The following is a 72089-nucleotide window of genomic DNA, read 5'->3' as shown; positions in this document are numbered from 1 at the left end:
TAGATTTAATTTAATGACTTTAATTCAAACATGTGGTATGTGTTGTAAAAAACATTACTGTATGTGACCACATTTAGTGAATAAAGGTGATCAGATGAGGTTGATCTGTCGTCAGTTGGCAGTCGTGCTGACAGTTCCAGAGAGCTCTCAGACACAGACTTTAGGCCTCACAGCTCTGCTAAAGTGGTCAAAGCAGCGGGCTCCTGGTTCGTCTGTCGCAGTCGTCCCTCTGAGCAGTATGGCTGAGCACACAGCATACTGCCACATGTCCCTAGTAGCACTTTGTGACAGATCCAGTGTTTTCCTTTGGTTCTGCTCTGGTCCACGGAGCAGAACCCTGTGGTGTGAAGCTGTTGTGTTTCACGAAGCTGCCTGTTTGAAACGGGAGAGAAGCGGACAAGCCCCTCCTGTTGAACTGTGTAGATCCCACTGACGGCACAAAGCAGAGGACATGAGCTGCTTTATTTTACAAACGCTCTAATGCAATGGTCTTTAGAACATGTAATGACGCACAATGCGAGCATTAATATGGAACCTTAAGTACGCCTGGCTTGCTAAAAGAAACACTATGTAACTTTCTGGAGTCACATACTGCACGATTCCACGGAAAGAGAAAGTTAAACCCATGTTCAGGATCATTCTCCATGGATATTATGACCAATTACAGCCATCGGAACATTACGGCTAAAAAATGACGTAATGTGCCTTTCATAAAATATTGTATGTATGTATTTTAAAATATAAGCTACATGTAAGTTAATTTGGCACAAAGATTCTGTTAGATATTTGTCAATTTGTGGTGATTAACCTTGAATTGATTGGATTCTTTCGTGATATCGTTAAAGCAAATAGAGTTCAATTTAACCCAAAATGTCGCTTTGGATTTCTGACATTTGACCGTTGACCTTTAACCTTTACGTATCTATTGCGTCCTCTCTTTCTCCTGTCAGTGGTGGACCCAAACCCTCATTCCCCATATCACTGTAACCAACTGCGATGGGCTTACCTCTTCCTCTTCCCCTTAACCCTAACTACCTTTACTACTACTACTACTACTACTACTACTACTACTACTACTACTTCTGCTACTGCTTCCAATACTAATGTCTCCATGGAAACATGCAGCTTTGTCCGAGAAACAAACCCTGTGTCTGATATTTGAGCTGACTGTGTTGAACAGGTCTGAAGAGGAGTAAAGTCAACTGAGTCCATTGAATTTTTCATCGACTCAAAACAAAATCAGTTGGCGTTACTCCGAACCAGCACCTTTCAAATGTCCCTTGTCTTAAATGTGTCTTCAGCTGTCTCTGTCATCCTTGTTTTGATTTTTATGATTTTTTTATGTAATTCTTTGATTCTAGAGAGCACAAATCTTAAACATGTAGCCTCACACACCATTTTAGCGCTAAGTTGTCACCGCTTGCATGCGCACCGTTGCCGACACCTGATGGCTGTCGTACAAGATCATACAGAAATCATTGATAAATTGGATAAAAGCTATAGGTCTCCATCACTGCTGCTGCTGTCGCTCCATAGTGTTCATAACATCATAACCATCGAAAAATCCTTCTATCGGGATATGGTAATGGTTCAGAATTGTCCTCTAACATTCCACTGGACAGCTGACAAATGACCTGACTGAAACCTGCCCTTTTCTACTGTGTTTTTAAAAAGCCTCGACCTGACACATTTATACAGCACATGCACACATACAGACGCACTGACTCCATAATTATCTCAACAAATTTACTACTCAACAAAGTGCGGAAGTGATGTGATGCCAAAACAAGGTGGTCAAAACTACACCAAGGCCTAAAAAGTACAAAATGTTTTTATTTAAAGTCCTACTGTGGAACGTTTGAACATATAAATACACTTAGGTATTTTGTGTAGTTTATTGGTGTTAAATACATAGAAAAACATGCAGCCTCACTCCTCAGAGCTGACTTGTAACATGGCCTGGACATGAGCTGACTTCCTTGGGCATGTTACTGCTTTGTGTAGAACAGGGGTGTCCAAACTTTTTTCATCAAGGGCCACATATCTAAACACAGACAAAGCAGAGGGCCGATTGAGGGCTGTAGACTGATGCTCAGTACAGGGAATAATTGAAATGTGTGCGTGTTTAACACGTTAGAATGAGGCATCGGTCTTTATTCATGCTAAGATCCTTAAACCACACACTAAATATGAAATATTAGCTTTATCAAGGTAGATTTTCAAAAAAACTTGCAGTAAAAAATAATTTTTCAGTTGATGCAATGTAATTTGGGCCAATTCACCTGGAAGTCTGAGGGCCAAGAAAAACTTGTCTGAGGGCCGCATTTGGCCCCCGGGCCATAGTTTGGACATGCCTGGTGTAGAAGATCAGAAAGATTAGAATATTTCTTATTTTCTTAAGATAAAAAAATAGAATTGTATTGTTATTTACTACGTATAGTAGACCTTTCTCACAACGGCCGGAAGTGTTCCTCTTTAGGTTTGCAGAACTTCCGGTTAATGGTTTTCTGTGGCAAAATGTGTGTGTAAATGTGTGTCGTATTCTCCACCAGCTTCATAAATCTGCCCCATCACCAAATCTTCAACCAACAAGGATTTATCCACAACTATCAAGGTAAGAAAGATGAAAACTTAAATGCGAACATCAACAACGCATTAGTGAACTACTGAACAAAACTAATGTTATAGAATGCTAGAGATAGCCACTTACTACCTCCGCTCACTTAAATTTCTCTCCAGCGACTATGTCAGGAATCAGAATACACTAGATGGTTTGCAATAACCCCGGAAGTTGTAGACCGCACACCGACCAATCAACTCTGAGCTGTGAAACCATGACGTTAAACTCGTCGCGTCTGTCTGGGTCCCTTCTGTGGAACAGCGCAACAGTAAACAAAGCGTCGAGATGGATGTAGACGAAGACAGACATTCTGTGTTGACAACAATTCCCGAGATCGAGGATTTAAAGCCGGAACAAAGAGAATGTTTGGTGAATTTTATCAAGAGAAAAGACGTTATCGTCCTTCTTCCTACGAGATTTGCAGCATTACATACGTCACGACCAAATAGCAGCAATTAGTTAAATAATAAAAGTACCCACCTACTATTGAGCGAACAAATCCTAATGCTGCGAGGTCAGACGGTTTCCGCAAAGTGAAACCAGCTGAAGAATCAGGCTATGCTAGAGATGTCTCACATTCGAACTGCACACATTTGTCTGTACTAATATTGACATCATGAAATCAATTTTAATTTGAATTGTAGAATCAGTCTGAGTGAACAAGTTAGTTCTGTTTTATTCAAGACCATAATGTTAATTTTGTTCAGTAGTTCACTAATGCGCCGTTGTTGTTCTCCTTTAAACTTTCGTCTTTCTTACCTTGAAGAAGAATGTTTATCCTTTGTGGAGCTTGTTGGTTGAAGATTTGGTGATGGGGCAGATTTATGAAGCTGCTGGAGAATACACCACACATTTACACACATATTTTGCCACAGAAAACCATTAACTGAAAGTTCCACAAACGTATAGCGGGGCACTTCCGGCCGTTGTGCAATAATACGTCACTGTTGAAGTTCCTCGTCTCATTCAAGTTAACCTTAGTCTAATTGACAAGTCATGTGCTTTTCTATCCCTGCAAGTAACTGTTACTTTATCACAGTCATTAAGATCCACAAATTCGTAGCTTTGAGTAAAGAAAACGAGCTGAATGCAAGTGAACCCTAGTGTGAGAAAAAGGATTAGACGAACAATAGTGGGGCTTTTAACACTTCTTACAGTGTATCCTGGACAACAGAAATGACAACGCCCAAAAGTAAAATTTCGTTTAAATGGTTAAATGATGGTTTAAATTTCTTGCCTAATGACACAGTGACTTGACCCTAGCGGGAATTGACCTTCCGACCTTCCTGATCGGCGACCACTGCTTCACTGATGTCTTGTGAAGCACTAGAAACACATAACCTGAAATTTTCCACAGTATGGCTTTAACAATTCACATACACTTCACATATACATTAGAGATTAGATTATCCTGACTGGACCGGACTCCACCACCCACACCATGTGCCCCCGTAGAGCCCACTTACGCGCTCGCCATCCCAGAAGCCACGCCCACCCTGCTCTCTCGCCTCCATCCCAGCTGAAAACACATTTAAGACATCCACTTCCTGTGTATCTGTTTCGCCATTCACGACCGCCGCTAACGCTCTTCTCTCTCTGTGCCCAGGATCCACCCACATCTTCACCCCCACCAGCCTCCTGGAGCAGCTCAAGGCCATGAACAAACCAGACGAGGAAGTGGCCAGCTAAAAACCCTCCAATCACTGCTCTCCTCCTTGGCTTAACCCCACCCACCCTCACCAATAAACCCCGCCCCCCCACGCCCCTACCCCTAAAAGGCCCCTCGTTATTCGTGTATGCATCTTGCTTGAGAAGAAAAAAACGTCGTCATAACTGTAAAAGATAAAAAAATATATACTGATATAAAAACGTGTCAGAGAATTGCAAGTTAAATGGATGCAACAATGATCACAACCTGAGGCCATTGAAAACTATCGTACCAAATTGTAAGACTTATTTATTTTTTCTCGGTTTAACTTTTTGGCGTGAACTTTTTCGCAGAGACTTGGAGGAGAGACGTTCCGAGAGTTCGATGTTGTAAAATATATCATATCGATGAAAACATGCAATATATAAATCTATATTTCATCCGAGAGTTCCGCCCCCTTCCCCCCTTTGTCGAGGTGTTCTATCCAGTAGCATGCTTGGAATCGTTTGGACTGTTGCCGTGTTCGTATCCGGGTGTCCTGGGAAATGCAAAAGTTGAAAAATTTGTTGTGTTGAAAATTCCCGCCGAAAATTGACGTTCCGAGTGTTGGATTTCCTATATGCAATTTTAGATTTGGATGATGGAACGTTGTCCAAAAAGGTCCCAAAAAATTCAGGAATAGAGGAAATTTATCGTACATTTTTAAGTTTTAGCTCTAGTTTAGACGACGCTGCACTGCAAAAAAGAATAGCGAGTTGAAATGACTTAACTGGAAATTTTGAGTAGTTTGAACTAGATTATTTAATTAATTTGATCGAGAATATTTTACATTTTTAAATGATTATAAAATAGTATGACTGGTTTAACTTTTAGCACATATTTATTCCTTATTTATTCCAAAATTATCTAGCAGTGGAATTAGAAAATGTCTCTTTAAAAATCAACTTGAAAAACTTGCTGGAAAAAAAAAACAACAACATGAGGATATTTTCCAAAAAAATCCTAGGTGTATTAAAAAAATATACACATTTTTCTAATTACTCAAAACAGTATAAATAATTAGATTTTATTTTATTTTTTTAAACTAGCCATTCTTTTTTGCAGCGCATACATAGACCGTATATGGGGCTAACCGTGTCCGTTCAACACTTCGGAAACCTCAACTTTCAGCGGGATTCTTTTATGAAACGCTTGTCTAATCAGCAGCCAACCACGCTCTGTAAAGTCAAGACTGTATAGTATTGTCTCCCTATTTTTCATTTCAAAAAAATCTTCAAACGTAAATGTATACGGGCCCGTGCTTGCTAATCGTTAGGGCCGCCATATTTGGGACTTTGTTTGACCGGACCATGCACTCTAGTGTCGTGTGTATACCCTTCGTTGCCGTTTTAGCGTCTCAATGTTGACTGGTGATTTTTTCGGACTGTGAAGTAGTGATGTTTTACTTTCAAAAGCGCTCATGTGAAGCTAGCTAATATGTTGTGATGTAGCCGTAGCTTAGTTTGGGAATAAAAAAAATATCAATAAATAGGCCAATAACTTATTCTTTACCTCTGGTGCAATGTAGACCCCACAACGGTGAATGGCTTTGCGAAAATTGACCTTTTACTTTCCCCTGGCCAAACGAGTTGTACTTTTGCACTATCCGCGTTTGTTTTCTGTGCTGGACGCTTGGATTGCGTTGATCTTTTGGGTTGTTTTCGGGGTTCGCTGTGTGTCGCATAGGGCTGACTCCACACACTGACGAGAGGGAACGCTCAGCTCTGTTGGGGTTGTATGTTTGCGAGTGTTGAAGCACAAACAATACTTCCATGTGTACTACATGTATAAGGCTGTCAATAAATTGGCTTCCATAACCTCACTGGCTCCACTTCCTATCACAGGATTTTGTTTGAAGGGACTGTGTGTAAGATCATGGTTTTAAATGACATCAGTTTGACCAAAAGTAGGGTGACCAGATTTTCAAAATAAAAACTCGGACAACAATAAAACTGTGAATCGAAAATTGTTCTGCACTCAGCCCATTTATGACAAACATGTGTCCATGTAGTCACAATCAGAGTATCATTCATTCATTCATTCGTTTTTCAAAATAAAACCTAAAATAAGAAAATGAAAAAACAACTGTTTGCCTCTAAAACCAAAATTAAAAAATAGATATTGATTTGTTTTTTGTTTGTTGATTTGTCAGGACTGAACCAGGTCCGAGACCAGACCAGAACGTGACTGAGAATGGGAACAGGACCAGGACTGAGACTGGGACTGAGGCCGGGACTGAGGCCGAGACTGAGGCCTGGACTGAGGCCGGGACCAGACCATGATTGAGACCGGGACTGAGACTGGGAGCAGACAGGGACCAGACCAGGACTGAGACCGGGACTGAGACCGGGAACAGGACCAGGACTGAGATGGGGACTGAGGCTAGGACCAGACCTGTTTTAGTCCTGTTTTAGTCCTGGTTTAGCCCAAAATGTGAAACAGGAAAATACCACTGTGTAATCCATTTATTTCAACAAAGTAACTGTAATCCAATTACCACTCATTGAAACAGTAACTGTAACTGAATACAGTTACTCATCATTTGTACTCTGACTACGTAACTCCAGTACATGTAATCTGTTACTCCACAACACTGGCTAATTATGTGTTGTTGTTATTATTATTACTATTAGCTGCAATAGTTGTTGAGGCTGTGTGGTAGACGATACGCACACAAGACAATAATGAAAGGTTGAAATTTATTTCCAAAAAAAACCAAAAAAAAAACAATAAGGCCTGCCACTGGTTGTAAACATTAAACAACAGCCTCTCGTCAAAAACACCCCTGAACAACATCACTGAAAGAAGCAATCGGGCAAGAAAGAGCCACACGTCGGACAACACCAGGGCCAACTGTGACAGCCCAGAAACCGTTAGACACACATTGTTGTCATGCAGCACCTACAGCAGTGAGAGGAGGCAGCTCTACAAGGAGCTAGCGGACCTGGGACTTGTAACCTTTTCGCTCAAAGCTATTCTTTCTTCGGAAAACAGTTTAGTAGATTTAGCTCTGTTAAACTTTCTTCGCCGCTCCGGCCTTTATCTGACAATCTAATATCTTTTAACGACGGTGGAGGGCAGCATTGCGCACTGTAGCGTGTAGCCTGCCGGAAACTATTAGAAGAAGAAGAAGAACCAGGTCTGTAGTGAGCGTGGTATGCGAGGGCACGCCGTCTACACACTTCTCCTGATATGAGATATTTAAAAAAATAATAATAATAAAAAATGGTGGTATAATTTTTGGGAGGGGCACCAAAGCCAAAATGATAAATATAAATTATGAATAGTTTGGTTACTAGTGGCTGAACTATATAAGAGCACAATGAACAGCCACGCGAAACCTTCGCAACAACACAACGTAACACGCTGCTCACACCTAGACCCAACAACGTCAATAAAACTACAACAAAATAAGAGGCTCTGGTCACAACATGAACACACAGCATCAGCGCCGCTCCTACAGCACACGACAGAACAACCGGAGCAGCTTCACCGCACCCACCAGCTCATTTACGCACTATTAAACTATTAACACTATTTATCTGTGACGCTCCATCTTCAGATTTGCCCCAAACTAATGAAAACAAGCCTCTTACCTTCTCCAGAGACTGAAGCAGAGTGTTTCCTCGATCCACTGTCCTATTGGTTCTGTCTCCAAAAGTCTATTGTCCAATATGAAGAGATGAAACTGGTCCAAATCCCGGTCCAGTCAGGTCCGTGACGCGAGGTCCGGGAGCCGAATGCACGAGCGGTTGTAAAACTAAAACTTAATCCCACTTGCTACTTAAATCTGAAAGTTACACCAGTCCATATTAGCACACCCAGAAACGAGCGGGCAAAGGTGGATAGACATAGGCTGCGTTCAGACTGCAGCCTGAAGTGACCCAAATCCAATTTTTTGGCTTCTATGTGACCTGTATCTGATCTTTTAGTGACAGTCTGAACGGCACAGATCCGAATTTTCCAAATGCGACCCAGGCCACTTGGATATGTGGTCCTGAATCCGATGCATATCCGATCTTTTGACATGCGACTTCAGTCTGAACGGCCAACGAACGACTGAAGCAGGCGGAAACCGGAACTGTAAAATCGCCAGGTGCTCAATGCTCGCGACCATATTTGGACAACTTCCGTAAACACAGAGCACGCTTTTTTTTTCTTTTTTTCTCAAAAATGTATTTATTAAATGACAAATCGCAATACAGAAAATAACATAACAATATACACATATGATAACAAATAGAATGCCAGGGGGAGGCATACATGTAAGAAAACCTTAATCGCCACTGTTACATTGTAAAAAAAAAAATTCATAGACATACAACTCTCATAAATCAATACAGCTTTTTTGTTTACACTTTTAGAGACAGAAGATAAGTATAATTCTAATTGCTTAATTAAAACAGGAAAAAATAAAGAACTGTGTGAGAATTTACATTTGTGAATATAAAATTTGCCAAATATAACAATTAAATTACTTACCATTCTTTTATTTGAGTCTAAATTCTTTTCATGTACACCAAAAATAATATGTTCAAATTTTAATGAAAAATTAGGGTCTATATGATCTTTAATAAATTTTAAGCAGTCTTTCCAAAATGTTTTAGTAATAGTGCATTTCCAAAAAAGATGACTGATTGTTTCGGGATATTCTTTACAAAATGTGCAGTTAGGATTAATTGTTTTAATATATTTTAGCATAAATTGGTTAGTAGGGTAAATTTTGTGCATAAGTTTAAAGGAGACATCCCTCATCTTATTATTTATCATACATTTTTGATTAACAGTCCATCCTTTCTTCCATATAGAGTCAGGGACAAAATTTCTCCAGTAAAATCTGGCAGAGGGCACAGAGGTAATCTCTTGTTGGAACAGAGCACGTATTTTCTGATTGTTCCTACGAGCACGCCTAAAACAAACTTTTCCTATGATGGTGTCAGATACAGAGTGAGCACACATTTTTATCAAAAACAACAACATCAAAGACAATGGCATATTCCCGAAGAGTTACAGAAAGATTGTATTTAAAATTGAATTCATTGTACCTCAGTAAATGTCCATTACTGTCAAAAAACTGACCCACCAAAAGGATGTTTTTGTCAAACCAGTGAGGATAAAATAATGATTTGTTTTTATAGTATGTACTTATTATTCCATATAAAAAAAATTATGAGGGGAAAAGTTATGTTTGTATATAAGTGCCCATGCTAATAGAGTCTGCCTGTGGAATGCTGATAGTTTTACAGGAATTTTGTCAGGATTATAATTACAAAGGAGAAGAAAATTAAGACCACCCATATTTGAGAAGATGTAGTGAGGAAATATATTCCAAATGGAGGTTGGATTTTTTAGGTAAGATTTAATCCAAATTTATTTTAAACGTATTATTTAGAGTTGTAAAATCAAGAAAATTCAGTCCTCCATTTTCATAGGAGTTCATTAAGACAGATTTTCTTAGATAATGTATACGATTTTTCCATATGAAATTATATAAAATTTGGTCTATTGATTTGAGTGTCTGATTGCCCACATACAGGGATAGTGCAGCATAAGTGAGTCGAGAAATCCCCTCTGCCTTAGATAATAATATTCTACCTTTCAAACTTAAGTCTCTTTGGAGCCATAAATTAAAACGTTTTTTGGCCTTATCAATTAATGGATTGAAATTCATTAAAGTTCTCTCTGTTTCATTTTTAGAAATAATAATGCCTAAGTATGTTACACTGTTTTGACTGGAATTTTACAGATGGATCCTAAAGCGCATTTTTTTACTGGGAGAAGCTCACATTTCTTAATATTAAGATGAAGCCCTGAAACATTAGAGAAAGTTTGTAATAGGTTTAAAGCACAAGAAATTTGGCTGCTGTCTCTCAAAAACAGAGTGGTATCATTGGCTAACTGACTTATCAAAATTTCTTTGCCAAAAACTGAAATGCCTTTTAATTGGTTCATAGTTATGTAGTCGGCGAGGGTTTGGGTAGCTAACAGGAACAGATATGGTGAGATAGGACAGCCCTGTCGTATACCTCTGTTAATGCTGAAACGAGGAGAAGTACCACATTTTAATTTTACTGAACAGTTGGCATTGTTGTATAATAATTTTATTGTATTGCAGAAGAAGGGTCCAAAACCAAATTTACGAAGGCAGCTGAAGATAAAATTATGACTAACAGAATCAAAGGCCTTGTAGAAGTCTAAGAAGAGGATAAAACTTTCATCAGGTATTAAATGAGAATAATCTAAGATATCAAGAACAAGCCTAATATTATTTGAGATGTGTCTATTTTGCACGAACCCAGACTGTGTCTCTGCTATGATAGAGTCCAATACAGATTTTAATCGTCGAGCAAAAACTGAGGCAAAGATTTTGTAATCATTATTCAGTAGTCAAATAGGACGCCAATTATCAATGTTAAGAATGTCTTTTTTAGGTTTTGGTATCAAGGTGATTACCCCTTGGTTTAATGTCGGAGGAAGTGTGCCCTGGTCAAGACTTTCTGAAAATACTTTTGATAAAAAGGGAGCAATTTGGTCACTAAATTGTTTATAGAACTCCCCTGTTAATCCATCTGAGCCGGGCGATTTATTGTTTTTCAATTTGCTTATTGAGGTGATTATTTCATTAACAGAAACAGGGGAGTCACAAATATCACGGTCAGAAGGTTGAATTGGTTGAGAATCAATATTATTTAGAAACAAATCAGGTCTTCCAGACATCTCATTGGGAGCATATAGCTTGCTGTAAAATGTACTAACAAATTTAGCGATTTTGAGGGGGTCTGAAGTTACTTGGCCATCAATGTTTAATTGCTGTAATGTGTTTGATTTGGCACGATGCTTTTGTAATTGAAAGAAATAGGAAGAATTATTTTCACCCTCTTCTAACCATTTTAATCGAGATCTTACAAAGGCACCTTCAGCTCGATGTTTATAAAGGTCATCTAATTTATTCTGCAAAGAAGCTAAACTAATTTTATCTTCCTCTGCGAGATCTGCTGGACTTATTGTGGATAATGTCACAATGTCACGGATAATTTTATCCTCTTCTGCCCTCTTGTGTTTATTTAAGTCAGAACTAAATTTTCTTAGATATTTCGCTATTTCATATTAAAAAAATTCCCAGTTTTTGTTGTAACAATTCTCAATTTTAGCTTTATTAAAGTAGTAAGAGACAGTTTCGTAATTCTTACGTTGCACAATATCAAGTCTGAGTAAAGAATTGTTCAGGATACAGTAGGCTTTCTTGGTTTGGGAGTTACTTTCAGATAATGTAATAGTAATGTGGATTGCTTTATGGTCAGTGAGGGGAGAAGGGAGGATATCAATATTAACATCTTCTGTATTTAGACAATCAGACACCAGCCAGTAGTCGGTTGGATATAAGCTTATTGTGACAATATAGAACAAAAAACTCGGACCACAATACAAATACCTGAACAATAAATGGTCAATCTTCTGCAAAAGTGCATGTTGTATACATTTGTTTAAATCAGTTCCCGGGAAGGCTGACTTCTTTGCTGCTGATGTAAGCGCGGGGACCCACGTAGTAGGCGATTTTCCCCTCTCGTCTGGCCGCCTGGATCACCGGCCACAACGCTGCTCTTCTCTCGCGGTCCGCTGGACACAGATCTTCCGTGAAGTAAAGATGGCGCTCCTTCAGGAAAGAGCTGTTTTTCGCGGCTTTCCACACTGCATCTCGGTAAGTTCTGGACGAGAACCGTAGAATGATTCCTCTCGGTTTGTTCTCATTCTCCCTCATTTTCCCTAAGCGGTGTACTATATCAATCACATCTGGAAGCTTTTGTTTACCCTCAGGGAAAACACTCTGGCAAATTCGGATGGTGTCTTTCTTTACCTCTTCTTTAATCACAGTCTCTGGTACCCCGTAAAGTTTCAGATTCCAGCGTCTGGAGTAGCGTTCAGATTCAACAAGTCGTTCTTGTAGTTGGAGGATAGTGGCGCCATCTTTGCGTGTGTTACTTTCAATCACATCAACTCTTTGTTTTACGTCTTTAATTTGATCAAAGGCAAAGTCAACGGACTTCTTAAGACCCTCAATACTGACGGTGTTAGCATTGATCAGTTTTTCCAAGTCATCAAAACGGGTGTTAATCAGATTTGATAGAATACCAGTCACATCTTGATCACCGCCATAGCCTCTTTTTCCGTCATCTCCAGGAGTTGCTAGCAGTGCTTTTTTAGGAGCTGGTTCTTTGCAAGGGGTCCCTTCGACTGAAAGAGGAAGATGTGGGAATTCTTCTTCTCCGAGGATCATGTCTTTGTCGTCGGGTATTTTGACATAATCATGTTCTGCGCTGGTTGTGGCGGTGCAGTTGGTAGTGTCATCCATAACAGGAGTAGTAGCCAGTTTTTTTTTTTCTCTTTAGAGGTTCTTTTTCTATCCCTCGAAAACATTGGATCATCAGAGAGTGTTCCGGCAGTTGATGAGCAGTAAAGAACTAAGTGTGGCGTGCAATAAAGTGTTTTTTCCCCAAAAATATGCAAGTTTGGCGCAACCGGTTGAAAAGGAGCATCCACTCAAACCGCCATCTTGGCCCTCTTCCAAACACAGAGCACGCTCGCTGCGGTTGACGCATGGGGTTGACGTCATCGTGTCCTCCAGTGCGCATGCGGGACACTTTCGGCCCGTTTACCGTTCACACTGAAGTCACAGACAAGTCGCATTTAATTGGAAATGTGAACGACCTCGCAAAAACATCGGATTTCACAAAAAAATCGGAATTGAGCATTAAGCCCTGCAGTCACGGCCCTCAAATTCCCCACCTTGCCAACACCGTAAACATGTTGAAATAAAATATAGCTTTTACTGATAACAATTGTCATTCTGATTTATTCTGAATTACAGAAACACTGGACATGATGGTACAATTTGAAGTTTTGGTTTTCAAGATTATCCAAACTGAAAGCAGCAGCAGAAGAAAAACCTCATATGACTCTTATTTGGGCCTCAGTGGTGATATCCAGCTGGTTTAAACCTAAAACGCCTCCCTCTGATCTGAATGGTCACTACCTAAACCCCAACACCTGCATCAATCCTGAGTCAGTGCTAGTGCAGATTCTGCAGCTCAGGTAGGAAATTCTGGAGGTTCCGAGCTTCACATGAGGCCTGAACATTTACAGATTGGCCACCGTGTTTTTATAGACTCTATTCATGCTTACGTCACAAACCAGGAAGACGTCTGCAAACATGCAATGACAACTTCAAGTGACATTACTGACACTGGGCTCGCCGACCGACTGTGATCAAACCCATTGAAGTAAATGTGCTCAGCAGTAAAATGAAGACTGTATACGTATGTGCTGTTTAAAATCATCTGGAATTTGGTGTATTTGGCCGGTTCGCTCAGAGTTGCGTGTCAGTAGGGAAATGATGAAAACTGAAGTATGGTTGTAATTAGGGATGTAACAATAACTGAAATATCATGATATTGTATCGTCAAAGTTCTCACAATAATATCGTGGACCATCACAATATACCGAATTACAAGTCTCTTTGCTTAAATGAAAAATTTTGGTGCCGCAATAGCTAAAAAAAAAGACAGGAACTACATAGACCATGATCCTTTGCTCCATTTCAGCACAGACTACAAGAAGAAATAACAGTTCTAACACTTTTAAGTCTTAGTTCTTTGGATTAAGTCTTGTCAAGGCATTTTAAGAAGAAAAAGTAGGATATTAACAGTTTGTTAATCTCCACAAAATATCACAATAAATATCGTACTGTGAGATGTGTATTGTGAAAATATTATACTGAGAGATTTGGTGATTGTTACATCCCTAATCATGAGCCTCCCCACCATATCATGAGCTTTCCCACGATATCGCAGTAAATATCATACCGTGAGGTTCATACCGTGATCACGGTATACGTATCGTATTGTGAGACTTGGGTATCGTTACACCCCTAGTTGTAACTATTGATGAGCCGAACATAACGGAACGCTACGATGACATGGAGATGAAGAAAACTGAGCCATTTTCTAATTTTTCCTAGATTTTCAGACTTACTACCGCAAACAGAGCCCGTCGGAAGTTGTCATCGCATGTTTTCAAACGTCGTCCTGGTTTGTGACGTAAGTGTGAATAGTCTATTGGCACAGTGAACCAAGTGTAGTGACTGGAGTAGGTTCTTTATGGGATACTGCAGAAACCTCCATTCAACAGATCTTGAATCAATCACAACCGACAACAGTGAACATTAGTACAAAAGATTTTTATTTAAACACATCAAAAGAAAAAATACAATAGCTTGTAAAACATGAAATGATGGTAAAAATACAATATAAACAACAATATAAAAACATACAGACAGGAAGTGTTTAGTTTATAATATAAATATCATCTGCATAGAGAAACAACTTCTGTTCTCTGCCATCCACTTGAATCTGCACTTTTTTTTTTTAGGGCCAGTGGCTCTAGAAATATTGTGAAAAGCAATGGGGATAAACTGCAACCTTGCCTCACTCTTCTGGAGAGATAAACAAAAAATCTGATACCAGCCCATTAGACAGAACTGCAGCCTTTAGACTGGAATATATGGTTTTCACCCAGTTATAAAATGTAGGCCCAAAACCAAACTTATTGAGGACTGCCTTAAGAAAACCCCATTCTAGACAATTGAATGGCTTCTCTGCATCCAGGGAGAAGGCATTCGATTGTCAACTGGGTTCCTACTAGTTTTACTTTTGTGCAGAATATGGACAAGTCGTCTCATGTTGTCTTGAGAACATCTGGTCTTAATGAAGCCAACTTGGTCTCCATGAATGATCGATGGTTGTATTTTTTCTAGCCGTGAAGCTAATATTTTAGTCAAAATTCATCTACTCCCAGATGTAATTTGCTGGGTCTGAGATGTCTCTCTATTTTTTAGCGATTAAAGATATTAGTGACTCATTAAATGAACTCGGTAATAAACCTGTATCATATGCTTCCAGATAAACCTTGTGTAAAACTGGCCTCAAAATATCAACATACTTTTGATAATACTCAATCGGAAAGCCATCCATACCTGGTGACTTTCTATTTTTCACTGATGATATTGCTGCCCTAATTTTCCCTTTTGTTACAGATGCCTCCACCCTCTATTTTTGAGCTGTTGTGTTGGAAAGTTTAGGCCTGAGAAAAAAATGTATCATTGTCAGTCTCATTAATAATGCCAGATGATCTATATTATAGATCATGTTTGAAAGAAAACTAACCTTGCATCGCATGAATCGTCGCAAGTTGAGGGACTATTTTCTCCTATCAGTCCACCGCTGCCAAACTTTCTATCAGGAAGTACAACTCACTGCTGCTGCTCACACAAAAATCTTTCAAATGTGAGTTTGGTTTTACTTCTAAAATTATTCTATCAACACAGACACATGGACAGTCTGGTGTAATAATAGATTTGTTTCAGGTGTTTTGTGGAGTGGGTAAGACTGTTTTTAGTGGCAGGAGAACTATGACCATTGACATGCACTAACCTAGCAATAGTGACCTCTGCAAATACAAGGACAGGATGGAATATTTCAAAAAGTGTCTCTACACGTCTCCAACACTCTGGCTCACTAGGAAATGAGGTCCTATTTCCAAAAATCCGAATTGCCTAGGGATACCTAGGCAATGTGCATACAGGCAATGTGAGAATAATATGCAAGACAAAATCTTGGCCCATATACAGCTGCTGTCTGAACAAACAACTCAAAAATAAACAAAACAAACACTTCTCGGCTTAACCACGCCGAACAATGAAAACTCCCCATAACTTGCACATCCCATCTTGAACCTTGGTTTGGGTTCCCTTAATTTACTCTGTCTGTGAGACTAGCTCTAGGTAAGTGACAGCCCCATCATCACCAACTTTACAATGTTCACAGATGCATACACTTCTTTCGTCCCGCAGACTTTTAAGCTGAATGTGACATGAAGGTTTTCTTCTGGCCATTCTATGTAAACATTAGCGTGGCTAGATAGACCATCTTGTGTTTCACTCAGAGCTCATGGAGACACTTCCATGCCAGGCCAAAGGCTTTCCTCTTTTCTGCCAACTCCTTTGTGACATCCTCAAAGACTGAAAGCCTGGTGCCCTCCCAATCAACTCCCTGCTTCTCTCTGGCGATCTACAATACCTTCTCTCTCGCAGAAGAATGTAGAAAAAGGACAAGCACCATCCTCTGAGGTTTGGTAGGATCTGGAACAGGTGCATCAAGGTCTCGATGAGCTCGTTCAATTTCAAAGATACTTGCGTCCGCAAGTATCTTCTCCACATATTGGGATATTTTCCCCGACTCAGTCCCTCTTTAAGACCAAAAATATGGATGTTATTCCTCCGGCTTTGGTTCTCCCAATCCTCCTCTCGTGACCACAGTGCCTCAACTTTCTTGTCACATTTATCCAACTTGATCTGAACTTGTTTGTCAACATCCTCCAGGTCTGATATTACGCTATCCCATCCGTATTTGAATGCTCTCCACCGAGCCCTTAAGGTCTTCGTTTGTCTTTTTAATTGTGGTCACATACATCGCCACATTCGTCAGGATGGTAGTCATCTTCATCTCCTCAGATAATGCAAGGTTTTCAGATTTTTCATTCTCGTCCGGTATATTGTCGACTTCTTCCACCCCAGGCAGCAGCTTGTTTCTTAATAGTTAGTCTCGTAGTAGTTGCTCCTTTAAAAAAAGGTGTTTTACTGCTACCTAACATCTTCAGATATTAAGGAGGTTTCAGGAGCTCGTCTGATGTGCGGCCATTCCTCTCCTGACTCCTTTGCGGGTAATTATTAATTATTGTATTAGTACAGATTTAAAGGACCCATATTACACAGTTTTCTCTGTTACTTTTCTTTATCATAAAATAGCTGGAGTTGTGTTTTGTTTTATTTACACATTAACACACAAACCCTGCAGATTTAGACTTTCTTCTCTCAAACAGAAAACACTGTTCTACCTTGTGATGTCATGTGGTAATACAGGAAGTGCTCCACTGTCTTTTTAAACTCCGTACACCTTCACTGGAATAATTTGGATTATTTCAGGCCTGGAATTGCAAATCTCTTCTGAACTAAAGGTAAAAGAGTAGCTGTTAACTTTAAAACTAGCACATGGTGGAACAGAGCATTTTGAGTTTTGGAGATGTAGACAGACTAATAATAAAGAGTTACTCAGATGTGTGTGAATAAAACAAAACTTCAACTCCAGGTCTGTTTTGGAGGAGGTAACAACATGTCAATTATAACACGTCTTAAAGCTCTCGTGAATCCATTTTGTGTAATACATAAAAACTGAATCACCTGCTTGTCTCCATGGAGATAAAGAAGATTAATGCCATACTGAGGGACATTCAATGGAGATGAGCAGAAAAGTTACATGGATTTTGGGATATTTCTCATGAAAAGTGATGCACAATTCTGACAGAGGAACACCACATTTTACTGTCAGTCTGAAAACAGTTTTTGTTAAAGTGCTTATGACAGATTTTCATGTTTTCCTAATTCTGACTGGATTTGATGGATAATACCTGTGGTCAATATTTGTCATAATTTCACATCAGTTCAGTGGCAGTTTGAGAAGAAAAGTAAAGTAGAAAACAAAAACTCTTGGTCTGAAAAAATAACCTAATAACATAAAAGTAGAAAACAAAAATAAAAAATACAGGAAGTAGCTGTGAGTTCTAAAACACAATCCCTCTCCCTATGTCATCAACTCCATCCAACCTGCACAACCTGAGACAATTTATGCACAAGGAAGCATTTTTCTGACATTTTAATCTTTCATTTAACAAATAAGGGTTATATTTTACTTTAAATTGCCTAATCAGAACTATTACCGTATTTTCCGCACTATAGGGCGCACTTAAAAGCCTTTAATTCAATCAAAAAATGACTGCGCGCCTTTATAATCCAGAGCACCTTATATATGAATTTCCTGGGGTGTCTTAGTACGACTTTAGTAAACTACAAAGCCGCACCACTTGCAGCATTACGGCTCCCGTAGTCAGTCCTGTGAGTCATCTCACACAGTATTTTTTTTATGCTTTACAACTGAACAAAGTTGAGAGTTATTGTGAACGCGTTAAATAAAGTTTAACTGACTTATCTAACTGTTGTGTTTTGTTTAATGCACCTTATAGTCCGGTGCAGTTTATATGTGAATAAAGTTCGAAAATAGACCATTGAATAACAGTGCACCTTATAATCCAGAGCGCCTTATAGTGTGGAAAATACGGTATGTAATTTAGATGTTTTGGCCCTTTGTTTTCATTATGGTTGCTTGGTAACAGTTATGGAATTACCTCTACACGTCATATCTGCTGCCCATGTCCAACCAGGAAGTAATGTCATAAACTTCACCAAAAATACAAAACAAGAAAAGATCAGGCCAGATTAACCTGTCATATGCGCTTCAACTTTGCAATAGTAAAGTTGGAACCAAAAGTCCCACTAAATATAATAATTTTACACCTGTTTTATTCATTCTCCACATCCCGGGTGTCAGCGTGTGTGGGCGAGTGTGTGCTGGTACTGCAGGCCTGATGCCAGTGTGTGGACCATGTGTCTGGACGTGTTCTTCATGCTCCGGGCAGCTCTCAGGGCTCTGCTCAGGGGCTCGTCCAGAGAAGAGAGTCCGTCTGCGGGCACGCGGCGGCTCGCCCTCCCCTCTCTGGACCTCTGGAGCCTGGGACGGTCCTCGCTCTGAGAGGGGAGCAGGACGGGTGGAGGAGGAAGAGGAGGAAGGGAGTACAGCCTGAAGTGGACACACACACACACACACGTGATTTAAAATACATGATCTGATTCAACAATATTATTAAGATTTCAATATCATAAATTAAAAAGTGACAGAAGTAAAGTTAAGTAAAGAAATATGTGTACAAATGAAATGTCCAAGACTTTATATTAGATACAAAATGATGTCAGTATCTCAGAATCTCAGGACATTTCATAAACAGCTCAACAGTGACATTAAGTCAGATGTTTTAACGTCAGCTCATATGTCTCTTAGTGTTACTGATGTTTTCAGAAATGTCATCAGACAGTTCCATATGTTGTGGAGTTAGTGTGCGTGGTATAGAGTGTAGCACTTACAGCAGAGGATGAGCACACACAGACACATGGGGCCCTCTGTCTGTGGAGGGGACAGTGTGAGGGTCTCTGGGACTGCAGCAGTCTACAAACACAAAACTCATCACTTATTTAGGCCACATTCAAACAGGATTTTAAAATCTCACATTCAGAGGAATCCTTGTCCCAGAGGAAGTTTCAGCTTCCTGTTATATGAAACATTTTGAGGAGCTTTTTTCCCCATTATAAAAGATATTTAGTTTTAATTGTTAATCCTTAATATTTCATCATTTTAAAACCCATGGATTGCTGTGTTTAATGGTAGGTGAAATGGCATCACCTGAAGGTAACCTACACAGGCACAGGGAGAACATGCAAACTCCACACAGAAAGTCAAACCCAAGGACCTTCTCTCAAGTGTGAAACACTATGCCAGTGTCATAATAACAGAACACTTACCCAGAGCTGGCTGTGCTGCTCCACACAGTGTGCTGTGGTGACAGTGAGCTGAGGATGTGTCGTCTTTAAGAACTCCATCTAAGAGAGGACAAAAAACAAACAGGTTTGTATAATAAATCACAGGTCTAGAAGTACGACTGTGAGCTCAGAAGTGTCACATACCAGTACACCTGCCTCTCCACAGACACTCAGCACTTACAGGAGCTCTGCTGTCTCTGTCTGCTCCCTCTGGTTTCCCTGAGCTTTGTCCTGGAGTAGAAAACACACTAGTTTAAATGTGCTCTGATCTAATAACAGGGCTTATGTCAAGTGCACATGGGACAGTTTCACTTGTGTTACTTTTTAATAAGACTAGGTGTAATTGTACAGGGGTTGTCAAGGGTTGTCAGTATTGAAAATCATAAACTAGTCAAGACTAATACTATGATCAAAACTAGACACTCATTTGAGCAGGTTCTGAACAGACACATTCACAGGACAGAAATGAACCTTTCCTGAATAACTTTAGGATGATCAGAACAGAGCTTATAGACTATTGTACACCCTGGACCACTATGGAACCTCTCTGGACGACACATGGTAATAAAAAAGAGAGTACTATGGTTTAATGTTGAAAATCACATTCTAGTAATGCCCATAACCATGAGAACAAAGTGGCCCTCACTGAGGTATGGTGTGTGTAGAGTCTGTGGGTGTGCGCAGGGCTCAGCAGAGGTCTGGGTCAGTCTGGACACTTGAAAACCTGGAACAATATAACAACTTTTATCAGGCCTTCTTGTAAAATAATAATGGAAAATGTTTTTCCCAGCGAAAAGCCTGGACTCACAGCTGTCCGTCTGGGAAAGTTTGCTGAGCACTGCCCTCGTGTGGTCAGTCTGCCTCTTTACAGATGCCCTGTCCTCTTCTACAGATGTCATCTTTCTGTCTCTCCTGTCCCTGTGAGCGGTCTTTTGTCGATCAGACCTGAGGAGGAGACCACAACTTCAACATCTGGTCATCAAAATATACTGTGGAACAAAAATAAATGTAAAAATGCTGTTGAGACGAGAGAAAAAAATAATCTAGTTTAAAGTACATATGACGGGTTTTCATGTTTTCCTAATTCTGACTTGGTTTAGTATGATAGTACCTGTGCTAAATATTTATCATCAGTTAAAGCATCAGTTTATGGGAAAGAGTAAAAGAGTAAAATTGAGAATTACAGGAAGTCGAAATGCTGAACAAATTTATGCACAAGGAAAACTTTGAACCAAACTAAGGTGTTTGTCAAATAAAAAAAAAAGAAGGAAATTATGGTTTGCAAAATGGTTACTTTTAAACAAATGTATGAACTTTATTATTAAAGTTTTTTTGTGACAATGAGTCTTTAATATCAACTTATAATAAACCAACCAATGTATTATTTATAAACCTTCAATCTCCTGTCAAAATCATTCCAGAATATGTTCAAAATCCGAAATAGTCAGTGAGAAATGAGCTCAGCGTTACGGCCATATTTATCAAAATAAAAAAATCTGAATAAACATTATGAAATGTTGTGTATATTTGTTAAAGGGATGGACCACTGGAACAAACTGTACAGAAAACCTAAAATTGTGCACCACTCTGTTCCATTTTAAAAAGAAGTTTAAATATTTAACTCTGGGCAAATACATGAATTAAGAGACTTAGTTTGTGCTGTAGTACTTTGTTGTACTGTTACTTATTTGTTTGTTTCCTCTTGCTGTATTTATGAAGATTAACTGGTTTCAGATGATGCTATGACAAAGGAATAATGGGTAAAGGTGTAAAAAGCTCAAACTTCAGCCTCCACCTTTTTAGTCTGTGTATGTTAAATATGACTGTCTGTGGAAAAAAGTCAGAAAATACCCGTGATCCAAACAAATGAATCAATCAGTATTGTCTATGTAAAACAGTTCTATTACACCGAGCCAGACCTGCGGACAGGAGTGGAGGTACAGGGGGGGCTTCTGTCTGCTCTGTCCCTCATGAACAGCTCCACGTGGTCCCTCAGACGCCCAACCTCAGCCTGCAGCTCGTGGAACGCCTCTCTGAAAACACACAAGACATACAGTATAATATCAGGGCTGTGTGATATATCGCAATCAAATCCAAATCACAATTGAGTAGGTGCAATTATGAAATCACAACTAAAGAAAAATTACAAAAAAACTTTTTCAGGAGCTTGTGATCAGTCCGAGCCCCCAAAAAGAAAATCATATTTTACAGATTACAAGCTGCAAGTCGTGAAATCTGCAGCTGAAAACGGTAATCGAGCAACAGAAAGAAAGCTTGGAGTGAAAGAGAAACTTGTGACACAGGGAGGATGCACCATGAAACGTTCCTGAAGTCATTGGATGGATGGACAAAGTCTGGACTTCAGTGACACCGAAACCATCCTGTCGGGATTCAGAAAGACCTGAATAATTCTAACTGGAACTGATGCTGAATCTGACGACAGCGACACAGAAGAGGAAGAGACGCTCTGTTTACCTCCGGAGGTCGAGGCCGAGTTGCTCAGAAGTGACACCAAGGATGAAGAATTGAATGGATTTAGTGATTTGGAGTGAGATGGAGAGTTTGGTAAACTTGTTCTGTTCTGTTGTTTATGTTATAGTTTATCTGATGAACGGTTCATATGTGACGTTAACAGTCTGTTGTTCTCTTCTATTGTTATTACAAGAACTTGACTTTACACAGGAAATGTTGGTTCCTCGTCTCTCGTCATCTTATAATATAAATTCCCCCAAAAAGTGTGACTTAATAATATTGCATCAGTTTTATATAGTGCTTATTTGGACACTGAAAGACACTTTACAGAGCATTATCCATTCACTCCATATCTGGAGATGGTAAGCTACTGCTGTAGCCACAGCTGCCCTGGGGCAGACTGACAGAAGCGAGGCTGCCAATCTGCACCATCGGCCCCTCCAACCACCATCATCACTTACTCACACACCACTTTCATATTAGACAATGAGAGGGAAGTGTCTAGCCTAAGGACACAACAACAGTTTTACACAACTGGAGCCCTCCTGTGGCTCCTGATTTTCCCACTGGTCTCCCATCCAAGTACTAACCAGGCCCGGCCTTGCTTAGCTTCTGAGATCTGACCAGATCAGGCTTTGACAAGCTGGAATGGCCACGACTTATAGTCGGGTGCAACTTATATATGTTTTTTCTTCTTTATTACACATTTCTTGACTGGTGCGACTTGTACTCCGGAGGAACTTATAGTCTTTACAATGCTGTAATCTATAGAGAAGTCTGGCTCTTGCCTGAATCTGGAGTATGACACCAGCACAAAGGATGAACAAATATATTGAAATATTGATATATCATATAATTTAATGTGATGATACAGTATCGATATCGTAGGCTGCTGTATCGATATATCTCCAAGAGTATTTTTTAGTAAATTTTACTGTATTATTTTGTTACAGTGCTACAGTTTTGTTGCTTGTTCAGAGGAAGGAAATGTGTTTATGCAACATTTTCACTGTTTTGATGATTAAATGTTTGTGTTTCATATTGACTTTGCACAAGAAGTGGTTCAACAAAAACTTTTAGTATCACAATCATGATTTAGCCATTTTTTATTGAACCACACTGAATCAATTGGAAATGTATCATATCGAATCGAAAGCTCTCTGTATCGAGATATGTATTGTATCATGTCCTGTATCATATTGGCAACTTCTTAATGATATCCACCCCTAATAATCACATTCTACAATCTGAAAACCACAGATATTTGAAAGCAAATAGAAAAATAGCAATTTGATTTTGCTCTAAAATCATGCAGATTATATCTGTTGTGGTTTTAAAAAGCTGTTGTTGAGTTATAAGTGATGAACGCACTGCAAAAGTGAGGAGTTAGAATCTACTGCACAACATGCCATTCCAATACTCACTCATAACTGCGCAGGCTCGGCTTCTGGAATCAAGTACACACATAACATGTGTTCAAAGGATAGACTGACAGGTGGACTAACCAATCAGAAAACACATGGTCCCTCAGGGAATTTAAGAATTACACAAAGCTGACTCACGTTAACTTTTAGTCATGTTGGAATCTCCTCAAAAGCACAGCTGGACTTGTGTTTTATTTCATTCACATGTTTGAGTAACTCTTTATTTTTTGTCAGTCTACTCTACATCTATCTACAGGAAGTGCTCCACTGTGTTTTTAAATAAATTTTAAATAAATGTATTTGGTTAATTTCAACCCTGGAATTCACAATCTCTACTGAACGAAAGGTCAAATGTAGATGATTTAACTTGAAAATCACAAGCTAAAGAAGTGCACAAGGCTCTAAAACAAACGTCATGGTAAAGCTAGGATCCACTCACCCGTGCCTTGCCCCTCGACCAGTGTTTGGGGCTTTCAGAGGGTCACCGTGGCAACTGTGGGAGGGGCCACACGGGGAGAGGGAGGAGCCAGAGGAGAGGTCACTGTGGTCCTCTTCAGACACACTGCAGCCTGTGAAGAGACGGAGGTTAAGAACTAAACCATCTATAAATGCATTAGTCTTGGTTCAGACGAGAGATGCCCTGATCCAGCGTTTTCAGTTCTGATACCGATTTCGATACTAAAGCTTCAAATATCAGCTGATACCTGATACTCATCAAAACCAATGCAGAGACTGAAAATTCTATTCAATTCCTTGAAACAACAATACAAGAAGACAGAACTGATTTAAATGTGTTATGTAGCTGTTATTTATCCTCAAGTAACGGCACCTCTGTATAAAAAAAAGTTCATTAGATTGATTTGTTTACTGTGTGCCACTAATATGAGCACAACTTTTAATTCACATAAACTATTTTAAATGTGTTTCATGTATTTATAGTGTGACCAGATTTTCAAAATTTCAAACTGGGTTGGAATGGTTGATATTAATAAAATTGTGAAAAGAGTGAAAAGATGTGTGCATTCTAGTGTCAGTCCTGATCTAAGGGGCTTCTGTTGCTGCATTTTTTGCTTTATGGTCATTTGCAAACATAGTTTTCTGTATTTTGGCGAAGCAAATGATAATTTATGGTCCTTTACTTTTGGCGGGGATCAGATTAGTCAAAAATTTGTTATGTCTCGTTTTAAGACCTCGTTTAGACCTGATGTAGTACTGGTTTAATCTTAGTTTAGTCCTGGGGTCCGGTCAAGCAGTAATGGAGGGAAACAGGGGCAGATTTTTTACATTCAAATAGCTCTTATTCAGAAATTAGAGGGACTACTGAAATAAATAAGTATTAGAATGTAGGAAAGAGTTAACACTCCAACAGGGTAAAGTTAAACCTGCGATATTCTTTCAAGTTGTTGACAAAAAATGTTAAAACTCATGTCGGTAACGGAGGGAATGAAATATGCAGCACTTTTTGGGCAATAAATACAAACAGCGATAACTCTTGGTTCTCACTTACATATCCTTAACAAACTGGTTTGAATATTTGCTTCATATAGTTTTCTACCATATGGTACAAGATGAGGTTGAAAAACCTCTTACTTTTGGAGTAATGAGATTTTTTATTAAGAAAGGTCATGGTAACAGAGGGAAAAGTAACAGAGGGAAAATTGTGCAAGCAAGTAGAAGGTGCATGATTTTGCATCATTTGTCAGTTTTTGTCTTACGAATACTTTAATATTACTTCAAAATGAAAGGAAACTTTTTCTATAAAATATGTCAGTCCTTCCAAGCTAATTTTTATCATTTTAAATAGGTCTTTGGAATGTGTCTTTTAATAGGTCTTTTAAATAGGTCTTTGAAATGTGGGAAATAATTTTTGTTTCATGTTTCATACATGGTCTGTTTAAAACGTATGGAACTTTAGAACCAAAAATGGTACAGAAAAAACGTCAACAGTTTCATAAACTAGAGTACATATACTATCTGTTGAATACATTTTTATATCAGATGCATAAACTTGAATTTTTGGCCTTGCTGTATACTTTTGCTTGACCGGGCCCCCTGATAGATCAAATTTGTCAAAAATAGGGACACGTGGGACATTTCATGTATAAATCTGGGACAAATCACTGGTTTTGGATAAATCTTCTGGGACAGGGTAGCCTGATTCATCAGCCGGTTTCACTTCGTGGAAACCGTCTGACCTCGCAGCATTAGGATTTGTTGGAACAAACTGTTTTGATCTTTGGAGATTTAGACAGGCTTACTCAAATGTGTGTGAATGAAACAAAACACAACTCCAGGTCTGTTTTTGAGGAGCTAACATGATAACACAGAATAAAGCTCACAAGAGTCCTTTTTGCATAATATAGAACTTTTAAACAGAACTGACTGTGGTTGCTGGAGAGTGTGGACAGGCTGCTCTCTCTGTTCACTGCCCTGAGTGTGTGGCTGTCTCTGGGAAGCTGGTGGCAGGAGGCTGAAGAGGCACGTCTCTTCCCCCCTCTGTGGCTCCTCCGGCTGGGCTTAGCTCTCTCCACCAGCCCCTCTTTGGTCTGTCTGCTCACGGAGGGTCCAGGGGAGGGATGTAGCTGGGGCATGCCTAGAACACTGGAGGAAAACGAACCAAAAAAAAAAGATTTATAGTAAATGGTGTTATGGTGTTATAATAGCATTATCTACTGTTCCTTGTGCTTTCTGGAGCACGTTTAGTACAAACTCGGTTCATTTGCAGCTTTGTGGTAAAAAAAAAAAAAAAAAGTGTGTGTCCAGTCAGTTTTGAGTAGTTGGTGACATCACACAGGACTGTCATGGTTCCAGACATGTGTTTCTGAAATACCAGACTGCAGGGTGAAATTTGAAGTGTGGATACCTGCCAAAAAGCATCCACTTGTGCAAAGCCGCTCAGTCAGACCAACAGATACAGCATGGAAGGAAATCAATGCACTTAATGATCTAATTTCTAATGTACATTATATTATATGTGCATTATATATTATTAGGGTTATATTATTGCACAAGTTATTTATGTAAGCCTTTGACCAGAATAAACAGAACAGCTCAAACATTTGGCCTAAATGAAGAAGAGGGCTGAGGCTGAGAAGTTGAGAAGAGCACCTACGTGAGCTTTACTTCCTGTGATGTCATCAAGTCCACCTGTCCCAAAAGCTGAGAGCTGAGTGTGAGAAAACTTCTCAAGTCCATTCTCTGAGTCTGCTCCCACAAGTCTGTACCTGTGAGTATGAGGCCCCGCCCTTCATCCCCCCTCACTCTCCCCTTTAATCCTCCAGATGTATATATTTTGCAGATCTCCAAAACAATTATATATTTTTAAAAATGCTGACTACCTTTAATTTGAGAATAGTAAAAATCCTTACCCCTGTGGCTCCCTCTGGTAGACAGGACTGGTCGCTGCAGCAGGGGTCAGGCGGCTTCCCTCTGAGCCCACAAAGCCACTGTCTGTGCCCGGAGAGATCAGTCCATCCTGACACACAAAAGTAACAGTGATACTTTTATATTTAACTGCTACATTGGAAAATGATAGTTGTACAAGATCAGTATCTAGTAAGACAATAGCTAGTAAGCTAAACAAATCCAAAATATGATCTGTTTTGAACGGGGTGAGGTCCTCTGTGGGTCAGGAAGGAATTGTTTGAAAACCAAGATTATTCAGTTCCAATAAATTTATGGTCAGATCTATGGCGAGGCAACCCTGCTCACAGTAAGAATGTTTAACCATGAACTATCTGACTATAACAGAGCATTAACTGTGTCCTGTGATTGTGCCTGAGGCAGCCAAAAGAAGAAGTGAGTGGGAAAAAAGTTTGTGTGTGCAAAGTGTGTGCATTTGATTACTGTATAAAATAAGTGTATAAAAGTGTATAAGAGTATAAAATGAGTAGGCCTTAGTTACAAAAAACAACACTTTATTAAAATAGATGACAGTTTATGTTTCTCGCACCCTCTCACTGGGCACTTTGTGATCCGTCCTGTCCGGAGCCTCCCTCAGGCTACTCAGGCTGCTGCTGGGGGACTGTCCCACCTCAGAGCCCCCTCTCCTGGGGAACTGTCCCACCTCAGAGCCCCCTCTGCTGAAGGACTGTTCCACCTCAATTCTCCCTCTCCTGGGGGACTGTCCCAGCTCAGAGCCCCCTCTGCTGGGAGGATGGCTCTGGGTGTGTGGGCCAAAGGCCTCTGCAAATGCCTCATGTCCCACATGAGGCATGCTGGTACTGGGAGAGGGTGGGGGATGATCCTGGGGGAGCTTAGATCTTGCTGGAGGACGACTTGGCTGAGTATTGTAATCTGCTTCCCTGTCATCAAAACAAGAATATAAGAAAAGCATTTTAATTTGGACCAGTATTTAGGGTCAGCAATATTTACAACAATGAACATCTCAAGAAGTTTGGGGATAACCCTGATGGAAATCAGGTGATGTCATTTCACTTGCAGAATTAGAAAACCGGTAGACAGAAATATTGCAGTGAATCATAAAACGTAAAACATTTCAGTTCCCTTCATACAGCCTGGTATGAAATACTGTTAACACTGACCTGTGCAGATCTCTGTAAGGACTCTGGGTGTTGGCTCTAGACAGTGTCCGGGCCTCCTCACACTCACAGTGTGTGACAGAGCGGCCATGACAGGTCAGGTCCCTCACTAAAGGCACAGGGAGGACTCTGATGCTGTGAAACCTGAGGACAACAACTCACTGTGTAAAGAAGCACAAGGAACATGTGTCTCAACAGGTAAGATCAAGGTTGTAAGGTTAGTGATACTTTGCTGTTGATGTGGGTGTGGAGTTGAAGCTAACTGAAGGCACTGTTCTGTCTGAAGCTCTGTTACTCAAGTAGACTTTAATCTGCTTTGTTTTAACACAATCTGACCAGAAAACACTAAAGTAAAATGTGTGCACTGTAACAACTGCATTCTGATGATGTTCTCCATAGACATACATGCTGCCCTCGCCAGTGTGATGACATGTATCAATAGTTACAATTTTCAAATGGTTTATAGAGCAGGTTTTATAAGGGTGTCTTGTGTTTAGTGTCACTCACAGTTGGGTGTAGTCTGAAGTTTGGGGCTTGGGGCTCTTTATGACTGTGGGTGATGGTGGACACTGCAAACACATACATCTTTACTTATTTTTATTTGAACAGACCAACCTTAATTAACTTACGGTGTTGAACAGCGCTAACCTAAGCTCAGTAAAAAGTCGCATTTGAATACATTCAACATTAAACTGAAGACACAGAAATCCAAATTAACCATATTTGTTACACTGTGTATGTAATGTAGCAGAATAAATGGCATTAAAAACTAATCAGAATGTTTACTTAAGTATAATGTAGGGGTGGGCAATATCTTGATGTTTAAAATATACTGAGATATTATTTAAACACAAAATGGATTCTGACATGTATATATCGATATAATGCTTATATGTAATTCTGTTTTTGCTGCTTCACTTCTTTGCCTTCTCTGTGCTCGCCCCCCCCCTCCTCGATTTTGTGACCCCTCCCCTCTCATTCAACACGGTGGCGCCCACAACCAGCCACTGAATGCACAAAGCTGGTGCCAAGAAAAGCTTATTTTAATGAATAATCTGCTGCAGTGTAGAACTTGTACAATAGTGTTTGGACGCGTTTGGTTTGATCTGTGGATTGTGGGATAACTCATAGCTCCTTACCACCGCGGGTTAGGAACATGGATCTATTCAAATAAAGAACCTCCTGGGCTTTCTGTGGGAGCTCATGGTTCTGGTTATCATATGGTTAACAGAGTTAATGCAAAGATGAGCTTGAGTTGAATTAGTGGAATTTGGCATATTTGCTTTTGCAGTAGTTTTTGGGGGGTTATTTTGTTATGTACAGATATTGAGATATATTTTTTGCTCCATATCACCCAGCCCTAGTATAACACATTGCCTGGTGCAGTGATCACCAGATTCACTGATGGCAGAATGAAGTTTTAGATGTTGTGAGAGTGGAGCATGTCGCTTTACATGTATGTGTGTCAAATACAGGATCACACACAGAGTTTCAAAATAATGATTTAAAAACTCTGGCACTGTACCTGTGTCTGTTCCACTCCAGACTGGGAAAAATACTGACACTGTGTTTGCAGAGATATTAGGGGCGTGGCTTGGTGAGTTGGCGTGGCTTGGTGAGTGGGCGTGGCTTGGTGAGTGGGCGTGGCTTGGTGAGTGGGCGTGGCAAGGCTCTGGACAAAGAGCTTGTGTAGCTGGTTTATCCGCAGAGCGATTTGCTGGATCAGACTGTACAGCTCCCTGAGGTCACAACAAACACAATACAACATTTACAACCTGTACTGATTTTAAAAGTACAAATAGTGATGTTATTTTTTTTAGTGCTGTCATGTGATTAAAAAAATTGAGAGATTAATTAATTATGATCTGTAATTAATTAATCTAATTAATCTCATTTTAATCTCATCTAAAAATTGCTGAGAAAAACTTCAATTTGAGGTATTTTCATTTAAATTCATTATTACATTATTGTGGCAGATCAAAAGACTGATATAGAACAAAAAAAGTGACTTTATAAAGTCATTTATTGTTTAACAAATCTCTCCAAATTGGCTGTTGAGCCCAAGACTCCATGAATAAGAAACTGTTTGCTGTAAAGTAGCAAAGACGAGGAAATCTGAACATAATAACTTTTGTCTACTTAAAGACAATAAAAAGTCCAGTCTTTCCTTAACCATATTAAAAATATTATTGATAGAGAAATGCTTTATATATGAGATCACTGGTTTTAGTCCTTGTTTTAGTCCTGGTTTAGACCTGCTTTAGTCCTACTTTAGTCTTAGTTTAGTCCTGGAATGGATTAATCCTGGTTTTAGTCCTGGTGTTAGTTCTGGTTTAGTTCTGGTTTAGTCCTGGTTTAGACCTGGTTTTAGTTCTGGTTTTAGTTCTGGTTTAGTCCTGGTTTAGTCTTGGTTTAGTCCTGGTTTAGTCCTGGTTTTAGTTCTGGTTTTAGTTCTGGTTTAGTCTTGGTTTAGTCCTGGTTTAGACCTGGTTTTAGTTCTGGTTTTAGTTCTGGTTTAGTTCTGGTTTAGTCCTGGTTTAGTCCTGGTTTAGACCTGGTTTAGTCCTGGTTTAGTCCTGGTTTAGACCTGGTTTTAGTTCTGGTTTTAGTTCTGGTTTTAGTTCTGGTTTAGTCCTGGTTTAGACCTGGTTTAGTCCTGGTTTAATCCTGGTTTAGACCTGGTTTTAGTTCTGGTTTTAGTTCTGGTTTTAGTTTTGGTTTAGTTCTGGTTTAGTCCTGGTTTAGTCCTGGACTGGATTAGTCCTGGTTTTAGTCTTGGTGTTAGAGTTCTGGTTTAGAGGCGCACAGGAGGAAGCGCGGTTTACGCAGAGTACGCGAGAAAACACGATCCACATGCGGCTCACGGGAGCACGTCGGTGTCCGCGCAGTAACTACGGAAAGAAACGTGGTCCGCGCGTTCTCAGGTTGATGACGATGATGAAGGTGTGTGTGTGTTTGTGTGTGTTTGTGTACGTGTCCCCTCATGTGGCAGGTCACTATAGGACAGTAGTGCAGACATCATGAGTCTATGCAGGTTGTTTTCACCAGTGACATTTAAGTTGTAGGCGATATTATATTTGTTATTTTCTTTTATATTTTACGTCGGGAGAATAATTTCCAAGACACGAATGTGGTTTTACCTGAGCACTGCTGCCTCTGTTCTACTGGCTCTTCGACCTCGTCCATTGTGCGACTGACGCCGCCAACGTTACCATAACGTTTACATCGCTCTTACTGCGCGCGTTTTGTGTGGGTTTCCGGCAATGAGTGGAATTACCGAAATAAAAAAATTTATAAATGTGTTTTTGTGTGTGTGTGTTGTTGTCCCAGCAACACATAAAAACAGATTTTATAATAAAGCAAATCGCATACAGAAACAGTAAAGTTAGAGATTAAAAATGAGATTAACGCGATTAAAAAACATAACGTGCTAAATATGACTGTAATTAATTAATCGCAATTAACGCGATAATTTGACACCCCTAATTTTTTTACCTCTGAGGGTCAAAGCGGCCCGTCTCCTCACCCTGCCTCTGCCCTCGCTCGTGTTCTGTCTCTGCAGACTGGTACCTCCTCTCTAAAGAGGCCATCCTCTGAAGGAGCTCCTGCATAAGATGAAGATGAGGAGACACATCAAGGACGATCAACAAAGTCATATGACTAAACAGGCCAATGAATAAACTTGTTTTAATATCTGAATCTGAATCTCAGTGGAACTTTCCTGGTTGAAAGAATAAAAAATACACATAATACCCGTAAATCTTTGTATTCATCATTATACTCTAACATATACAAAATACTTCAAAGCTTAGTAAAAATTAGCTTTAGACAAATGTATGGTGCCTCCTCCTCACCTTTATCTGGTGCTGTGTTTGGTGTTTTCCGTCTCGTATCGTTTCCTCAAAGGCCACCACCTACAGGACAAACACGTGTATTACATGTGTCCAGGATGGGCATACACAGGTGTACTTAGTCTAACCCTCTGTTTCCTCCCTCCCACTCTACCTCTTTCTATCACCCTCCCTCTCTTACCCCCCTCTCACCTTGGGCAGTAAGGCCAGAGCCTGCTGGAACAGTCTGTCTGCCACACTTGAGCAGTTCCTCTCAGAGGAGCTTATGGAGGGTGGAGAGTTACCTAGAGAGAAACAACATTTGTAAGAACAGTTCTCAGGGTTCATGGAGATGTCATACATCCATTCACAAACAATAGAAAGGGCTTATAGACTTTTTAAAGGTGCAATTTTTTTTTGGTGGAGGGACAATTGGTGCTTTCAAGGAAATTGGTCACTGGTATTTTTCCCGCCTTATGAACTAGGAGATGATCAGGACTCCCACCTCACATATGGATTCAACTGTGATGTATTACAGCAATGATAATCACCACAAACAGTGGATCTGAGATTTCAATAATATTTGTATACAATATTCTCTGACTTAATATGCATAGGCAATATATTAAGTGACATTTATATTTCTTTAGCCTACAGTTGAGCATTAGTGTTTACGGCAGCTCTGAGGTTCGTAATGGAAAATGACCTGCTTTCCTGTTTCCTGGAGCACAGCAAAAGTTTTGCATTTTTTATAAAAATGTATGCATTGCACTGGAAAATCTCCCATAACCAGACTCACTGTAGAGCGGGAGTTCCGTTGCAGTGTGGATGGGAGGGGGCGGGGTCTGAACAGGTGGAGGGGGTGTGGTTTGGTGGATGGGCGGAGCCAGGCTGTGTGATTGCTTCTGTTGAACCTGCTCCTTCAGCTTGTCCATTTGTACACCACACTGGAAGATCAGACTGTCCAGCTCTCTGAAAATCAAACAAACACAATCTCAACGAGAGTTTTCAACTAAATTTGAGAGTAAGTTATGTTTTTTGTATTTTGTATTACCGCTGAGGGTCAAAGCTGTCTGTCTGCACACCCTGCCTCTCAAGTCTCTTGTGCTCTTTATTAGCTGACATGTAGTTTTTCTCCATGTTTTCCAACTTTTGAAGGAGCTCATGGACAACCTGAAGAAAAAGGAGGAGTGCTAAAAATCATGAAAATGTCCAAACCTTTGGCTGGTCGTGTCTGATAAGAAATGTTGAAGGATCAGTGTTTACCTCCATCTGCTGCTCCGTTTGTCCCTCGCTCCTCTGTAGACTCTCCTCAAAGGCCTCCACCTAAACACGGCTCAGCTTCAGCTTCACTGCTCCCAGACAGGACATGTGTATTTGTGTGTGTGTGTGTGTGTGTGGACATGACGTGTGTTTTGTTTCTGTGGGTGTAGACATGAGGTGTGTGTTTTGTGTGTGTGTGTGTGTGGACATGCCGTGTGTGTTGTGAGTGTGGAGGGGTTTGACGTCACTTACATGTTGGAGAAAGCCCTGCGCCTGCTGATACAATGTGCCTAACATGTCTGAGGCACTTCCCATTGAGGAATATGTGGAAGATGGAGGACTCCCTGTATGAGAAATAAAACATACAAGGATTCATTTTAACAAGTACTACACGTCAGACAGAAATACTTTGGAGCTGATGTCATCAGTATGTTCTTTCCTTCCCTTCTCTATCTTAGATCAGATACAAAAGCGTATAAAGCCAGTGTCTCACTGTGCACTGGTGTAAACAAGAGCACGAGAGTCACATGACGTGACTATGGGGGTGTGTTCAGGAGCAGTACGGCATTACAGACACACACAAATGACTCTTCTGATAAAAAATGATGCGGCACCACATATCAGGGCATTTATCTGTCTGTAAATTGGATTAAATGAACATAATGTAGTCTAAGCTTAATAACAAGGTATAACATGCTGACATGGACTATTGATCTATATTGGCTCGATTTAGGCTGATAGCCGATATGTCTCCAAGGGCCCATATCGGGCAAGGAGCAAAGCTGTTCAAAGGAGAAGCACCAGTATCTCTACTGCAGCTTCCCTGTAAGTTAGAGATTTGTGAGTATACATACCGTGCTGTGGCTGTGCTCCGGTGTGCGGGGTGGAGGAGGAGGGGCAGGAGGGGCTGACCTCTGCCCTCTGGGGACAGGGGATGTGTAGGGTCAAAGGTCGGGAGGCGTGTGTCCTGAGGCCTGAGTGCAGATGCAGTCCGGGTTTAGGAGGACCTGGATATAAGTTCACCTGAAACAAAACATAAAAACACATCCAGTCACATTTACTAGAACATGAAATCAGAGTTACAGGTGAAATCACAGGTTGGGATTTAGGTTGTTCTCGGACAAGATATGAAGCCGGCATAAGTTCAGCCTGGAAGACTTAACTTCGCTCCTGTCTAACTCAACTCCTCTCCAGAGTTTACCTGCTCCTCAGCCTTCATCACCTCACTCCAATTACTCCTCCACGCTGCTCACCGCACCTCCCCCTCATCCAATCAGCACCCAGTCTGCTCAATTTAAACCCCATCTCATCTTCACTCTTCACACTCCACCTCCTCCCATTATCTCATCATCCCCTTCTCTCTCTCCCTGATGAGTAGGCCTGTAGTGATTGAATCAATGAATCATTTGTGTCTTATGACCAAAATGTGTATTAGGCCACTAATCATAGATGATAAGGATTTCTCTGGGACAACAGCAGAAGTGAGTGAGAGAGTGAGCTGAAGATTTGGCATTTTATGGTATTTGATTCATGATCCATAAATTTAATCTGTCTTTATAGTACTTTTTTCTGCATTAAAAGTAGTTGCATGTACTCCTGTGCAGATGTAGTCTTGTCAGTGCACTTTTGGTCACACACACAGAGGTACAGAATAGTTTTGAGAGCTTTTGCCATGCCCCTTTTTAGGCGCCTTATCGATTTGCTGGACATGTCTCTAGAATTTCTTTAATCAACTACAGATTTAGTAGTATTTAGACTTTTCTTGAATATCAAAATCAACTTCAATTTTCAGATGAGTAGCAAAGAGACGTGTTGTTGCAGTCCTGTATTACATATTGTCAACAGCTGTGAAATATGAACTGAAATAATCGCAAAAGTTTTAGTTCACTCTGAAAATAAATTTAAAAGAACACGATTCATCACGCTCAAAGACGGCTCGCTGTAAACATTGTGAGACAGATGTAAAGTTAAGAGAAGAGTAGAGCTGAATCCAAACGCCTTCAATCAAACACAGAGACTGTAAAGAAACGAGTGGAGAGCACCTTTCCCTCCAGACGCAGACGGTCAATCGTGTTCGCTGCCTCAGCACACTTCAGCCTCAGACGATTGTTTTCCTCCTGCACAGAGAGAGAGAGGGAAGAAGGAGAGAGGAAAGAGAGGGAGAAAGGGATAGAGAGAGTAAGAGGGAGAGAATTAATGACATGTTTTCAAAGTAGATCCACAAGAGGACAAAAATAATTCTTTGGCCCACTTTAATAAATGTTCACTTTAAAATGATTCTTGTTTCAAATTCATATTAAAGTATTTGAATCATGATTTTGTCATCTAGGTAACAGGATATTGACACAAGTACCACATTTATGATACCACTTTATTAGTTTGAAAGAATTTTGCCTTTCTGCCACTGACTGGAGTGTTTTTTGTGATGGATTTAAAATAGGGAATTCTGAATCAAGGGTCTTACCTGAGTGATGCCCTGTATCATTTTTTTATGCAATACAACCAAATAGTTAAGGAATTATGGCCCAAAAAAGATCCAGATAATATGGAAAACTGGATACCCACATTACCCAGTATCTATGCTCTAATGAACATGAATGAAAAAGTTTTAACACTTTGGGTAAAGCAAGAAAAATCTATATATCTGCTGCAAAAGCCTAAAAGCAATTGCTACAAAATTGCTCTCAAATGTCAACTGGGTAACACTGATTTTATAATGGAGTCTATAGGAACTGTTACCCAGTTGACATTTTGTTAAATCAAACTCATTTTGGTCCGGGGGTTGTATCCAACCTACTGTGATCCCAAAGGGGCCGGATCAGAAAACTCATGACACATAAACCCCAAAAATAACAATAAGTTCAAATGTTTGTGCAGAGAAACACCAATCTATTACAGAAATCTTTTTTAATTGATGAACTCTTTCTTTTACAAAATATTATGATATTATGAACAACCTGAAACTTTAAGAAAAATGCAATTTCAACACAATGTTTTAACATTAACTTGTATGTAAATAGGAATAAGTAAATTTTTCTTGGAAAATCCTGCACTCGGCTCCACTTTTCTCATGTTGGACATTTTGCTGATGAGGGTGTCATGGTCAACAGACAAAACGATTGTCCTTTAAGAGCGTTTGGAAAGAGACAAGTCTTCATTTGTGCTGCTCTGGTGGGAGGGGCCACGCACAGAGACGCTGGAGACGCTGCTGTGATAAGCACCGCAGAAAATTAACAAGATTTTAATAGAAAATATAATTAAAATATTTTAGCAGAAAATCAGCCCAGGGCCAGATTAAAGGTTTTGGAGGGTCGGATCCAGCCCCCGGGCCATATGTTTGACACCCCTGTTCTAGATCTTAGAGTATCCTTACATTATCATGACCTATTTCTGTAATTAAGCTCATTACATTTCTGTTAGCAAACATGAAATCTAATGTAATTCTACCAAAATATGGGCATTATCCATAAGGGGCATGTCTTATCCAGTTCTTATTATAGATCCATGATTCTATCAGAGAACTTAATTAAATTGGAGAAAATATCACTGTAGAAAGGCTGTGTCTTCACTGTGGTGTTGAGGTTGTGATTTTAGAGTGAACCATTGCAGTTTTATAAAGGATTATCCAAGACTTTACCCACTTAACAATATGTTTGCTTCAAGGAAATAATTATACAATTGATAAATACAACCAGTGGACAAGAAATGCACCTCTAATTATAGAATCACCCACAGGTCAAGTATTGAAACAGCTACTGCAGTCTAAGCACCAAACTGTCACCATTAATTCAACTCATTCAATACAGCACTCTCACTCAGGTCTTTCATGTGAGTAGTATAGTATAGTATAGTATAGTACAGTATAGTACAGTATAGTACAGTATAGTACAGTATAGTAGAGTACAGTAGAGTATAGTGTAGTATAGTATAGTACAGTATAGTATAGTACAGTATAGTATAGTATAGTACAGTACAGTATAGTACAGTATAGTATAGTACAGTATAGTACAGTAGAGTATAGTGTAGTACAGTATAGTACAGTATAGTATAGTACAGTATAGTATAGTACAGTATAGTATAGTTCAGTATAGTATAGTATAGTATAGTATAGTACAATATAGTATAGTATTGTGCATTTTTTTGGGTCGCCTTGTCACGATCTGCAGGTGATCTGCTGTGATATACATATACATCTCCGTGCACCCCTGGCAGCACCGCCTTGCCTAACCAATTTTCTGTGGGAAACACTGATTACTGTTTTACCTCATTTAAAACTTTAGTAACATATTTTTCAGACTATGAGGCACCCTTCATTTTCTCAAAAATCGACAGTGCATCTTATAATCCGGTGCCTTATGTATTAATTCTGGTTGTGTTTATTGACCTCAAACCGATTTTCACACATATTCCACTGAGTCGTGTTCTTTAGCCCGACAGAAGCTGAACTGCATCAGCACACAAGGAAAGAGCTGTTTTTTCAGCATTTATAGTTTATGCAAATGAGCCATGTGGTTTTAAGTTTTGTTTCTGTAAAACGTAAATGAATGTGCGCAAAGCTGCATTAAACACATTATTACTCAATCTATATTTGAGTCATCCTCGTAGAAAAAAAAAAAAGTCTCAAGTCTCTAATGTGGTCCATTTGTTTGGCTTAATGCGCCTTATAATCCAGTGCACCTTCTAGTCTGAAAAATACAGTAATACTAATTGTTCAGTCAACAATAAAATATCCACATTAATTGTTCAATAATGGTCACAAATGTATGTTGTCATTTATGAATAATGTCTATGGACTTGGATCGCAATTAATTGTGATTTTTAAAATATGGGTCCCCAGAAAGACAGTTTGGGAAACACTGATGTAGTGTACCTGCAGCTCATGGACCAGAACTATGGCGTGCTGCTTGGACCTGAAGTCTGGGGGGAGGATGGAGAGCGCCTCCAGAATGTGCTCCTCCTCCTCCTGCTCTCCTCCATCTGCAGAACTGAAAAGGACTTCAGTCACAATGTCTGCCGGGGACATGTACACCAGGGGGCGGTCTGGGGACGCAGAGTCACTCCTCAGCATGTGCTGGCTCTGTGGAGGGGTGTAGCCATCTTTGGGGAAGTGAATCCTGGGCTCCACTTTAGACAAGTCCGGCCTACGCACTATCGGAAACCCCGAGCTGGGAAAGAACAAGAGTGTGAGTGGAAGTATTTAGTGGAAGTAGAAGTATTCAGTTACTTTCTTGAGAGGATTTGTGCTTGAGAATGCGATTTTTAAATATTATATTTTGGTAATACTTGTATATTATAATTAGGACCGGGCATGTTAATGCGTTAATTTTGCGTTGACTAATAAATTCATTATCGCTGACAATAATTTTTCTCCCCTTAACGCAGTTTTTATTTATTTATTTTTTATTGTAAACATCTGTTGCTCACTGGCTTTTATTTTGAAAAAGTCCTTCACAAGTGAGCTTGGAATGTTGCTTAATGCTGCGGTGCTCAGAGAAAACAGAGAAAGAAAAGAGAGAAAGAAAGAGGGATTAACAAATATGGAGAAGGATAAGGAACTTTTAAATGGCCATTTTCATTTTAAAGTTCTTCCAGATGGTGCAGTCGACACAGACAAAGTCATTTGTAACACTGCAGTGATGAATTGTCTTATCACCAGAGTTTCACAAGTCTGAAATATCACCGAAATGCAACACACTCTGTTGATGCCAGTCATTCACTAAAACAAGTGGAGGCTTCGGCCGAACACGTAAGAGGCAACATGTCAGACGTGGCTTCGCACATCATCACGCACAGCGTCTCACTTTTCTTCCATGAGAAGCCAGTGCCAGCGATCACATTCTTAATAATAATAATAATAATAAATATAGCCGCAAGCGGCGATGATCGGCCCTCGCTCGAGCCTACGCCGCGCCCACGCCACGCAGAGCCCTGCACATGTCGTGCCCCATGAATGCACCTTACCCCTTGATCTAACTCCTAAATTCACCCTAACCCCTAACACGAACCCCTAAACCTACCTGAACTCCTACCTGTAGCCCTAACCCTAGGCCTAAAATTAACCCTAGCCCTAACCCAAACCCAAAACCGAACCCTAGCCCTAATCCGAATTCCAAACCCTAGCCATACCTCGAACCTAACCCTAACCCCTAATCTTAACCGAACCCTACCCCTTTTTCCTCAATTTCTGTATGTATTGAGATTTTTTTAAAAATCCAAGATGGCGGACTTCTGTTTTGGCAGGGGGGCGTGGTCACAATATACTTTTTTGTTCCTATTCTCATGATGCATCTGTGTACCAAATTTGGTTTGGCTACACCAAAGTTTTTGTTGGGCGTCCTATTGGCGAGGACAGATGTTTGGCCTGTTGCCATGGCAACACGATGGGAAATGGCATGGGGGCTTCTTTGACTTTTTTGATCAAGACCATGTCATGAATGTGTGTACCAATTTTTGTATGTCTACGACAAAATAAAATTTTATTGTTCCATACAATTTCCCTAGGGGGCACTATTGCATCCATTTTACATTTTATTATATAAATCTGTTCAGGGTCGGGGTGTCCACCAACGATTAAAGTTTGAGTGAAATCAGCCAAAGTTTGTGCAAATTATCAGGCGTTGAAATTTGATGGCGAGCCACAAAAACGACCCAGTAATTTGCCTTGTTGCCACGGCAACACCGTTTGACCTTTTAAAAAGCTTTTAACAACTTTTAATGTCCCACTTGTCTAGATGATACAGAATGATTCTGGTGAGTCTGGGTCAAACACCCTAGGACGAGTTCGTTCAAATACGGGGACAGAAAATTGTCCCTTCGGCGCCAGGTTGCACGTTTGATTAAATATGGCGGACTTCCTGTTGGTTGCCTAGTAACCGCGTAATATACTATTTTTGTTCTTATTCCCATGGTGCATCTGTGTACCAAATTTGGTTTGGTTACACCAAACTTTTTGTCGGGCGTCCTATTGGCGAGGACCGATGTTTGGCTTGTTGCCATGGAAACACAAAAGGAAATGGCATGGGGGCGTCATTGACTTTTTTGATCAAGACCATGTCACGAATGTGTGCGCCAAATATTGTATGCTTACGAAAAAGTAAATTTTTGCACTTCCATGCAATCTCCCTAGGGGGCGCTATTGCACCCATTTGAGATTTTCTTATATGAATCTGTTTAGGGTCGGGGTGTCAATCAACGATTAAAGTTTGAGTGAAATCGGCCAAAGTTTGTGCGAATTATCGCTCGTCGAATTTGGTGGCGAGCCGCAAAAACGAACGCAAAATTTGCACCATTGCCACGACAACACCATCGAACGCTCTAGGACGAGTTCGTTCAAATGTGAGGACAGGAAATTGCGTCCTCGGCGCCGAGTTGCTCGATCAGTCCAATATGGCCGACTTCCTGTTGGTTCCCTAGCAACCGCGTAATATATTTTTTTGTTTGGAACGACCAGACCTATCCACCACCCGAATTTCGTTTGTCTACGACAAAGTTGATTTTTCAGGTATAGCCATAGGCGCAATGTATTTTGATTTTGCAGGGGGCGCTGTCGAGCCATTTTTTTGAGTTTTTTGATGTGGACTATTTGTAAATTCCTATTTTGGCGATCTTGAATTTTGTGCAAAATTTCGTGAGTTTTCGTCGGCGGGAAGTGTGTGAACTGTGCAAAAGTGGTTAGAAAAAAAAAAAAATAATAATAATAATAAGAAAAACCAGAACAATAACAATATAGTGCCACCTATGGTGGCACATATATATATCATTGGAAAGGGCTCGCGTCCAGTAACGCACCCATGGGGTTCATTGTCACTGAACTCGCCACACATGGCGCTCAAACTTAAAAAGAAACTCCAGAACAATAACAATATAGGGCCACCTATGGTGGCGCATATATATATATATATATATATATATATATATATATATATATATATATATATATATATATATATATCAGTGGAAAGGGGGCGTGTCCAGTAACGCACCCGGGCGGGCTATTGTCAATAACGAGCGCGTTGCGCTCGTCATTGACCTCTTCGATTACTCACATACCCAATGCATGTTTTTGGCGTTTACGAGAGTTAACGATTACAATTATGCTGCTGACGTGGCACTGGGCAATGCCAGTCTGTACTATTGGATGCCAAGTGCGCCCTACATTTTGGGGTGAACGATTACAATTATGCCGCTGATGCGGCCCACGGGCAATGCCACCGTGCCATGTCAGCGGGCACCAGTCACTGACATGTGAGTGTGAGTGTGTGTTTGGAAAGGGGAGAGCGCTTTGTGCTTCGCACTGCTGAACAGTAACAATAGGCCCTACGCCACCCATGGCGCTCGGGCCTAATAATAATATTCTTGTATGCCTTAGCAACTGGCTTTGTTCAGAAAAGTAAAGTTTCTGGTGACTGTTTTTGACTAAGATTCTCATTTTTATATTAAACAGGAAACATTAAAGCCCTGGCAGTAGCAAGACATTTCAGTTTTGTATTTGGTTTGATTTGTTTTTGTTTTTTTTCAGATGAGATTTACGCTGAATACTTTATTTTACTGCTGCTGATCACATGCACTTTACTTTTGAATTCAATTTATTAAGTCAAATTCTAGGAACTGACAAACTGCACTGAAATTGGTTCTTTTTGTTGAGTAAGATTCTGCAAAGGAAGAAGTATAAACACGGACTTTACAGACTAGTGTAGAAATGCTGTTTTCATAACACATGTGGCACTTTAATTTACATTTCCAATAAAAGTGAGCTATACGCTACTTTTGAATGCATTCATTGGTTTTGTGTATAACATGTGATTAATCATGATTTATCACAAGAACTCATGCAATTAATGCGATTAATGTTTTTATTTTTGCCCAACCCTAATTATAATACACTCGCATGTATGAATCACTCTAAATATAAGATGTGGATTAAGTTCATGATAAGGGTAAAATAATGGATAATATGTTTCCTTTAAATCATTAGTCCAAAAACACCAGCTTCACCATGTTCTCTACAAGACATTAGTGTTAGTATTTGGGCAATACAAACTTCAGTAAGCATTGACAGAAAGTTACCGAAGATCTGCTGGCCTCATATCCTTGTGTAAAGTGATAATTAAGCACAAAAATATAGAAATATTGATATCATGATACTAAATATGATGACAGAGTATTGTTAAAGTGGGCTGTTTTATCCATATCACCATGGCAACCTCCTGATCATTGGTGATAGTGGTGATGTTGGAAGTCTTGTGCATTACCTGAACAGAGCAACCTTCTTCTGTCTCGTGCGCGCCCTCCCCTCTCTCTCTGGACTTGGTTTGGTCTGACAGCTGGAGTTTGGAGGTAGATTTGTAGTGCTCAACCGCGTCCCCTGGGTGGCGCTCCTCTTCTCCCTGGTCACGCACACCTCCACCGGGATCTTCCTGACAGCGTCGTGCTCTGTTAAAGCCCTTGTTTCAGTCCCTGGATTATAGGATTCGTGATTTGGCTCTTGGGGTCGAGGGCTGGTCTCTGGACTGGTCTCTGGAGTGGAACTTTGTGGCCAGTGGATTTCGGGGAAGATTTCTTCGAGAATGCCTGGGCTGGAGGCTAGTTCTTCTGGGGTGATGAGGAGGGGCAGGCTGGGTGCTCTGGAGTGGGCGAAGGGCTGGTTAGGGGGTGTTTCTGTGGGGACTTGGGGGGTCCCTTGGGGGGTTTCATCGTCATTCAGACATTTGGTAGGGGTGTGGCAGCAGTCCTCAGGTTCGTAGCCCTCCTCATCTGAAACATCCAGGTCAGTGGTCACCATCAGCGGGCTTGAACCGTGATCCAACTCTTCAGCTGGAAGTTACAACAACAGAAATCAACCTAGGGAACTACACATCACCCTAATTACCCTTAAAAGTACTGGATCAAATTTTATAATAAAGTAATTTGTTTAGAAAGATATATGGTCAAAGCTCTGTACCGTCTGCATATTAGGGATGGGCACGATTAGTCGATCACATTCATTTTTAATCAACAAACTGAATGTACGTTGCTCTGCTTATGCTACATAAGATGATGAGGCTGTGTCTGACCCAAACACTGGAGTTGAGTATACCACTCAATGACACTACCACACTTTTCAGTCGTTTCATCACAACAAAAATAAATAAACCAAAATAAATAAAGTGACCAACGTAAATAAAGTGAGTGTTGAATGAAGAGCTGCGCTAAACCTGCACACGTCTGATCTTTGAAAACATGAACCATCTCCAATGCCACACACACACAACAGACTCATCATCTTCATCATCATCCCTCTGTCACAGAGAGAACACTCATATTCCCCTGAGTCGTGTCCATTAGTCCAACAGAAGTTGAACCGCATCAACGCACAAGAAAAAAGCTGTTTTTTTTTTTTTTAGCACTTACAGTTTATGCAAATGTGTCATGTGGTTGAGTTGTAAAACGGAAACAAATGTGCTAAAGCTGCATTAAACACACTATCATCTCAAATGGGCTGATGTGGCTCTAGAGTGGTTATGGTTTATATATTTATTTATGCAGATTAGTAATAGTATTTAGGTTTGTGCGATATCCAAACTTTGATACCGTTAAACCTTCTCAGGATTTTACCTGAGTTTACCGTATTACCCTATTACCAAAATGTTTCAGTACGAGCTACAAAGCTGCACCGCTATACAGTCTATGTGTATGACCTGCAGACGTATAATCTCTGAAAAGTTTCACATGAACCATGTCCAATGCGACACAAACACAGAACAGACTCACCATCAGTCGCGTACCCTCTGTCGCAGAAAGAACACACATAATCCACTGAGTTGTGTCCTTTTTAGTCCGACAGAAGCTGAACCGCGTCAGTGCATAAGGAGCGAGCTGTTTTTATCAGCGCTTTATAGTTTATACAAATGAACCATGTGGTTTTAAGCTTTGTCTCTGTAACACATAAACAAATGTGCGCCTGAAGCCAAAATGCTGCCAAATTGCAGAAATACTAGTATTTTTTTTGGGGGGGGGGGGCAACTCTCTTGCGGCTGGACTTGCCCGTCTTGTCTTGGTCTCCCTTATGAGCGTTACGTGACAACAGAACGAAACTAAACGAACGTCATTTCCACACACAGTTAAAAGAAACATTATAGACACTATTAGTTTTAAATCGTGATAGCAGTAAATTGGAAATACAATCACACATTCATTTGTGCTGAGCAACCAAATTTAGGGATCAATAAATTATAATATTATATTAGGTCCTTATGTGCTGCAGATTTTTTAATTGATGGTAATGAAAGTGATACCGTTGTTACTTTATGATACCACGGGATACTGTAATACTGTATTATCGCCCAACCCTAAAAGTAATAATAATAATGATGATAATTTTAATATCAAAATGATCATCATGATCAATGATTAATAGAAAATCTATCGTTAATTCTTCCAATGATCGATTAAGAAAATTTAATCAAATGCCCATCCCTACTGCATATAATTATGAACTGTTTTTTTATCAGCTGCAAAAGCTGTTAGCATGCTAGTGGTTCCCAACATTACTGTGAATGCAAAACTTTACTCTAGTTTATGAAAGTTATGAAAAGTGCTTTTAAATTCATTACAGTGAATAATTAGGATGCTTGGAATGTACAGAAAGTGAGGAATAAGTTGCTTGCTGGGCTTTAGGTAGAAACCATTCAGATCAGAGAGAGGCATTTTAGTTTTAAACCAACTGGATTTCAGCACTCAATCTGGCAACACAAAAGTGAGACTCAGGTGAGGCTCATTCTGCTTTCTAGTGTAGAACCAAAATATCCTGAGCTATTAAAAAAAGTTGGCCTTGTATCTGGGGACTCAGTTATGTCATGTTTATGGAATTTAAAATCACTCTAATATGAACTAGTCCTATTTAAAATATATATATCTAAGACAGTTCAGATGAATCCCAGGTCCCATCACAAACAATGAATAGTGAATAGAGTGATGTTACTGTGGTCATATTTCTTTAAACATATCATCTGCATTGATAACACTCACTGTCGTCCTCTGCAGCCAGTGGACCGAAGCCTTGTGTATCATTTCCAGCTGCAGCATCTTCACAGCACAGCCCCAGTCCCATCTCATCCTCCCGGAGCCCTATCTGATCCAGGACCCGATCCAGACTCTCACCCACTCTGTGGTCCAGCTCAGAGCAGACATCTCCCTGGTCCTCCTCAGAGCTGCTGAGGGACAGGTTCGCCGGGGCAGGGGTCCAGGTCATGTGCCCGGGCCTCCTGTGTCTGTGCATGCTTCTGCTGCTGTGGTCAGCTCGGGACAGGGGAGGGGCCGAGCTGCATCTCTCCTCTCTCTGGGATCATAGATAGACTAGATGGAGAATGTTACAAAAAGATGTGGCATAGACCATTTCTTTGTGTGCATTATTATCTTCAAAATAATAATAATAATAAAAAATTAAAAAAGGTTTATAACACACTCTACAACTGATACTTTGCAGTGATGTCATGAATGAATGAATGAAGTTTATTTCTGGTTGTTCACATTTTACAAAACAATACATGTTCTATTTGTATAGTACATGTTCTATTTGTATAGTAAATTTGGTAAATTGTTTTTCAAAATAAAACCAAAAATAAGAAAAAAAATACTAATACTAAAACTATTTTCTTCATTATTTGTCTCCAAAACCAAAATGAAAATGCACCGAATACAGACTGATCCCAGAAATGAATCAACAGGTCTAAACCAGGACCAAACCAGGACTGAACCAGAACTAAACCAGGTCTAAATCAGGACTGTTCCTAAGATTGATCCTAGGACTGAACCAAGACTAAACCAGGTCTAAACCAGGTCTAAACCAGAACTGAACCAAGACTGAACCAGGACTGAACAAGGACCGAGTGTCAGGACGGGCCTGGAGGTGCACCCATGAAGACCGTTGGGTGACCACAGGCAAAAGAACCGGCGCAGAGCTCCGCCTCCCAGGGGGATAAGCGCAGCCGTCGCCTGATCGCGCTTTGCGGACACCCTGCTCAGCGGACTCAGGGTCCCGTCTCTCTCAAGTCCAAGATTAGTCCTGGTTTAGTCCTGGTTTAGACCTGGTTCAGTTCGTATTCGGCACAAAAGTTCGACATCACAGTTTAAGTCACAGAAACGGGAAACGACCATTATCTGTTGTTTTTTTTTTTGCCATTTAAACACAATCGAAAACTGAAAAAAAAAATATATATATATATAATAATTTTCTCTTTTTTCATTTTTGGTTTTGGAGACAAATAATGAAGAAAATAGTTCAGTTCAGTAGTTTCATTTTCTTATTTTAAGTTTTATTTTGAAAAACAAATGAACAAATGACACACGGATTAAGCAGCTTCTTTATGTAAGGCCATCCTAACCCATCATCATGCAGGGGGTGTTCTACCTGTATGTTTATGACGGAGTGTTCAGAAGTTGCCATGGTAACACAATGCACACATTAGCAAATACTGCCAAATAAGTTTTAAGACGGTATGAAGGGAAAAAAAAGCACAAAATGGATTTAAAGAGCACATTTTCAGGAGCCTGTGATCAATATGAGCATTCATGGTCCTGTTTAGGAGTTTGATTTTCAGCAAAAGGTTCTCCCTAATCAGATTATGTTAAAAGCCTAATTTTAAAGTCTAATTTGAGAAACAGAGCAGTGCCAACACTACACTATAGCTGCAAAATAAATCTCAATCGAATCAAAATCGCTATTTGAACAGCAAACGCAGTTATTTTTGTCAAAACTAATTCTAAACAAATCCAAATGAGCTGATTTAGTGAGGAGTCTAATGACATGAGTACACAGGATTGATCAGTGAGGGCCTCCCAGTACTGCACACTCACACAAGGTCACACTGAGGCCCCACAGTCGCTCTCCAGGAGCTGCCGTAACCATGGCAACAAAACAACAACAAGAACAAGAGGCTGCAATAAAACAAGACCTAATCTGTAGAGCCGAACACACTTTAAGAGCCCATGCTACTCTGTTTTCTCGAATAATGTAGTTTCCTCATCACAACAGATAATACTCCCTACAACTGTACAACAACTCACTCTTATGAAACAGATAATAATCCCTACAGCTCTACAACAACTCACCCTTATGTAACAGATAATAATCCCTACAGCTCTACAACAACTCACCCTTATGTAACAGATAATACTCCTTACAAGTGTACAACAACTCACCCTTATGTAACAGATAATACTCCCTACAACTGTACGACTCACCCTTATGTAACAGATAATACTCCCTACAACTGTATGACTCACCCTTATGTAACAGATAATACTCCCTACAACTGTACAACAACTCAACTGTTTTCCCTATGACCTCTTGTGCAGAGCTGAGATTTTGTATTACTTATTTTTTATTTTATTTGGACTTGTACATCTACATTTATATAATTATGTCTTATTTGACACCTGTCTCCTGCAATTTTTGCTACTTATTTAGATTTTTTTTTTTACCTTCCAGCATCGCCCTCTATGAAGGATTTTTCAGATTTTGCTTAGGGGCAGAGTAAAGCTTCAGGAGGGTGTTTAATGGATCTTTAATATTCTTCTTCTAATGGATGCCAGGATAAGATGGACACAGCAAACGTAGCTTCTAATAGATAGAACAATAAATAAATGATATGCACAATATTTGCCGGAAAATATCAAATCATTAGTGATGGGCGAATGGAGCCTTGTGAAGCATTTACACCTCAGTCGCAATGGGCCATTATCACGCTTCCGGGTTTTGTGGGCGGGGTTTGTCGAGTTTGTGCACTTCCACTTCTGGTGCAACAACAATGGCTCAAACAATGGCTAGATGTCACTGCTCTTTTCAAATTATGAATTAATCAACACGATCAATGCATATTCTTTGTAAATACTTTGTAATAGCTTTATAATGGGCAAAAGAAGTTACTGGGACCAGTTAAAGCCCACAGCGGGAGCAGGACAAATGTAACATAGACACAAAAAGGAGCAAAAAGTCAGCTTCAAACAGGTGTTCTCGCTCTATCTTTTTTATTTTCTCATAGCATCGTGAAGTCCATTGAAGTCCGAAATATCACGGTGCTTTGTTTTCTCAGAGCACCGAAAGCCTGGTTGAAGTGGACTTTTTTCTCCTTTACGTGCTAGCACTTGTATGCCGATGTTAACTGGCTGAAACTGAGAGGCGAACGTTCTTCCTCTCAGAATACAAATGACATGGGTGAATTTACTTGACCTCATTTAAAAATGAATACTCTTGCTTTTGTTGGGTATGTTGGGTAAACGCCTTATATCCATACACCAAACTGACGTTAGCATAACCTAACCTACCTGTTCTAAAACATAGGCAACCCCTGTCCCTACATACTGTCACTCCGACAGACCCCCGCTCCGACATACTGTAATTTCGACAACCCTCCACCTCGACATGCCCCCATTCCGACACCGATGAACCAGGACTAAACCAGGACTAATCTTGAACGAGCGAGAAAGAGAGAGAACCGCCATCCCGTATTGGAGGGTATTTTCGAGCTCTGTGCTATTAGAGCGCGCAGAGCTTTACGCACGCTGCTCTGGTGGCAGATGCCAGGTTAATGAGTGCGTAAGAGTCCGCAACTTTAAGTGCGCGCACGAGGAGAATGAGAGCTGCAGCCGCCTCTTTATAAATATGAGTTTATAAGGGACTGGCGCATTTCTGGGTCCCTGTGTAAGACGCTCTGTCCTCTATGAACAGGTATAATTCTAATCTTTTAGCCCTTATTCATGAAAATATCCAGATTCCTAAATATTGATCTTTTTAGTGTCTCTATCTGACTGCGAGCCCGGCACCGCTTCTCTCTCGCCACACGCTGAGCTTCACAGGGCATTCTCGTGCGCCCTAGTCTTTGGCGACAGGTAATGAATGTCTCCTGCTCCTGTCCATTCACAAAAATGTCCAAACTGTCACACAATTCAGTTTTTCGTAGTTTCTCTGCTTGGCCGTATCACTGCACCTTGAGCCAAATGCGTGTCACCGCGCGCTTCCACCTGCAGTGTCAGGTAACGCCCCGTAACCTCTTCATTCATAAAGTTCCAAATTCTTACGTATCTGTCCCTTGTAGGCGCGCTGCTTGGCTGCACTCGCAGTACCAGGACCTTTACGCACAGTGGTGCCTTCAACAATAGGATTCTGCCACTCCGACCAAAGGATAAAGAAATGTCGGAGAGTAGGGACGTTTGATAAAAAATGGAAATGCCGCTACTCTGACAATAACGCGTCAATATCGGAGTGATGGTTTGTCGGAACGGCAACTGTAAAGTTATGTTAGCTAGTAACCACTCACCATCATAGTCGTAGGTGAAATTTCAAAAAATAAACTGTGTCCGTTGTCCACTTTGGAGCGGGCTGTGATTGAATGTTGATAAATGAGACGATGTATGTTGGAAAAGGATATTTTCAGTAAATTTATAAGGGATGTAGTCTATGTAAACAACTTCGGTTCATCCATCATGAGTTCAATCAACAGAGTGACAATTCACCGGAAGTAGGCGTGCACAAAGGTCACTGAATGCGGAAGTACTACGTATCAGTGTGATAATAGTCTATTGTCTCAAATGGTTGGACGTGTCTGAGGCCTCGGAGAAACACTGACCTCTAGTGGACAAATTTAACCATTGGCACACAGGTGTCTCAGCATTGATGAAGTGTTGTTAGTGTAAGACAATACTTGTGTGCAGAGCAAACGCCGTACCTAACAACAACAATAATAATGATGATTTAAAATAATATGTAAAGAGCAACATAAATAACATGCTGTAAATAAGAAAATAGGTGATCTTGTTAGGTGGAATTAGATCAAAGTGATCCCAAACCATGGATCACTTTTTTCCACTTGTAGATGCCATCGAAAATGAAACAAATGCCAAAAGTCACCAAAATCACCACTAACGTCACACTACCCAAGATTTTTAAGAAATATTGGTGCATCTTTTATACTGTAGCAGTTTAGCCTTTGTCAAACCACGGAAGTGCGCTGAACACTCTGAAGCACTCTGAACCAATCGCAGAGAAGAACATTCGCTGAGCCAATGAAACGCTTTGATACACTGAAGCGATCGACACGCAGAGAGAAGCAGTAGGGGGAGGGACCGACACTTCCACACTTTGGTCACGTGAGCGGCTACTGCGAGATGAGCTCCGAGGCAGTGCTTCGGAGCAATTTGTTTCAGAAAGAACGAGACGTGCTCCAGAGCTCCGTCTCATTTGTCCATCGCTACAAATCATGTTTCACATCATCACTGACAAAGACAATAAACCTTTCTAACAAAAGTTACAATAATGCGACAATCGTTTATTAAAGGTACACAATGAAGCCTTTTTGGTGCATGGTCCTCTACCACGGAGATGTTAGTGCTTTGCCTGGAATGTTCCACAGTATAGCATTAACTTCATCTATCTTGCAATGTGCTCTTGTTACTCAAAAATAGCTTAAAAGACATGCATTCTTGTGAGTGCTTCTCCATAGTTTATGAAGATTTAAGGCCATACGATGGAATATTTCAGACAAAGCAATAATGTTGCAATGTACCTTTAAATGTATATTCCAATGTCGTTTCCTCATCACAGACAAACCTGAATATTTAGGCTTAGTTCTTCTCTCAAACTGAAAACACTCTTTTCCACTTTGTGATGTCATATGGTAATACAGGAAGTGCTCCACTGTGTTTTTAAAATCCACACAACATCACTAGAAATATTTGGATGATTTCAGCCCTGGAATTGCCAATGTCTACTGAATGAAAACTGAAAGATAAGTGTTAACATGAAAGCTACCACTTCATGACATCACAAGATGGAAATGGCATTCTGACTTTTGGAGATTAGACAGACTAATAATGAAAGTTTACTCAAATGAAACAAACACAAGTTGTTTTGATGAGGTAACAACATTACAACAGTGTAATATATAACCTTTAACCACAGAAATAAATATTCTATTTAACCTCTCCCCTATGTTCCAGACCTTTAGTGCGCCTCACCTGGAGCAGAGCTGTTCAGCTGAAGGTCCAGAGTGTCACGGCCCGGGGTTTATCTGCCATAGACACAGACAGAAGGAGATTAATGTGGGTTAATACCTCAGGACAGGGGGGTGCAGTATTGTCCCACACCATGAGCCAGACAGGACAGAGGGACAGTGGTCATGTGACTGCCAGCTGACCAATCCTGCAGTAGAGTGAGGGACAAGAGGTGTCAAAGTGACTGTCAGCAGGATCAATTACATTAATCTGCCAAATTGCAATAAGATAAATTTGTTTATTAGTACTAGTGGTCTGTGCAAACAAGCATGCCTCATATAAAGCATAAAACTAAAAACAACCCCAAAATATATAGTGCTAGTTTTCACATATTGAACGATAAGTGGATAAAGTCTTTATCGTGATAGACCTACAAGGATCCTTGTAGTAGTTCACCTGATGATTGTGTCACATATCGCAACAGCTTGTGTACAAGATAATATTATAATACTTATTTTGAAGCTGGATATGTAAACTGTTACTGAAAATATATTGTCAAAATTAGAAAAATGTGGCGAAAGGGTATTTTCCTATTCACAGCATCGTCATAATGAGCAATGTGACTGCTAATAGATGTGCTGAAAGGTCATTGCTCCTGGGGTGTTTAAAGATGTATGGAACTTGTGTGGCGGGGCGTTCATTACCTGGAAGTGGGAGGGTGTGTTTAAAAATAATAATGATAACAATAATTCAGCAGTAAAAACACTGTAATGGAATAAATGCTACACACATGCTTACGCTAACATAAGTTTAAGCACACACTGTGGAACATTCCAGGCAAAACATTTCTATGGAGACAAGCACATGACAAACCCCAACCGACCCCTTTCTATTTTAGTAAGAAATGATTTTGTGCCAGAGAATAGAGATGGGTGAGAAACAAGAACAAGATTTTATCATAATAACTGTTCAAAGGGCCTGAATAAAGCTGTTCAAAGAGTCAGAGGCCTGAGAGTGTGTAATAGAGAGTGAGCACGGAGCTTTGTGGAAGTTCATTTAGATGCTTGATGCTATGGAAAGTCCCTGACACTTTATGTGAAGTGTTTTGCCTGAAGACAAACTCTAATTTATTTCCTGCAGATTGTGCTAAGACAAGTTCAAACAAGTGAAAACTCTGTAATGGTTTGGACCAAAGCTGTAGAAACATTTTAGAATTAGAATTACTTCAATTTGCTCTAAAGTGGGGCATTAGGCCAAAAACTAAGATATCCATTTCTTTGCACACACTGGACGATTACCATTTGGATTTCCACTGGAATGGAAGTTAGAGCAGGACTGCTCGTCTTTCAAACAGGCCACGCTCGTTACATTTGGATTCTTATTATTTCCTGTTATTTAGGAAACTGCAAATTGCCTTCACTTACATTTCTATAGATGTGTAGTTTAATGTTAATAGTTAAAATTATAATGAGATTTTTATTTATTTTTATTTTTTTACAACATTAATTAATCTAATTAATTAGATTCATTACCCAACCCTGAGCCCTACTGTAACGATCACTGTGATATGATCTGTTGGGCCAGCTCAGCCAATACATATTTGTGTACAAGTGTAATAAATTGTGTTGTCACCAAAGTATAAGAGAAAGTCAAACACGAGCTGCTTCTGCAGCTGTAGAGTGACTTGTGTAGTAGAAAAATACAAATAAGCAGATTACATTCATTATCTTAAACTGTAGATAAAGTTCATGTTTTGTTTACTTTTCAAACCTAAGGCACAGACTTGCTCAACACCAGGGCTCCACACGACAGAACCGGTCAAGCTTGTATGCTCAAACTTGGAAGAAAACATTTTGCAAATTACACATTTTAAAGCAACATTTACACCACAATGTACCATAAAATCGTATTCAAACTTACCAGCAGCCGTAAGATCTCTTATCTATTATTCTTAGAGGTTTCTTTGCAGATTTGTTGTCCGGGGACCTCACACTTGTCGGTTGCCTTGAGAACCGCACAACTCAGAGACGCTCCGGGGAGTCACCATGGCGCACACCCCACAACAAACGCACACATGGCGGATCATTACCGATCACATAAGCTCTTACGACCGTCATTTTGTAAAACTACTGAAAATCCCCCTCATCGGAGCTGTTTACGAGCTGAAAACAGAGCACAGAGCATGCTTCTTACGATGTTTAATCTGCAAAGTCAATAAAAGGGCACCATTTAGGAGAAGAAATACGCGAAATAAACTACGCTTAAAAGTAAAGTCTTGCGGTTGTTATATACAAAACTATTTCAAGGCTTTTAACGTATTTCTTAGTCCAAAAATGCACTTGTTTTTGACAGATCTGCTACTAAAAAGTTCATTAGAAATCTTAAGGAGTCTTGCACAGATTTTGGCTGTTGCAGAAGTTGCTCAATCTCCCTAAGATTTGTCTCGCAGGCATTAGTCAACGTGTAATAAAGCCCCAAATCGCGCTTTATTGCAATTTCTAATTTATCATTTATTTTAAAATGTTTATCGAAGTAAGTGAAGAAATGTGAACACATGTAGTAACTATTTTTATTTGTATTAATTACCTCTCAGACAAAACTCGGAGAAAATCGTGTCAGTTGGAGGGGTACGTTTGAACTGAAACGCTGTAAAGTGTGGTTCATGCAAGTGACCACTAGATAGCAGTAATCACTCATATTTAAGCGCTGCTTTAATCAAAGTCGTTCAGAATACTTAAGTTTTACTCTAGTCTAAATTAATATAAAATGATGTCAACAAAAAATAATACTTACATTGAAAATCAGTTTTATACTGTTAGGATTCAGATGACGTCACAACATTCTATAGACAATAATATTTAATACAGTGAGTTCTTGGATCTGATCGAGTCACTAATAGAAATGATCAGGTTCATGTGTTGTGAATTTACCTTTTGGAGATTTCATGGGAAATGAAAATGTAATCACTATGCGAAAATAACTCTTTATGGGGTTACTTTTGCCTCATCAATATTCTTAAATGTACAGAAGGTGATCATGTGTTTTGATATCCACAAATGCAGAATTAATATTTGTAACTTGCATTTTGGTCTTTACAAATAGATGTGTATTTGTAAATATATCTTTTTTCATTTGAAAAAACAAAAACAAAAACACGAATTCACTGATTTCCTCTATGACATATTTTTGAGACATTCCTTTTGTGAAATCCACTAATCCAGACAGATTCATAAACAGCGACACACACTTGCCACAGGAGGAAACCCTTCTCCACCACCAGCAGGGGGCAGAATGTTAAATGATTGGAATAAAACATCCAACATCTGCGTGTTTGCTGTTGTGTCTGTAATTTTCACAGCTTCCATAGCTTAAACAGAGCTTTCTATGTTTAAGCTATGAGGTATGGTAACACATATGATCAGTAAAGCCTTGTGCACAATACATGAATGTTACAGATCATCCTACAGACACTTCGATTTCAGAAGTGTCATATGTTTCATGTAAAGGAAACACATTACAAAATCATGAATAACATATACTAATCCAAAGAATTACTTCAATTGCGCTTTAAAATTCAAGAAAACATTTGCACTTTTTGGAAAAGGAGATTGAAAGCACTGATCATCTTTTTTTTCTTTTGTGTTTACAATCCAACACTTTTGGTCTGAAATGCAACACTGGATGAATTCCATATTTCGTTCTTTACCAGTCTTGTTAAACAGGGATGTTATCATTTTTGGGAAACTACTACAAAATAAAAAAAATCTCTGTGTAAACGTAATATTATGTCTTGCCAAATTGTACATCCACAAATGTAAAATTCAGAAATGTCCCCCTAACTTTGCTTGTTTTAAAAACAAACTCAAATTATATATAAAAGCTCTGAGATATATGAATGGAGCTAAACCTCAAAAAGTGGACTTTATGAACTCAGGCTGAATGAACTGTACTTCCCTTGCTATTATCCTTTTCTCTTCCTAAATGCACTTTTTTTTTTTTTGTATTGTATTGTATTGTTTCTATATAAAGTGTTGTGTTTATGTTCTCTCATCCCAACATGTAACTGCTGACGACACAGCCATGTTTGTTGTATCAAGTTTATGCACCCAGTTGTGTGTAATAATAAATAAATAAATAAATAAATAAATAAATAAAAATGTTTCATGTATCAACTGCTGCCCCCTGCTGGTGGTGGAGAAGGGTTTCGTCCTGTGGCAAGTATGTGTCGCTGTTTGTGCATCTGTCTGGATTTGAGGATTGGTGATCTACAAATGTGAATCACGTGATCACAGAATTTTCAGTTGTACATTTTTTTTACGTATTTATTTATTTTGCAAATGAAAATAGACATATTTACAAATATACAATACTCTATTTGTAAAAAACAAAAACCAAACCAAATCAAAGAAAGTTACAAATGTTAAATATGCATTTGTGGAAATCAAACCACATGTGCAAACCAATGACTATTTGTAGATCACCCTCTGAGCATTTATGAATATTAATGAGGCAAAAATAACCCTATTGCTCTTGCCCCCATCTGGGAGTTTATGAAACACATAAGTATGTTCCAGAGGTCAGGAAACATTTTTGAGACAAACAACCAAACGACGAAAATAAAACTTAGTAATGTGCCAGTTGAGAGAATTCAATTTATTTTTGTAGAGCCCAAAATCTAATCAACAGTTCAGTTTCTTAAATAGTTGATTGAGCCAACAGAAAGTAAAAAAAAATAAAAAATCTGTGAAACAGTCACTGGTGAAAAACAGACTGAGCTGCATTCACAGGAAACAAACACACGGAGAACTGTATCATCTATGGAACATTCTCTGTTATTGAAGGAAATATTCACAAATGTAGAATTATTTATTTTGGCTCCACACACTTGTAATCATAAAGTCCTTTCAGCTGACAACAATCACACTTTATGTGCACCATAAACCAGCTCAACAAATCTAGACAGTTAAACAGCAGAATTCCCCACAGGATTCAGACTTGTTCTCCAGCTCAGTTTTACTACAAGAATCTCCCAAACATCTCGTCACCTCAAACTCCGGGAGCCAACAGGCCAAACATCAGATTAAAGCTTCCATGATGAAGCCGGGTGCAGCCGCAGGAGATTAATGACACTGTCAGGGCCCGAGCTGCACCTCCATCAGCCTCCTCACAGGACAGGTGCACGGACAGGTGCAAACAGAGGACAACAGACAGGAGCGCAGACAGAAACGCTGATAGGAGCACATGCAGGAGTGCAGACAGGACAGGAGCACAGACAGGACAGGAGCACATACAGGAGCACAGACAGGACAGGAGCACAGACAGGAGCACAGACAGGACAGGAGCACAGACAGGAGCACAGGCAGGAGCACAGTCAGGACAGGAGCACAGACAGGAGCACAGTCAGGAGCACAGTCAGGACAGGAGCACAGACAGGAGCACAGGCAGGAGCACAGGCAGGAGCACAGGCAGGACAGGAGCATAGACAGGGGCATAGACAGGACCACAGACACGACATGAGCACAGACAGGAGCGCAGACAGGAGGACAGGAGTAAAGATAGGAGCACAGACAGGACAGGAGCACAGACAGGAGCACAGACAGGACAGGAGCACAGACAGGAGCACAGACAGGACAGGAGCACAGACAGGACAGGAGCACAGACAGGAGGACAGACAGGACAGGAGCACAGACAGGAGCACAGACAGGAGCACAGACAGGACAGGAGCACAGACAGGAGCACAGACAGGACAGGAGCACAGACAGGAGCACAGACAGGAGCACAGACAGGAGCACAGACAAGACAGAAGCAAAGACAGGACAGGAACACAGACAGGAGCACAGACAGGAGCACAGACAGGACAGGAGCACAGACAGGAGCACAGACAGAAGCACAGACAGGACAGGAACACAGACAGGAGCACAGACAGGACAGGAGCACAGACAGGAGCACAGACAGGAGCACAGACAGGACAGGAGCACAGACAGGAGCACAGACAGGAGCACAGACAGCAGCACAGACAGGAGCACAGACAGGGGCACAGACAGGAGCACAGACAGGACAGGAGCACAGACAGGAGCACAGACAGGACAAGAGCAAAGACAGGAGCACAGACAGGAGCACAGACAGGACAAGAGCAAAGACAGGAGCACAGACAGAAGCACAGACAGGACAAGAGCAAAGACAGGAGCACAGACAGGAGCACAGACAGGACAAGAGCAAAGACAGGAGCAAAGACAGGAGCACAGACAGGAGCACAGACAGGACAAGAGCAAAGACAGGAGCACAGACAGGACAGGAGCACAGACAGGAGCACAGACAGGACAGGAGCACAGACAGGAGCACAGACAGGACAGGAGCACAGACAGGACAGGAACACAGACAGGAGCACAGACAGGACAGGAGCACAGACAGGAGCACAGACAGGACAGGAGCACAGACAGGACAGGAGCACAGACAGGAGCACAGACAGGACAGGAGCACAGACAGGAGCACAGACAGGACAGGAGCACAGACAGGAGCACAGACAGGACAGGAGCACAGACAGGAGCGCAGACAGGAGGACAGGAGTAAAGATAGGAGCACAGACAGGACAGGAGCACAGACAGGACAGGAGCACAGACAGGAGCACAGACAGGGGCACAGACAGGGGCACAGACAGGAGCACAGACAGGAGCACAGACAGGACAAGAGCAAAGACAGGAGCACAGACAGGAGCACAGACAGGACAAGAGCAAAGACAGGAGCACAGACAGAAGCAGAGACAGGAGCACAGACAGGACAAGAGCACAGACAGGAGCACAGACAGGACAAGAGCAAAGACAGGAGCACAGACAGGAGCACAGACAGGACAAGAGCAAAGACAGGAGCACAGACAGGAGCAGAGTTGGGAGCATACAGAGGAGCCCAGACAGGAGTCCTGACAGGTGCATGAGAGGACAGGAGCGGGCGGGTGTTGTCATGTGTTTTTGTGTTCTCTCTCTCAACAATAGAGCTGTTTCATGCAGGGAAAATAGTTTAATCCAACATCAATATTTGTTGCTTTTGAACCTTTTCCAAATGTTAGATTTTGGAACTTCAGCTCGGGGCTCTGAAATGTTCTCTGAAGTTCTAAGCAGGAATTCCAAGATAAAAGGCTGTTGCAGTAAATTAAGTAAATAAAGTCAGAAAATATGATCTCCTGTGGAAATGCATGCAGCAAAATAACATATATATAAAAAAAGTAAGGCTGGTGCTCTGTTAACATGCTAGTTATTGTTAACAGTGGATGAAAACAAAACTTTAGATCTCTTAAAATATTTTAAAACGAAATAGTTTTATGTTTTGAAGACATTATTGTCAGTTAAACTAGTGCACCTTCAACTTTGGAACATATCCACTTTTCTTTTGCTTTTAAAGGGAGAGTTCAGAATCTTGGACATAGGACCTCATTTCCTAGTGAGCCAGAGTGTTGGAGACGTGTGGAGACACTTTTTGAAATATTTCATCCAGTCCTTGTATTTGCAGAGGTCACTGGTGTTAGACTAGTGCATGTCAATGGTCATAGTTCTCCTGCCACTAAAAACAGTCTTACCCACTCCACAAAACACCCAAAACAAATCTATTATTACACCAGACCGGGCTTGGACTGGCAATCTGTACTACCAGGCAAATGGCCGGTGGGCTGGTGTTCTGTCGAAATGGGCTGCCCCGCCAAAATAACAATGACGTCTATCTATTCACGTCGAAATAAGCTACTTTATGTTTTTCCGTTTACAGTTGTATAGATCCAATAAAGCCAGCCTCCCCAGTTTTGCAATATACCGTATTTTCTGCACTATAGGGCGCACTCATAAGCCTCCAACCTCATCAAAAAATGACTGCGTGCCCTGCAATCCAGAGTGCCCTATACACGAATCCACTCGGGTGTCCTAACACGACTTCAGTAAACTACAAAACCGCACCACCCACAGAACACACAAACACACACGGAGCAGACAACAAAGAACAAAGTCGAGAGTCACTGTGAACGCACCAAACAAAATCCCACTGAGCCATCTAACCGTTGTGTTTCGTTTGAAGTCCAGTGCGGTTTATTTGTGAAAAAAATGTGAAAATAGACCATTCAATAACTGTGTGCCTTATAATCCAGAGCGCCCTATAGTGCAGAAAATATGGTAGTTCTTTGGATTAGAACAGCAGGTTTTATGTGTTTGCACATAAGTGTTAGTTGTAAGTCAAATTTCAACTAATTTATATAAATATGCGTAGTTCATTTCGACAGTCGTATTATGTTATCAAATAGGGCTCCGACTAAAAGCAGCATATATTTTCTGAAAGATGTCGTTTCCTCTCCTCTGAAGGTTTCTGTAAACTCTGATCCTGTTTCAAATTACTGCTCCGAGAGACACCAAACTCTGGATAAATTCCACAAAGGTCCAGGGGAAGTCCCAGAGGATCTGGAATTTCAAACTGAGACCCAGGATGAAGAGGAGTCAAAAACACAAGAGACTCCCAGTCCAGTGGAAGTTCAGATCCTGGAGATAGTAAATGAGATCCAGTCTCTGGACACCTCCAGGAGCCCAGACGAGGCAGAGACACTAGAGACTCCAGAGGATGTTGAGAGTCCAACGTCAGGAGAAGCTGGTCTAAAACAACAGTGTCTGGAGGAGAAGGAGCTTGGAATGTTTGACAGTTCAACTGACAATGAATCTCCTGAAGATAATCAGACTCCAAAGCAGCTGGACATCAACTCAGAGGAAGACTTCAGTCCAACTGAGCCTCAAATACAAGAGAACCAAACCTCAGAGGACTGTGAGACACTAATGGAGGTCCAGAATCACCTCCAAACTGTAGAGGAGCCAAACCCAGAGGAGGTGCAGCTCCACACTGCAGAGGAAGAGTGTGAGAAGCTGTAGACAGAAGGCCCAGCCTCAGCTCCAGAGCCCCCTGCAGCTCCTCAGGCCTCACAGACCCTGGGCTCAGTGGAGAGGCTGGTGATCAATGCTCTAGTCAAAAAACTGCTGCAAAAACTGCCCTCCAAAATGAGGTCCCACCACGATGCAGTAGTTAAGACCCTGGAGAAGGCCAGAGTCCAGGACCAGTTCAAAGTCCCAGCTGAAGTTCATATCAAACCCAAGAACATCAAGAAGCTGGGCAAAGCAGCCAGAGACTTGATCCATGAATATGGCTCTGTCTCCAAGCTCCTGGTGATGGCTTTGGGACCGGATCCCACAGACTTCCAGAAGGACACCATGAAACATCTGAAATTTCGTCTCAGTGCCTTCAGGAACCGGCCTAGAACTCTACTGGCTCGGCTCTTTCCACAGAAGAGGGCCTGATAGACAGTGCCCCCTGTGTCCTTTAAGAGTCACTCGTTTGGGAGAGAAGGGTCAAAGGTCACTGGACATTTTTGAAGTTGAGGCATTTCACTTCCATCCAGAGCTCTTTTTAAGAGTCAAAACACTGAATGGAAGTTGAAGCGTTTCCATTTAAAAACTGTTTAGACGAAACCAGCGACTCCTTTTCTCCCACAGACCAAACGAGGGTCACACCGACTCACAAAGGACACAACGCCAAATCCAAATGCATTCAAAAAATAAATAAACATTTCCCCTCCCCCCAAAATATTGTTGTTATCCTTCTTTTATGTCTTTTTCTCTCTTAAAGCAGCACTGCGTAACAGTTCTGTAGAGGACATATCACCTGCATGCATGTTTTTTTAGCAGTGGTCGCAGCAAGGCCCTGACAGTTCAGCAAAAATATCGGAAACAAATTATCAACTGGGCTTTTTCATCTTACAAAGTCCTCAACATATAATTATACAAGATATAATTCATAACACGGTCTACTGTACATGAAACAGCACTGGCATTAACCCTTCATGTACAGAAACCTGGTGTCAGAATCAGTCATGGGCATAGGTGGGACCAAGTCGTTGTTTTGCAAGTCTCAAATAAGGACCTATTCACATGAGAACGCTTATGGTTAAAAATAAACTAAATATTTTATCGGAAGTGCCTTTCGTTTAGACAGTGAGGGTGTTTTTGGGGCTCAAAAACACAAAAATCTGAAACAACCCTCCAGAGTGGAAAAGTTGAATGCGCTCCTCTGTAACGTTTCCGTCTACACTGCTCAGATCTGCTGTCACGTCGTGTACGCGTTTACGTCACATACATCACCACCTAGCGTCACCACCGAGCCGCCTGGCATGCACACAATCCAGTTCCACACACTTTTGCGTCACTGCATTTGCATGCAAATTTCCTCCCGAAAATGCTTGTTTAAAATGTGGAATAAAAAGTGAAGACGCGACGCCACTTTTGTGTCTTCTGTTTAGACCGTCATCATATAAATGTAGCCGAAATCTAGGCCTGTAATGATAACAGATTTGATGATTAATTGACCAAGAAATTATTGCGATGAACAATAATATTGATATTGTTGCGGCCAAATCCTACTCGACCGCTGAGAGTTGCAGGTCCAGAGAAAGTAAGTGACGCGCTGTCTTGTCTCGGGCGTTTGAGTAATCAAACAGTCTTAATATAGAAATAATCTTTATAACTTCTTAATTGGCCAAAATTCATTATTATAAAAGGAATCTAAAATCGTACAAAGACGCCAAGCATGGCGGTCAACAAACTGTGTGCTTCACCAGATTGCAACACCTGTGGAGCACAGGAGGGGACCTCCCTAATGTAGCCTACCACACGGCGCCCTATACAGGTGATGCACACACAAGATGCATATTTTGAGACCATTTTCAACTAATATAATGGCAATGGAATAAAAATGCAAATATGCCCTTTCAAAGATCAATAAACTTTACTTTCTGAAGAACATTTAACACAGGAACTGCAAGGCAACCAAAAACAACAGGTCTAAATAAAATAGATTTGTTCACTTAAGAATAGCCTAATGCAATCTGGCTTACAGCAAGGAACAAAAAATGCACTTGAAGGCTCTGTCACACCTTGACGATGTAGCCAGCATATGTGGACGTACCAGAATTTCCCTAAAACGCTGGCATACGCTGAATCATTGATGTTTTTCTCAATTTTGGGTGTATACATAGCGTATTCATAACGAGTTGGACATATACATAACATATTAGTAACTTATATTGAACCTTTTGATAACTTATAGATAACTTATACCAACTAATGCCCAATGACAGACTAACTTATGCATAGCGCATGGCAGCGCACCGTCGACAATCACGGGTCGTCGCCTATTAAAACACTGCCACTCGACAGTTTAAATCATATATCAGTCTCTTGCTGTCCATAGTGCTGAATGCAACAGATCGATTCATAGGTCGGTATAGAGCAGCAGGATCTGTCTGCAGACCACAGGCTGTAAAGTTTTGAGCGCCATCACGTCAGCTGTTTCCTGTCTACAGTAAAACCACTCACCACTGCACTTCTAGTTTAGATACAAGTCAAAACTGTGTTATTATTATTATTTGTGAAATGTGGTGCAAAACTTTAGACTTTTAAAAGATTAGAGATAAATCCCACAGGAAGTAGAGTCACTATCGCTAATCTCGACTTCACATGCGCTGGACGTAAACAAACACACATGCGACTCTCACCTTTTTACTTTCAAAGAACGACTCAAATGGGATTAATAGCGTGATTTTGTCGACTGGGTGTCATTATTTGCGGAGGACAAATTCTATGGATGATACAGGGTGAGTAATAAAGTGTTCTTATTGAGCTGACACAATGAATTGATTGGTTATTTATTTAGGTTGTATGCTGTTCTCCGGTTTTCCAAGGAAGTTGCCTAGTGACATGCGTGTGGATGGCGCGACTCGGACCTCGGTGGCGGAAATAGTCGACCGAGCAAGGATTCCGAGTCAGAATCCAAGATGGCTGCGCCCACTGTGACGGGTAAATATGAAGTGTTTTCATTGTGTTTGGACACTTTGGTGTTTAAATGACAATTTCAGTCACTCATGTTACATTAGCAGTACCTTACCACGTCCATATCACTGGCTGTAGGTTTGGTAGTCGTTGTTGTGGTGATATTAAATAAATACTTAATTTAACAGGCGGTAATGTCCCTAAGGTTGTAACAGGAGAGAAATCATAACATAAAATGAAGTGCAAATTTTAAAAATTAAATGAATTACAGTGGTAGTATTTTCATAAGACAAGGGAATAGTCATAGTCATAATCTACGTAGTCTGACACACCAAACATAATAATACACTTCAAGTTCGGATGTGACGTCAAATCCGAGGTTCAAGTGGGACTCTGAAGATAATGGAACACAGGATCAGTACAGCCTTTTGACATTCTCTTTTGTAGAGAGTGAGAGAGACAAGGAAAACAAACAAGCACCCAAATAGAAATTATTGTGGTCAGAAAGGTTATCGGGCTTGTTAAAAGTTATCATACGATTAATAGATTTATTGATTATCGTTACAGGCCTGGGTACATGCGATTAGACGTAATGAGGCGCCAAATTCCAGATGATTCCAAACAGCACATATGTATGCAGTCTATCACACTGTTCCTTTTACCTCCAGACCTCCAGACCCCGCACCTCCTCCCTCTCCCCTTTAATCCTCCGGGTGCTGCCCAGTTTAGCAGCTCTATTTGATTTGCTTTCTATGTAGTTGTGGGCGGTGTTTTGGCATTTAGTCCCACTTTCGCGTTTTATCCAATAACGTGTCCAAAATAATAAAGAAAAGGTCAGAGCACACACACCTTTCCTAATGGCTCAGACGCTGTGGACGGTGAACCTAAGGCGGACTGTATGTTACCGCGCCTTTCAGACACTACTTTCTCTAAGCTCATCCATCAACTGTTGCCGCGGGTAACCTGTCAGCAGCACATAGCCTCCTCTGGGCTGTGTGTGTGTTTGTGTGTGTTGTTGGAAGCACAGAGACACAAGGAAACAAACCCGCCGCACACTGAGAGCTCTGGAAGTGATCTAATGACTTACACTAAACGCTGCGGTCAACCGGGATGTGTCTTTTATCTGCAGGTTAAGCTACTGCAACCCAAGTTCAGTTGTGCATGTAGTACTTTACTTCAAAATAATACTGCTCAAGTAGAAGTACAAAGAAGTGGTCCGAGAAATGACTCAAGTAAAACAGTATTCGCAAAACTATCACTCAAATAGGAGTAACTTAAAGAGTAACTGACAGTACGTAATATCTGATTTCTAATTTGAAGTGAACGTAATTGGAAATACAAAACATTAAATAAGTCACAAAATCTGCTGTATATTTCAAAGGACAGAGACAAAAATGAGACAAACCAAATCAGATTTGAAGGAGCTGCAAGAAACATAAATGTTCAAATCATTTCATATTGTAACGTAAAGCTTTTGTCACTTATAGATTTACTCACAGTAACAGGAGAGCATGAACACAGGGCATGATCTACAATGTGGCATCTTGAAAATAAGTGATTAAAGATGATTCAAACATGCAAGAATCACTCCTAATACAACTTAGAGAGGGTCAGTGAGAAGTGGGAAGACCTATAACATGGTTTAAAGTTCTGAAGTTGATTTTACATAAAAGGTATGCTTTGAGTTAGCCTGATTCATCAGCTGGGGGATTTTTTTTTTCTGGGATTTTTGTAAACTTTCTAGTGTATTCTGATTCCTGAAATAGTCGCTGGAGAGAAATGAAATTGAGTGGAGGCACTAGGTGGCACCAGCCTGGAAAGCTTTGAGGGACATATTATTATTATATTAATCTTGCACAGCAATGGATTCTCCTGATATTTATGAGTTCACAAACTCACATGAATCCATCTGGGTGTGTCCCTGAGTTCAGCGAGCAGGTGGGCCAATCATGTTGCTGCACTGAGGCTTGTGCAGAAGCCAAAGTTGAAGAACCAAAATGAACCAAAACAAACATGGCGACACCAACAGATGTACTTCAGTCTATTTTAGAGTCAATACAACTATTTAGTTTGTGAGAAATGTGCATAAGGTCAGAGCTTTGTGCATTTGTGGACAGGGGACATGTTCTATTGTTGTGACCAATCAGATTCAAACAGTCGTCATGACCTTCTGAGTTTTCTGATGTCTTTCAGTCAACTCTATTCAGAGTACTGCACACATCAATCTGTCCTGATTTATGTAAAATAACCTTCTAATGCAATACAGATTCCACACAGAGACTGACACACCTCCAGAATCCAACCCACAACCTTGTGATAAATGACAGGATAGAGCTGCATGTTTCCCTCATCTCTCCCTCTTGTCCTTTGTGCAGAATGGATTGAGACGTCTCATCAGTGCTCACACACTTTGAAGCATTTCAAATCTCCTCCTCTCATCTCCTGTGAGTCAGCACTAAAGCCTGGACACCACCCACGACATGAGGAAACGTGCACACACAACATGAGGACAGGTGCACACAGCTGTTTAGACAGAGACATGTGCTTAAAGGAACTGGATGTAATTTTTATACATATTTTATACATATATACAGATAACATGTGAAAACTACAATAAAACACCAAGATAACCTGACTGGCTTAATCCGTGTATCATTCGTTCATTCGTTTTTCAATATAAAACCAAAAATAAGAAAACAAAAAAACCAACAGTTTTCTTCGTTATTTGTCTCCAAAACCAAAATGAAAAAACGGATAACGATTCCTTTTTCAGTTTTCGATTCTGTGTTTAAATGAAGAATGGAAAAAACGAATAACGGCCGTTTCCCGTTTACGTGATTTCCGTGACTGCGATGCCGAACTTTTGCACCGCATACAGACTGAACCAGGACTGATCCAGGTCCGAGACCAGAGCGGGACTGAGACCGGGACCAGACCGGGACCAGGGCGGACTCCGAGCTTTGACTCCGAGCCTCTACGGGGTCCAAGCCTCAGCTTCGAGCTCCGGCCCTGCAGTGGGCTCTGAGCCTCCGGTCTTGTCCCGGTCTGGTCCCGGTCTCAGTCCCGCTCTGGTCTCGGACCTGGATCAGTCCTGGTTCAGTCCGTATGCGGTGCAAAAGTTCGGCATCGCAGTCACGGAAGTCACGTAAACGGGAAACGGCCGTTATCCGTTTTTTCCATTCTTCATTTTAACACAAAATCGAAAACTGAAAAAACGAATCGTTATCCGTTTTTTCATTTTGGTTTTGGAGACAAATAACGAAGAAAACTGTTGTTTTTTCGTTTTCTTTTTTTTGGTTTTATATTGAAAAACGAATGAACGAATGATACACGGATTTTGGCTTGATAACCTGAGTTTTCAGTCTTGTCTTAAACTGTGTTCCAGACTGAGAGGATCTGACAGGAAGAGGAAGGTTGTTCCACAGTCTGGGCGCTGCCACAGAAACGTCTCTGTCACCTCTCATCTTGAGTCCAGTTTTGGGCACGACCAACAGGAGCTGCTCATCTGATCTCAGGATTTTAGGTTGATTTATTTGCGTCTTTATAACAAGGACAGTGCATGAACCAACAGTACAAGTGCATAATATACCAGATTTAGACAAGAGGCTGGTTTCCATCTGTAGTCCTTTTCCAGATGTTCAGAAGGGACCCTAGAGAAAGGGATTTCAATTAGATAAAAAAAAAATCAAATTTAGATGAGTTTGTGCAGCAGCAGCAAAGCAGGCAAACCAGACAGACACAAATGTTAAAAGGTTCCATAAACATGACCTCTGTGCCTCCCCAGATACAGACACGCAAGTTTAAATCAAATACAACTTCTACTGAGAACAATTCTAATGCTGATTTATTCTGAATGACAAAAAACACCCTGGAGCTTCAGATCTGGGCAAAAGGTGATGGATTTGCACACATATTCAAATGCTTTATTCAATATGTGTTATAAAGGCTCGTATTCATCTTGTAAATACTTCTGTGCCTCAGCCCCCATTTTTTAGTTTTTTATTTTGGAATGTCATTTACTTGTACAATCCTATTACAGCTCTTCAGCTCTGAGAGAGAGACCAGGCCAGTGACACACGCGACAGGAGCGCAGAATCGCATTTTATTAACACAAAATATCTCGGCTGCAAGCGGCTCATGTCTGAAGAAAGCACACATCTGACACACAGGATATTAAAACTACTCAGATTTACAAAAATGTCCATAAGAAAGCCTGAGGATTAAACCTAAAACTATCACTATTCCCAGCACCAGCAGTCAAACCTGAGTCAGTGCTAGTGCAGCCTCTGCAGCTAAGGGAGTGTAGTCTGGAGGTTCTGAGGTTTCACATGTTGTATTGATACATTGCAGCTGATGTCATCAATATTTCCTGTCTGTGGGTGTAATGTAAAGTGACCAGACGTCCCTGTTTACCCGGGACAGTCCGTTTTGAGCCTGTGTCCCCTGTCCCAGCAGATTTATACAAAACCATTGACTTGTCCCAGTTTATACAAGAAATATCCCAGGTGTCCCTATTTTTGACCAATCTGATCTCTGCCAAGAGTAAAAAGAGGCATAAATTGTCATTTGTTTCAGTAAAATACAGAAAAGCAGCTTAAAGACGACCAAAACACAAAGAAAATGTGACTATACTGACTCACATCAGTCATGAATGGGCCGAGTGCAGAACTATTTTAATTAATTATGCACTCGTTTCACAGTTTTATTATTACCAACCACAAACTGAGGGGGACTCAGTTTTTGATTTTGAATATCTGGTCACCCAAGTGTAGTGTTAACCACTGTTGGGCAAGTTACTTTAAAACTGTAATGCGTTATTTATTACTTATTACTGTCATTTCAAAGTAATTCGTTACATTACAATATTACTGCATTTAAAATGTAAGGCATTACATTACTATTGCATTACTTTAAGTTACTCTCACCAAAATAACTGCGAAAAAGCTGAACTTTTGAGCCGTATATGGACTGAACCAGGACTAAACAAGGTCTAAACCAGGACTAAAAAAGAGCTGAACCAGGACTAAACCAGGACTATAACAGGACTAACCTCAGACTGATTCCAAGACTGAAGAGGAGGACTAAACCAGAACTGAACTAGGACTAAAACAGGACTCACTGTCAGGATGGGCTCGAAGGTGACCGCAGGAGAAAGGACCGGCTTTGCTCCGCACCTCATGGAGATAAGAGCGGCTGTCGCCCGATCACTCTTTATGGACACCCTGCTGCTCGGGCTCGCGGTCCTAATTTCAGCAACTATTTGCGGGTACAAAACCCGGTGCAAAACTCTGCTACAGCGCGTAACTTCTACCTTTCTTCAACGTGTCCAGAAGTCCAACTTTTTGTGCGATGGTTTGCATCGTCCTCTGTCTTTTGGGTGTGAGCGCAGGAGACTTTGTCGGTGCAGAACATTTCGTCGACGTTGTGGATTTTGTCGGAGAGAAAACTTGCAGACATACAGCACTTCAGAATCACACTGCTAGAGATTGAACATTTATTTAAATTTGGCAGCTGAACATATTCTGTACTGTACTGTACAGTAGACAGGAGTCCCTTAGCCGATCAGGACACAGCGGGAGGAACGCAATACGTGTTCATACACTAAAAACAAAAGGCATGCAAAATTGCACAAAAAAAAAAAATTTCTAAAAATCAGCGAAACAGCGAGACCGCAAAAAGTGAATCGCGTTAGAGCGAGGGACGACTGTAAGCCAGGTCTAAACCAGAAGTGACCCAGGTCTAAACCAGGTCTAAACAGCGTAGAGTTCTGGGTCGGTCCTTTCGCCCGCGGTTAACTGAAGGTCTATCCGGCCGCGTCTCCGGCGTTTCACCGCTGCTGATTTCACGGTGATTTTAGCGAATTTCTATGAAGAAAAACCCACCACTTCAATCCAGGTTAAAAAAGCATTGTAACGCGCGTTACTCACATTTGTACCGAGTAAAATATTAAAATTTTTCCCCCTGTAATGCCTTACATTACTGCGTTACAGCAAAAATCAACGCATTACTGTAATACATTACTTTTATAATACATTACTCCCAACACTGGTGTTAACTGTAGGCACTGCTCTGTCTGAGGCTTGTTAGACTTTAATCTGAGCTTCATTTTAACACAATCTGACCAGAAAAAGATGGTCTATTTGGAACTACAAGAGATGATTTGTGAGATGATTTGTGCTCTTCAATAGTCTCTCACACATAACATTAACAGTTTTTCAGTGAGTCTCACTCACCTTTTTGTTGAAAATTAAACTCCTAAACAGGACCATGGATGTTTGGACTGATCACAGGCTCCTGAACATGTGCGCTGTAAACCCATTTTGTTTTTCTTGACTTTTCAGACTGTTTCCAGACTTTTTTTTGTCTGGTATGTTATGGTTTGCTTTTTATTTGTACAGTACGGAACAAACACAACACAAACGCAAATGCTGCAACACATTAAAAAGCCACAACGGAAGTGACCGTGGGACTCTATTTTCCGACGGACCGATCAAGCTGCAAGTGAAGAAGAAGAACTACACAGCAAAAAGTGGAGTGTTAAAATTGACTTTCACAGAGTTAATTTTAACATTTTCTCAGAGTCTATATGAGTCTTATCTGTTCTAGAGTTAATTTAACACTTTTGGAAATGTTAATTAAATAATACTGGACCAAAGTTACTGTTTAACCCCAAAAATCAAGAGTTAAATTAACATTTAAAGGGTTAACACTTTGTAGGGTTGTCCTGATTTAGCTAAACAACACACAGAGGTTTTTTATTTTTATACTTTATTTGAGTTAATTTAACATCTTTGAGTGTTGTAACTAGTGCTGTCAGGCGATTAAAAAATTGAGAGATTAATTAATTATGATCTGTAATTAATTCATCTAATTAATCTCTTTTTAATCTCACCTAAAAATTGCTGAGAAAAGCCTTCAACTTGAGGTATTTTCATTTAAATTCATTATTACATTATTATTATTACATATAAACCATGAACACTCTAGAGCCACATCAGCTAGTTTGAAATTATAATGTGTTTAATGCTGATTTGCGCAAGTCTCACAGAAACGAAACTTAAAAACCGCATGGCTAATTTGCATAAACTAAGTGAGAAAAAAAAAAAGCTCTTGTGTCGCTGATGCGGTTCAGCTTCTGTGGGACTGAAGGACACGACTCAGTGGAATATAGATGTTCTTTCTGTGTTGAAGGTGAAGGTGAGTGTGTTCTGTTTTTGTGTTGTGATGTTTTCAGACATGTGCAGGTTTATCGCAGATGCGGCGAGAACGAGAATGAAAATCACAATTGTTTGCGGGAGCGATGTGTTATTGTCCCAACAACACATAAAAACAGATTTTATAATAAGGCAACTCGCGTACAGATACAGTAAAGTTAGAGATTAAAAATTAGATTAACGCGATAAAAAAACATAACGCGCTAAATATGACTGTTATTAATTAATCGCAATTAACGCGATAATTTGACACCCCTAGTTGTAACTACACACTGTGAAGTGTAAATTAAGGTACACTGTAAAAAACACATTCAGTGCATGTAAAGCCTTTATTTTCTTTAAAACATTGTAAAAGATGAAATTATGTACAAATCATTATCTGATGACTCTTGGCGTGCATCACCCTCCAGCTGTTGTTGTAGTATGACTTAGGATTTCTTTTGTTTGTTATACCTTTAGCACTTCTTCACCACCACCTTTTTCTTTTAAAGCTGCTTCTATTATCTGTCAAAAAGAGAAACATATGTTACCGAGAGCTACAACATACAACATACACTAGACAGACAGACACCAATTTAGCGAATAAAAACAATTTAAAAGCTTACTTAAAATATGCAGGATAGAATACTGTCCTTCAATGAGTTCTACTGATAAAAAAAAAGTACAAGACGTGTAAAAATAGACAATATAGTTCAATTGACATAAGCAAAGAGCTAAAAGACCATGGGTTATAGTTATGTCTGCTAGCAATTTGTTTGATAAAGAATTCAACCTATACAGATAATTATAATTATAATTAGTGAAGAAAATTAAAAAATATTGTCTATATAGTTTAAATAAAAGTACACTTACCAAAAAGAGCTGCATGTAAGTGAAAAATCCACTGTGTCTGTCTGGTTCAAACTGGTTCAAACTGGTCTTCTGTGGTGGGAATTTGAAGTGGTGGGTGGGCGGTGCCGAGTTAACACTCGGGGAAGTTGAAATAACACTAGCAGAAGTTGAATTAACACTAGGTGATGTTGAATTAACTTCAACCATATCAACTCTGGCAAATAACCCCAACTCTAACTCCCATTTAACTTTCAAATAGTTAAAATAACACTTTCTGTGTTAAAAACAACTCTAAAATATTTTACCCTGAAATTTTTACTCTCCAGTTTTTGCTGTGTACATTGGGAAAAGTAAAGGAATGGAGAAGTTGGAAACGTAAGTAAAAGTAATTTATTGTTTTATCATTATTCGTTTCACGTTGTTGTTCTTCTTCTTCACTTGCCGCTTGATCGGTCCGTCGGAAAACAGTCCCGCGGTCATTTCTGTTGTGGCTTTTTGTTGTGTTGTGGCTTTTTGTTGTGTTGTTGCATTTATATTTGTTACGGCGTTTGCATTTGTTGTGAGCCCTCTCGGCTTCCGTAGTACAGGGACAGTGCACAACAAAACATTAACCAAGACACAAGTCACTGGAAAGATGCTGGTGCAGGTTACAGTCTGGATGCTTATTTCCTGAACAGGCTGACCAGACATACAACCACATGCACTCATAACCTCTTCCACCCTGTATCAAGACCCAACATATGCACACACACTCAGTATTTGCTAATGTGCGTATTGTGTCACCATGGTAACTGATACATTCCACCAGACAGATGCACGTAGAACAGCCCCGGCGTGATGTTACTGCAAGTATCAAAAT

General features: G+C 40.3%; 2 protein-coding genes across 2 annotated transcripts in view; one reads left to right on the top strand and one right to left on the bottom strand.

Moving 5' to 3' along the window:
• The window catches only part of stxbp1a (syntaxin binding protein 1a), an 80412-nt gene extending 76112 nt beyond the window's left edge, over nucleotides 1-4300 (top strand). Inside the window, exon 20 of the mRNA XM_055154115.1 lies at nucleotides 4227-4300. The gene's annotated coding sequence lies outside the window, so the exon portion shown is untranslated. The remainder of the gene's footprint in view (nucleotides 1-4226) is intronic.
• A 13752-nt stretch (nucleotides 4301-18052) lies between these two features.
• Nucleotides 18053-53519, bottom strand: akna (AT-hook transcription factor). Its single transcript, XM_055153229.1, has 28 exons — nucleotides 53263-53519; nucleotides 51367-51419; nucleotides 45382-45708; nucleotides 42627-43188; nucleotides 38246-38540; nucleotides 35418-35492; nucleotides 34230-34398; nucleotides 33628-33719; nucleotides 33379-33438; nucleotides 33167-33285; nucleotides 32912-33084; nucleotides 32326-32417; nucleotides 32137-32196; nucleotides 31778-31887; nucleotides 29808-30021; nucleotides 28790-28851; nucleotides 28286-28426; nucleotides 27694-28045; nucleotides 27110-27216; nucleotides 26125-26342; nucleotides 24181-24310; nucleotides 21765-21878; nucleotides 20654-20790; nucleotides 20492-20569; nucleotides 19990-20076; nucleotides 19828-19905; nucleotides 19393-19474; nucleotides 18053-19051 (listed from the first exon to the last, which is right to left on the bottom strand). The coding sequence occupies exons 3-28, from the start codon at nucleotides 45629-45631 to the stop codon at nucleotides 18799-18801; spliced, it is 4110 nt and encodes a 1369-aa protein (XP_055009204.1). The 5' UTR covers nucleotides 45632-45708; nucleotides 51367-51419; nucleotides 53263-53519; the 3' UTR covers nucleotides 18053-18798.
• Nucleotides 53520-72089: the final 18570 nt, after the last annotated feature.

The sequence above is a fragment of the Boleophthalmus pectinirostris genome, unplaced genomic scaffold, assembly GCF_026225935.1.
Source record: "Boleophthalmus pectinirostris isolate CB_2022bp ecotype Guang Dong unplaced genomic scaffold, ASM2622593v1 HiC_scaffold_18, whole genome shotgun sequence".
NCBI classification, from domain to species: Eukaryota; Metazoa; Chordata; class Actinopteri; order Gobiiformes; family Gobiidae; genus Boleophthalmus; species Boleophthalmus pectinirostris.
This window is presented reverse-complemented; position numbering and strand designations above follow the sequence as displayed.

Excerpts from the sequence above, each read along its gene's own strand:
- akna (XM_055153229.1), bottom strand. The coding sequence starts at position 45,631 with ATGCACAGACACAGGAGGCCCGGGCACATGACCTGGACCCCTGCCCCG. Across the intron at positions 33,720-34,229 it reads CGGAGCACAGCCACAGCACG|GGAGTCCTCCATCTTCCACA; the intron begins GTATGTATACTC and ends TTTCTCATACAG. Across the intron at positions 19,052-19,392 it reads GTGTGTGCTCATCCTCTGCT|GCTGTACTCCCTTCCTCCTC; the intron begins GTAAGTGCTACA and ends TGTCCACTTCAG.